This window comes from Coregonus lavaretus, assembly GCF_964263955.1.
Source record: "Coregonus lavaretus genome assembly, chromosome: 4".
NCBI classification, from domain to species: Eukaryota; Metazoa; Chordata; class Actinopteri; order Salmoniformes; family Salmonidae; genus Coregonus; species Coregonus lavaretus.
In genome coordinates, this window is record NC_139991.1 from 17048642 (window position 1) to 17120730 (window position 72089).

The 72089-nt window shown below is 44.8% G+C and overlaps 2 protein-coding genes and 1 long non-coding RNA gene across 3 annotated transcripts; 1 reads left to right on the plus strand and 2 right to left on the minus strand.

Moving 5' to 3' along the window:
• Positions 1-10104: 10104 nt before the first annotated feature.
• Positions 10105-11151, minus strand: LOC311127279. Its single transcript, XR_014613109.1, has 3 exons — positions 11066-11151; positions 10537-10600; positions 10105-10169 (listed from the first exon to the last, which is right to left on the minus strand). It is a non-coding gene; the product is annotated as an uncharacterized lncRNA (long non-coding RNA).
• Positions 11152-19899: 8748 nt separating this feature from the next.
• LOC311128582 (uncharacterized protein) lies at positions 19900-35019 on the minus strand. Its single transcript, XM_084160770.1, has 25 exons — positions 34376-35019; positions 34042-34144; positions 33761-33902; positions 33231-33356; positions 32986-33105; positions 31422-31467; positions 31202-31296; positions 30926-31041; positions 30500-30768; positions 30208-30310; positions 29593-29873; positions 26518-26585; positions 25291-25435; positions 24601-24837; positions 24250-24424; positions 23998-24148; positions 23324-23446; positions 23041-23160; positions 22098-22137; positions 21787-21917; positions 21568-21686; positions 21098-21366; positions 20872-20977; positions 20340-20629; positions 19900-20063 (listed from the first exon to the last, which is right to left on the minus strand). Exons 1-25 carry the CDS (start codon positions 34464-34466, stop codon positions 19918-19920), a joined length of 3612 nt encoding a protein of 1203 aa, XP_084016896.1. The 5' UTR covers positions 34467-35019; the 3' UTR covers positions 19900-19917.
• An 8365-nt stretch (positions 35020-43384) lies between these two features.
• LOC311128061 (matrix metalloproteinase-15-like) lies at positions 43385-64727 on the plus strand. Its single transcript, XM_084160016.1, has 10 exons — positions 43385-44562; positions 50936-51084; positions 51526-51648; positions 51742-52049; positions 55116-55277; positions 55661-55950; positions 58931-59069; positions 60795-60945; positions 61257-61375; positions 61677-64727. The coding sequence occupies exons 1-10, from the start codon at positions 44437-44439 to the stop codon at positions 62147-62149; spliced, it is 2040 nt and encodes a 679-aa protein (XP_084016142.1). The 5' UTR covers positions 43385-44436; the 3' UTR covers positions 62150-64727.
• Positions 64728-72089: the final 7362 nt, after the last annotated feature.

The window sequence follows — 72089 nt, forward strand, 5'->3', positions numbered from 1 at the left end:
GATTTTTAATGAATTTATTTGCAAATTATGGTGGGAAATAAGTATTTGGTCAATAACAAAAGTTTCTCAATACTTTGTTATATACCCTTTGTTGGCAATGACACAGGTCAAACGTTTTCTGTAAGTCTTCACAAGGTTTTCACACACTGTTGCTGGTATTTTGGCCCATTCCTCCATGCAGATCTCCTCTAGAGCAGTGGTGTTTTAGGGCTGTCGCTGGGCAACACGGACTTTCAACTACCTCCAAAGATTTTCTATGGGGTTGAGATCTGGAGACTGGCTAGGCCACTCCAGGACCTTGAAATGCTTCTTACGAAGCCACTCCTTCGTTGCCCGGGCGGTGTGTTTGGGATCATTGTCATGCTGAAAGACCCAGCCACGTTTCATCTTCAATGCCCTTGCTGATGGAAGGAGGTTTTCACTCAAAATCTCACGATACATGGCCCCATTCATTCTTTCCTTTACACGGATCAGTCGTCCTGGTCCCTTTGCAGAAAAACAGCCCCAAAGCATGATGTTTCCACCCCCATGCTTCACAGTAGGTATGGTGTTCTTTGGATGCAACTCAGCATTCTTTGTCCTCCAAACACGACGAGTTGAGTTTTTACCAAAAAGTTATATTTTGGTTTCATCTGACCATATGACATTCTCCCAATCCTCTTCTGGATCATCCAAATGCACTCTAGCAAACTTCAGACGGGCCTGGACATGTACTGGCTTAAGCAGGGGGACATGTCTGGCACTGCAGGATTTGAGTCCCTGGCGGTGTAGTGTGTTACTGATGGTAGGCTTTGTTACTTTGGTCCCAGCTCTCTGCAGGTCATTCACTAGGTCCCCCCGTGTGGTTCTGGGATTTTTGCTCACCGTTCTTGTGATCATTTTGACCCCACGGGGTGAGATCTTGCGTGGAGCCCCAGATCGAGGGAGATTATCAGTGGTCTTGTGTCTTCCATTTCCTAATAATTGCTCCCACAGTTGATTTCTTCAAACCAAGCTGCTTACCTATTGCAGATTCAGTCTTCCCAGCCTGGTGCAGGTCTACAATTTTGTTTCTGGTGTCCTTTGACAGCTCTTTGGTCTTGGCCATAGTGGAGTTTGGAGTGTGACTGTTTGAGGTTGTGGACATGTGTCTTTTATACTGATAACAAGTTCAAACAGGTGCCATTAATACAGGTAACGAGTGGAGGACAGAGGAGCCTCTTAAAGAAGAAGTTACAGGTCTGTGAGAGCCAGAAATCTTGCTTGTTTGTAGGTGACCAAATACTTATTTTCCACCATAATTTGCAAATAAATTCATAAAAAATCCTACAATGTGATTTTCTGGAAAAAAAAATCTAAATTTGTCTGTCATAGTTGACGTGTACCTATGATGAAAATTACAGGCCTCTCTCATCTTTTTAAGTGGGAGAACTTGCACAATTGGTGGCTGACTAAATACTTTTTTCCCCCACTGTATGGGTTGAATGGGACATGGTCTGCAAACACTATTTAAAGTATTCTGGAATGTGTTGCATGTCCCACAGTATCAGTTGAGGTTTGTCTCCATCATCTTTTGACTGGAAAGGTCTTTCACAGAGGAGCGCTCTGGGCGGCCCTTACGTGAAAGGACAAGAAACCACAGGAACAAGAAGACACCTGTAGTAGGAATAATTTTGGAGGGATTGAAAAGCAACAAATCACCCAGTGATCACTCAGATTTAAAGCAGTCAATCATATATCTTTCCTTAGAGAGGTTGTGTGTGATAGGATACTGACCCTGGAAGCAGTTGAATATACTGAAGAGGTACAGTCCAGGGAGAGAAAGGGGGCCGTAGGTGCAGAACGCCAGCCCCCATGGTACTCCTAGCACACAGCTGAGCCCCAGGACCGTGGCGCAGTCCTTCCACATCCTACCCTTCCCTCTCTTCCCCCATAGCTTCACCACCACCACACCTAGCATGGCTGTGTTGAAGAGGAAGACCAGGCCCAAGTATCCACTCACTGTGACGTAGCTGACCACCACTCCAGGGCTGTCTGTAGCACTGCTTATCCAACATCTGCAGTTAGAAAAGAGTCCATTTGAACTTTTGTTTGTTTTCATGGCTACGTATATACTACCAGAGTAGGTGTGTCCAAACCTTTGACTGGTACTGTATATTTAAATATTAACTTCTTGTGACAAAAGTTTGGACACACCTACTCATTCAAGGGTTTTTCTTTATTTTTACTATTGTCTACATTGTAGAATAATAGTGAAGAGATCAAAACTATGAAATAACACATATGGAAACATGTAGTAACCAAAAAGTGTTAAACAAATCAAAATAGATTCTTCAAATAGCCACCATTTGCCTTGTTGACAGCTTTGCACACTCTTGGCATTCTCTCAACCAGCTTCATGAGGTAGTCACCTGGAATTCATTTCAATTAACAGGTATGCCTTCTTAAAAGTTAATTTGTGGAATTTATTTCCGTCTTAATACGTTTGAGCCAATCAGGTGTGTTGTGACAAGGTAGGGGGTGTATACAGAAGATAGCCCTATTTGGTAAAAGACCAAGTCTATTTTATGGCAAGAACAGCTCATTTAAGCAAAGACAAACGACAGTCCATCATTACTTTAAGACATGAAGGTCAGTCAATCTGGAAAATTTCAAGAACTTTTAAAGTTTCTTCAAGTGCAGTCACAAAAACCATCAAGCGCTATGATGAAACTGGCTCTCATGAGGACCGCCACAGGAATGGAAGACCCAGAGTTACCTCTGCTGCAGAGGATAAGTTCATTAGAGTTACCAGCCTCAGAAATTGCAGGCCAAATAAATGGTTCACAGAGTTCAAGTAACAGACACATCTCAACATCAACTGTTCAGAGAAGAGTGTGTGAATCAGGCCTTCATGGTTGAATTGCTGCAAAGAAACCACTACTAAAGGACACCAATAAGAAGAAGAGGCCTGCTTGGGCCAAGAAACACACGCAATGGACATTAGACCGGTGGACATTTGTCCTTTGGTTTGGAGTCCAAATTTGAGATTTTTGGTTCAAACCGCCGTGTCTTTGTGAGACGCGTTGTGGGTGAACGGATTATCTCCGCATGTATAGTTCCCACCGTAAAGCATGGACACACTTAACCAGCATTGCTACCACAGCATTCTGCAGCGATACGCCATCTCATCTGGTTTGCGCTTAGTGGGACTATAATTTGTTTTTCAACAGGACAATGACCCAACACACCTCCAGGCTGTATAAGGGCTATTTTACCAAGAAGGAGAGTGATGGAGTGCTGCATCAGATGACCTGGCCTCCACAATCCCCCGACCTCAACCCAATTGAGATGGTTTGTGATGAGTCGGACGGCAGAGTGAAGAAATAGCAGCCAACAAGTGCTCAGCATATGTGGGAACTCCTTAAAGACTGTTGGAAAAGCATTCCAGGTGAAGCTGGTTGAGAGAATGCCAAGCGTGTGCAAAGCTGTCATCAAGGCAAAGGGTGGCTACTTTGAGGAATCTTAAATATAAAATATATTTTGATTTGTTTAACACTTTTTTGGTTACTACATGATTCCATATGTGTTATTTCATAGTTTTGATGTCTTTACTATTATTCTACAATGTAGACAATAGTAAAAATAAAGAAAAACCCTGGAATGAGTAGGTGTGTCCAAACCTTTGACTGGTACTGTATATTTAAATATTAACTTCTTGTGACAAAATACTGTGAATTAAACCTTACATGTCTGTTGATGAGCCATTATTGTCACCCTTCATGTAGAAACTATGTCTGCCGTAGACTCCTGAGAAACCACAGGCTACCACAGTCGCAGTGGGTATGCCTGGAATCAGGGACTGCATTTAGACTATACATTGAATGGTGTAGAATATTGCTCAACTGTCAAAGTAAGAAATGCTTAGAAGTGTAACTTGTGATCTCACCCCATCCAACCAGGCTCAGTTTGAGCAGGTATTTGCTGATATAGATGTTGAAGATGCGGACTAACAGCATGTAGAGATGGAAGCCTTCAATAGCCAACCAGGTGAAGGTGGACAGGAGAGCCCAGTGCAGTATCAACCCAAAGGCCAGACAGACACGTCCCTCAGCCCCATCAGATTCATGCCACACCCACCACTCGCTCAAGAGGTAGGAGAGGTGCAGAAACAGGAGTGCTCCTGTCAGCTGCACATGAATACCTATTGACTGTTCAGAACGCCCCTTCCTATGGGGACAGAAAACAAGAGGCTAAGGCCCACAGAGATGTTTATATAATGTATAATTTATTTATGATCTATTTCTATGATCAGGCCTTAGTCTGTGGACAGATTAGTGAGTTCTCTCACTTACCTCTACTTTGAATTTAATTGGTAAATATTTTTGACATGTTTGTGAATGTGTAGCTGCATTGTGAATGGTTTAACTACTCTGTTTATTTTCAAGGAAGAGAGAACACTTACCTAAGACATATGTACATGACAAGGGTTGCTGTTGTGAAAACTACAGTGAATGATGAACCAATGTAGGAGATGTAGCCTAGGTTGGCAGCATTCACAGGGTCTACAGACAACTTTGAGTTCTGTCAGTGGGAAAATAGGATAAGGAATCAAGAGTATGCTACCAGCTAGGACTGACCCCCCCCCCCCCCCCACCTCCCCCCCCCCCAAAAAAAAATATTTTTTTTGTAATTATTAAAGTGATAGTTCACCCAAGTTAACGTTTTAGCATCTGTGGTACAAATCCAATGCAAGTCAATGGTACCTGTTAGCATTTTTCACACTTCATGTCCAAATTATCCTAAAGTATCTACAATTGATTGCGTAGCACAATTAAGTTACTTATAGATGATTTGGACATGAAGCACAAAATATGCTAATATCTGTATCATTGACTTGCATTGGATTTTTGCCACAAATGCTAAAACATTAGCATTTGGAAACAGTGGCCAGGTAAACAAACCAAAGCATGGATTGCTGTCATACCTTGTCGTTAGACTGCTTATAGAGTAAGGAAACCAATATGATATGTTGTAATTTGGGTGAACTATCCATTTAAAGTGAGTGTTTTGAAGACTCTATATCAGTCTTTGCATGTGTAACCGGTGTGAAATGGCTAGCTAGTTAGCGGTGCGCACTAGTAGCGTTTCAATCGGTGACGTCACTCGCTCTGAGACCTTGAAGTAGTTGTTTCCCTTGCTCTGCAAGGGCTGCGGCTTTTGTGGAGCGACGGGTAACGGTGCTTCGAGGGTGACTGTTGTCGATGTGTGCAGAGGGTCCCTGGTTCAAGCCCAGGTAGGGGTGAGGAGAGGTACAGAAGCAACACTGTTACATTGATGCTGTTGACCCGGATCACTGGTTGCTGCGGAAAAGGAGGAGGTCAAAAGGGGGGTGAGTGTAACCGGTGTGAAATGGCTAGCTAGTTAGCGGTGCGCACTAGTAGCGTTTCAATCGGTGACGTCACTCGCTCTGAGACCTTGAAGTAGTTGTTTCCCTTGCTCTGCAAGGGCCGCGGCTTTTGTGGAGCGACGGATAACGGTGCTTCGAGGGTGACTGTTGTCGATGTGTGCAGATGGTCCCTGGTTCAAGCCCAGGTAGGGGCGAGGAGAGGGACGGAAGCAACACTATTACACATGTATTACACAGCTTTGTATAGAGTTATTCAAATTATCAAAGTAATGATCTATACAGTGGGGGAAAAAAGTATTTAGTCAACCACCAATTGTGCAAGTTCTCCCACTTAAAAAGATGAGAGAGGCCTGTAATTTTCATCATAGGTACACGTCAACTATGACAGACAAAATGAGAGAAAAAAAATCCAGAAAATCACATTGTAGGATTTTTAATGAATTTATTTGCAAATTATGGTGGAAAATAAGTATTTGGTCAATAACAAAAGTTTCTCAATACTTTGTTATATACCCTTTGTTGGCAATGACACAGGTCAAACGTTTTCTGTAAGTCTTCACAAGGTTTTCACACACTGTTGCTGGTATTTTGGCCCATTCCTCCATGCAGATCTCCTCTAGAGCAGTGATGTTTTGGGGCTGTCGCTGGGCAACACGGACTTTCAACTCCCTCCAAAGATTTTCTATGGGGTTGAGATCTGGAGACTGGCTAGGCCACTCCAGGACCTTGAAATGCTTCTTACGAAGCCACTCCTTCGTTGCCCGGGCGGTGTGTTTGGGATCATTGTCATGCTGAAAGACCCAGCCACGTTTCATCTTCAATGCCCTTGCTGATGGAAGGAGGTTTTCACTCAAAATCTCACGATACATGGCCCCATTCTTTCTTTCCTTTACACGGATCAGTCGTCCTGGTCCCTTTGCAGAAAAACAGCCCCAAAGCATGATGTTTCCACCCCCATGCTTCACAGTAGGTATGGTGTTCTTTGGATGCAACTCAGCATTCTTTGTCCTCCAAACACGACGAGTTGAGTTTTTACCAAAAAGTTATATTTTGGTTTCATCTGACCATATGACATTCTCCCAATACCTTCTGGATCATCCAAATGCACTCTAGCAAACTTCAGACGGGCCTGGACATGTACTGGCATAAGCAGGGGGACACGTCTTGCACTGCAGGATTTGAGTCCCTGCCGGCGTAGTGTGTTACTGATGGTAGGCTTTGTTACTTTGGTCCCAGCTCTCTGCAGGTCATTCACTAGGTCCCCCCTCGTGTGGTTCTGGGATTTTTGCTCACCGTTCTTGTGATCATTTTGACCCCACGGGGTGAGATCTTGCGTGGAGCCCCAGATCGAGGGAGATTATCAGTGGTCTTGTATGTCTTCCATTTCCTAATAATTGCTCCCACAGTTGATTTCTTCAAACCAAGCTGCTTACCTATTGCAGATTCAGTCTTCCCAGCCTGGTGCAGGTCTACAATTTTGTTTCTGGTGTCCTTTGACAGCTCTTTGGTCTTGGCCATAGTGGAGTTTGGAGTGTGACTGTTTGAGGTTGTGGACAGGTGTCTTTTATATTGATAACAAGTTCAAACAGGTGCCATTAATACAGGTAACGAGTGGAGGACAGAGGAGCCTCTTAAAGAAGAAGTTACAGGTCTGTGAGAGCCAGAAATCTTGCTTGTTTGTAGGTGACCAAATACTTATTTTCCACCATAATTTGCAAATAAATTCATTAAAAATCCTACAATGTGATTTTCTGGATTTTTTTTCTCTCAATTTGTCTGTCATAGTTGACGTGTACCTATGATGAAAATTACAGGCCTCTCTCATCTTTTTAAGTGGGAGAACTTGCACAATTGGTGGCTGACTAAATACTTTTTCCCCCCACTGTATATACAACTGTAGCACATGTTTACCACAAGCACTGCAAAGAAGCTGAGATGGTTGCAGCTGCACACAAACTCTCCATGAATGAGGCTTGTAATACAACCCTCTGAGCTCCAGTCCCCTGCAGACAGAAAAGCCACAAATGTCACACACACACACACCTAGCAAAGGGAGTTCAACACACACACACACACACAAACACCCACATACACAGGAAAATAACATGATAGTCTACAGCAGTCATTCAACCATTAAAAGATGAGTTGAGCCATATCCCCCACCTTCGCCATTATTATTTTCTGAGTCCTTCCAGAAAACACAAGTCCCTCTCTCAGTCTGAAACAAAGAATGTAAAACACACAGTGTGTAAAATGTATGGTTACTTCATTGAAGTATAGACTAGACTAATATTTGTTTTAGAGATAGGTGCACAGTCACAGTCTTATTCCTCCAGTTAGTGTCAAGTGGCCTCCTTTCCACAGGCTGTCCATTCACCCACCACATTTGTGTTTCTGAAGGCGATTCTGACAGGCTGGTCAAGGTCACTCACACCGTGGTCCCCCACCCTCACAGCCAGCACAGACTGCCCCAGGACCTCCCCTGATCTAAAGCCTCGAACTGGACCAAGCTGTTGGCAACATTGGAGGGAAGTGCAACAGAACGCAGCAAAAGAGGAGCAAATGTCATTCAGAGAGGTCATATGTGCCTTTTACTTTCATAAAATTCTTCCTCAAGGGCCTTGTAAGAAACATTTGTCTTAAATGACTTCATGATACTAAATAATATATTCATTGTTTTACTGTAGTGATAAATTGTATACCTGATATGGCAGCAGTGATACTTTTACATCCATTACCATTGGTGGTTTCAGCTAAAACTACGAATAGCCTTAGAGTCAGTTACCAACCCTGAATAGAGAGCTGTTGAGTACAGCCAATGTAATGTGCACAGTGCTATGAGAGACGTTCCTCTTGCTTCTCTGGAGGGCATGTGCAGGGATGTGCACTCTGTGTCCAGAATCCGTGCTCTCTTCTGCCTATGGTGGAATTAATGGACATTACAATTTTGTGTGCAACATATCATTGGAAATACCCAAAATTGCAATATGCAACAGTAAAAAAAACATGACATTAGCTTGTATCGGAAGTCTTCACTGTTGCTGCACCCCGGTATACAGTGGGGAGAACAAGTATTTGATACACTGCCGATGTTGAAGGTTTTCCTACGTACAAAGCATGTAGAGGTCTGTAATTTTTATCATAGGTACACTTCAACTGTGAGAGTCGGAATCTAACACAAAAATCCAGAAAATCACATTGTATGATTTTTAAGTAATTAAAAATTGCATGACATAAGTATTTGATCACCTACCAACCAGTAAGAATTCCGGCTCTCACAGACCTGTTAGTTTTTCTTTAAGAAGCCCCCCTGTTCTCCACTCATTACCTGTATTAACTGCACCTGTTTGAACTCGTTACCTGTATAAAAGACACCTGTCCACACACTCAATCAAACAGACTCCAACCTCTCCACAATGGCCAAGACCAGAGAGCTGTGTAAGGACATCAGGGATAAAATTGTAGACCTGCACAAGGCTGGGATGGGCTACAGGACAATAGGCAAGCAGCTTGGTGAGAAGGCAACAACTGTTGGCGCAATTATTAGAAAATGGAAGAAGTTCAAGATGACGGTCAATCACCCTCGGTCTGGGGCTCCATGCAAGATCTCACCTCATGGGGCATCAATGATCATGAGGAAGGTGAGGGATCAGCCCAGAACTACACGGCAGGACCTGGTCAATGACCTGAAGAGAGCTGGGACCACAGTCTCAAAGAAAACCATTAGTAACACACTACGCCGTCATGGATTAAAATCCTGCAGCGCACGCAAGGTCCCCCTGCTCAAGCCAGCGCATGTCCAGGCCCGTCTGAAGTTTGCCATTGACCATCCGGATGATCCAGAGGAGAAATGGGAGAAGGTCATGTGGTCTGATGAGACAAAAATAAAGCTTTTTGGTCTAAACTCCACTCGCCGTGTTTGGAGGAAGAAGAAGGATGAGTACAACCCCAAGAACACCATCCCAACCGTGAAGCATGGAAGTGGAAACATCATTCTTTGGGGATGCTTTTCTGCAAAGGGGACAGGACGACTGCACCGTATTGAGGGGAGGATGGATGAGGCCATGTATCGCGAGATCTTGGCCAACAACCTCCTTCCCTCAGTAAGAGCATTGAAGATGGGTCGTGGCTGGGTCTTCCAGCATGACAACGACCCGAAACACACAGCCAGGGCAACTAAGGAGTGGCTCCGTAAGAAGCATCTCAAGGTCCGGGAGTGGCCTAGCCAGTCTCCAGACCTGAACCCAATAGAAAATATTTGGAGGGAGCTGAAAGTCCGTATTGCCCAGCGACAGCCCCGAAACCTGAAGGATCTGGAGAAGGTCTGTATGGAGGAGTGGGCCAAAATCCCTGCTGCAGTGTGTGCAAACCTGGTCAAGACCTACAGGAAACGTATGATCTCTTTAATTGCAAACAAATGTTTCTGTACCAAATATTAAGTTCTGCTTTTCTGATGTATCAAATACTTATGTCATGCAATAAAATGCAAATTAATTACTTAAAAATCATACAATGTGATCTTCTGGATTTTTGTTTTAGATTTCGTCTCTCACAGTTTAAGTGTACCTATGATAAAAATTACAGACCTCTACATGCTTTGTAAGTAGGAAAACCTGCAAAATCGGCAGTGTATCAAATACTTGTTCTCCCCACTGTATATGACTGAACCAGAAGGTTGTGAGATCAACAGCAATGTATTAATGATCTCACCTGGTTAGATGAGTTGACAGACCATCTGTAGAAGTTTGGGATGGGCATTCTGGCCTTAACAGTGCACCTTGTAATTCTATCCTCATAACACCTACCAAAAACACAAACCCCTTTCTTATATTCAACTAATAAATGGATACAAATGGATATAAAATCCTGTGTACCTCAGTTGGTAAGAGCATGGCTCTTGCAACGCCAGGGTTGTGGGTTCCTTTCCCACAGGGGTCCAGTATATGAATGTACAAATATGTATGCACTCACTACTGTAAGTCGCTCTGGATAAGAGCGCTAAATGACTAAAATGTAAACATAATGGACATTGCAATATGGACTAGCTAAATGTTTAACTTTGTAGTTAAAAGGCTTAACAGGTATGTCAATTTTTGTGATATCCATGGCATGTTAAAACCCCCTTACAATAGAGGATAAGGATAGGTGCAAGACTTTTATTGGAGTACCTGGTCCATGCCACTTCTTTGCGAAGACAATCTTCAAGAGCATCTTTACAGTTTGGAAGATTGTCTGGAAACGTTATTGACAAGGTTAGCCATTATAGTGCATGTATCACTCTGAAAATGACAATGCTTCATCTCAAGACAATCACATTAAAACAACCAGATCAAAAACTACTGTAGGCACTCTAGCACTAAAGCCAATGTTGGTGACAAAAACTCAGTGGGGACCACGTCAATCTGGGGTGGCAAACCCTGGTCCTCGAGAGCCGCAGTGAGTGCAAGCTTTTTTTCAGCCAAGTTGAGACACACCTGGTTGAACTAATCACGTATATTTAACAGACCTTGATTAGGTATCTTATTTAAATATGACAGCTCTCCTGGCCAGGGTTGGCCAATCCAGATTTAATATTTAACTGGTCCACCTCTTTTCACTGATGTCCATGAATGTCAACCTATACTCAACCTATACTCATCCACATGTGCCATCCCTTTTAACACTTGGTCAAAACATAGAAACAAAACAGGAGCTTACCATTGGTACTCAGGGTTGCAGGGATGCATATAAATATGAGAATGAAATCACTGGTCTTCATCACTCTCTCCCTCTTTCAATCTGTGACCTCTGATGGGTTAAAGGTCTGTCTTAGTTGATCTTCGCTTGTGTGTTGATGTTTCCTGGTTTCATATCGTCACTACAATTACAGATGGGGTTGGACATATTTGCACATGCAGGAAGTTGATTTCTTTATCAAATTCCACGATAGTCTACTTGGGTGAATACAAGTAGGCTATTGTAAACACAGCATGTAATGAATACAACACTTTTATTAGTGATTGATTCAATTTATTAAACAATAAAATAAAATAAAAACATACTGTATATAAGACGCCTCCACACACAATTTAAGAAAAATCATCAAGAATAACACAATAAAGCTTGAAAGCTTATTTCCTTTATAGTCCTTTTGGGGGGAAGGGTTGGTGTGTGAGGGGTTAATGTTAGGTAAATCAATATATTTAAAACATTTCAGTGAGAATCAGAAAAAAATCCTAGATGGTGGCATTTGTCTCATACAGACATTCATCATTACAACAACATCTCTAAGATTCATTCTGCCACTCACCAGAACATTACTAGAAAAGAGGATCTCTGTTTCACAATCATAAGGAAATGGTCAATCGCGAGCGCATTTGAGAACCTATTGCTCACAGTGAGACACTTTCTGCAGAAGTGATATTAGTTAAAATGTAAAAAAAACATTACAAGATTGCAACACACTTTCCATAGTTGGCTAGACTGTAGAAAAGCAAGGGATAGATTGTGAAACTAATATTGATGAGGCTGTGTGAAAAGGTCTATCACATAAGAGTGCTGTGTCTCAACGTGTTGAGAATATGTGGGCTTTATCCTGACTTGCCCTCATGGGCTGAGGATTAAAGATGCCGGCTAGGCAAAGGTTTGAACACCCCCTCTCCTGGGGGCCAGTTTTATGACCGGTCGTGAATACCGTGCAGACTTTCTCTTCCTTGCCATGAAGTATTGGGAGAAAGGACCCCTTTGTTAACACAGAGATTCTTCACGCCAAAACTCCGACATCCAAAAGTGGATAATGAAACAATATTTCTACCACAAAGAATGTGGGAAATGGTCGGTGGGGACTTAAAGAACAATCATGTCGAATTCGTTACTATGTTGTGATGTCATTAAAGATGGTGGAACAACATAACTGTATATCTGGGGGTGTACACTTCCCAGTTATGGGATTTGCATCTAATTGTTGTAGAAAACGAATGATTAAGTATAATAATATTTTTGTGAAGATAACAATGTGATTTTAGCATTCTAGATGAGATGATTGTTTTCCATATTGACTTGTTCTCAGTCAGTGGCCACGCCCAGATGAGCATAAACATGATGAAACGCCCACTTTTCTACTCAAGTATAAAACCCCTCCTGACGAAATTCACCTCAGACCAAGCAGATTACGGTATAAGACGGATGTTGCAAATGGTTGAATTTCTACCAGACCAGGAAGCGTGAAGCTGAAGCTACACGGCTTAAAATGGTTAGACCAAGAAGACCAGGAAGCGTGAAGCTGAAGCTATACGGCTTAAAATGGTTAGACCAAGCAGACTATGGTATAAGCCGGATGTAGCATGTGGTTGAACGTCTACAGACCAGCAGACGTGAAGCGTGAGCTATACTTTACAAAATGGTTTAAACTCTACAGACCAGCCGACATGCAGCACGAGCTGAATATGGGAAAATTGTGAAACTCTGAAACTCTCAACCTCTACACGAGGTGAAGAAGAAGAGAATGTACTAGACCTTATCATCTCAGTCTGCAGCTGGCATGTATAGTCGTCTAGAGAACTTTCACTAAAGACACGAGTTGGGAAGGACAATCCCTCTCCGACAACCGTTGGTACATCTGAAGTATCTATCTAACAGATCAACTCTACGAACTACAGGGTACGCTGAAGTATCCATTCTAACAACCACTACAACCAGAAACTCTACCAAGGACATTGGGATCTCTGGTGGGCAAACCAGAGTCCTACATCATCAACTCAACTATCGAGGACAGCTACACGTAAATACATGTTGCATTTCTAATCCGAATGAGCGATGATTAGGGTTCTAAGCATTTGTATTTCCGTGAGCGTAGTTTACAAATGTCCGATAGGTGAATTCCTTTGTCTCCTCCCCCCCCCCCCCCCCTCTCCTTTCCACTCTGACCCTCCTTCTACCCAAGCATTCATGCTATTGTTAGTCCAGTCCACTAGGGACCGGTTTTCATTGTATTACGTAAGTAATCAATAACCTGTGTGTGTGTGTGTGTGTGTGTTTGTATTGTGTTAGTTAGTAAATAAGTAAATAATTAAGCCAATTTGTGTATTGCTGATTCATCAATAAGGTTAGGGTTCTTGCAGGTTCAAGGATTATGCGGCATTCAGAATGAGACTGATAAGAGGTAATTATTTGATAAGTGACTTATTGATATATAACATATATATATATCGAAGAGTTTAATTTGGGAGATGGTAACTCGTTAAACAACTTATTCCGTGATGCCCCAAATTCATAATGAGTTAATTGTTACATGATTAATGTGACAATTAAACATAGTTAGGTGATTAGATAAATAACAGTCATACATTAAAGTAAGTCACGTCACGACAACATTATCATAACTAATTTGAAACAGAATATTGACAGAATCATAAAAAAATATATATATATATGTGCCTTATTATCAGTACAGTTGAGAAGCTAATTTTATTTTGCTTTACAACAGCAATCACAGAGAAACCTCATGGTATGCAGGAAACTAAATCCTTTAGTTTTTCACTGACTAATTATGCAACAGTCAGTTCAGCAACTTGATAATCATAAACAACATACACTTCAAAGCACTTTCCCAATAAATGCATTGCAATGATACAGAAGAAAATACATCAACACAACCAGTGTAGAAACCATAACTCAATTTGAAAGAGACAATGCTTATGCCATTAGACGCAGAGCAAAAACTCCCCTTTGTCATGGGCCTCTCACTCCACCGGGTTACCACCTTAATTTTCTTCCACTCTGCTCACCACTCTCTCTACTCAGCCTAACTAGCTCCACCTGTCCCTGCTCTGCTCTGCTCTAATTACTCTGCCAGCTGCGCTGCATTACCCACTACCTCTCCCAGTATTTAAGGCCCTGTCTTTCAGCTCTCCGGTGTCAGATCGTCTGCAAAGCTCACACCCGGAACCTGTTTGCTCGCGCTTCTGGCTCACCCTGGTTTTGTGACCCCGGACCTGCCTGTTTTTTGGATACTCTTCTGCCTCAGGAGATCCAGACCTGCTTCTGCCATTACGACTCCTGACTACTCTTCAATCCCGGTAACTCTGACCAGCCTTCTGCCTTGCTACTACGTATTTTGGATTTCCCTTGAACTGTACTGCTGCCTGGTTTCATTCCGCCCTGTTGTGTCTGTGTCTCCCCCCCCCAGGACTTCTGGACCACCCACCACCGGCTTCATAGGACGCATCGCTGCCACTGGGGGGGGCACAGACCCAGCGCATTGGACGGGATCCCTGTTACCCCTGGAGCCTTCATTCACTCCCTACTTCCCTTTTCCCTTAAGTTTAATAAACTTTCTGGTGTGACGCAATTGTGGTCCTCTGGTCGTCTGTCTGAACCGTGACAGTACGATCTGACCATTATGGACTCAGCGCACACTTTCCCCGACATGGAAACCGATGAGCATGAGCAGCAGTTCCAGCAGCAGCAACAACAACTCGCCATGATCATTCAACTCCTCACCAACCTTACCCCAGCCAGTCTGCCCACCAGCCCAGCCCCCGAGTTACCTGCCCCGGTCATTGCAGCCGCTGCTCCGGAACCCAAGATTGGAAACCCCGAGCGGTTCAACGGCGATTCAACCCAGGTCCGGCCATTCCTGACTAGCTGCCGACTTCAGTTCTCCTTGCAGCCAAGGACCTTCGCCACGGAGGGGGCTAAAGTTGGGTATGCCATCACTCACCTGACGGGCCGAGCTCGACTCTGGGGAACAGCAGAGTTCGAACGTCAAACCCCCGCATGTGCAACCTTCGACCTGTTTGCTGAGGAGATGCTGAAGGTGTTTGACCTGGATTCACCCACCGCAGAGGCGTCTCGTGAACTGTTCAGTATTCGACAAGGCAGACGTACAGTCGCAGACCATTCCATCGACTTCCGAACCCTGGCTAGACGAAGTTCTTGGAACACACCATCGTTGGTGGACGCGTTCTTCCATAGTTTGGCTGACTATATCAAGGACGAGTTGGTCTCCCATGAACTGCCTTCCACTCTTGATGAAGCCATCGCACTGACTGTCAGGATCGACAGAAGGATACAGACCCGTCGTCGTGAGAGGGGGCGCCAAGGTCCACCTACTACCGGCATTCGGAGAGATCCGACTGGGCTCCTGTCATCTACTGCCACTCACCCAGGTCAGCTTGATCAGTCTGAGCCTATGGAGATTGGGCGAGCCTCCCTCACTCCTGCAGAGCGCCAGCGCCGCTTCACCTCAAACCTCTGCCTCTATTGTGGAGGTGAGGGACATCGTGTGGTAACCTGCCCTTTAAAGGGCCGAAGCTCACCGGGCATAGGGGGAGTCCGGTTGAGTTCAATGACCATCCAGTCCTCCGACCGCAAACCCCTGCTGCAAGTTCACCTCCGCCTCTCTGACTCAACTCACACCCTGGCTGCTCTGGTGGATTCTGGCGCCGAAGCCAACATAATGGACATCAAGCTGGCACGCCAACTGGGACTGGAGAACCTCCGTTTGACACCTCCTATTCCTGCCCGGGCACTGGACGGACACTTACTCGGATCAGTCACTCATGTCACGGCCCCGGTCTCGATGGGTCTGTCCGGAAACCATCAAGAAACTATCCAGTTTCACCTGCTCCCCTCTCCAGGCCAACCCCTCATCCTGGGTTACCCATGGCTCCGCCGGCACAACCCTCAGCTCGACTGGGTGACCGGGGTGATCAGGGAGTGGGGAGAGGACTGCCACCGAACCTGCCTGCTTGCTGCCGCACTACCCCCTCGGCCAGTACCTACTAACTCCGCTCCTGACCTCTCCAATGTCCCAGAATGCTACCATGGTCTCAGAGAGGTGTTTAACAAAGCAAGAGCCACATCTCTGCCCCCTCACCGACCGTACGACTGTGCCATCGACCTCCTCCCTGGAACAGCTCCTCCAAAGGGTCGTCTTTATTCGTTGTCTGCTCCTGAAAGAAAGTCCATGGAGGACTACATCAATGGCTCTCTGTCCGCAGGATTAATCCGTTCATCTTCATCTCCTGCTGGTGCTGGCTTCTTCTTTGTGGGGAAGAAGGACGGATCTCTTCGCCCCTGCATCGACTACAGGGGACTCAACGACATCACAGTGAAAAACCGTTACCCTCTGCCTCTGCTCACCTCTGCTTTTGAGTTGCTCCAGGGAGCCACTGTTTTTACCAAGTTGGATCTCAGAAACGCTTACCACCTAGTGCGGATCCGGGAGGGAGATGAATGGAAAACCGCATTCAATACACCAACAGGCCACTACGAGTATCTGGTTATGCCTTTTGGCCTCACCAATGCTCCTGCTGTGTTCCAGGCTCTAGTGAATGATGTACTGCGGGACATGTTAAACAAGTTTGTCTTCGTTTACCTGGATGACATCTTAATCTACTCCAGAAACCTGTCTGAACACACCCGCCATGTCCAGCAAGTCCTTCATCGTCTTCTGGAGAATTCCCTCTACGCCAAGGCAGAGAAATGTGAGTTTCACGTCAAGACAGTGGCCTTCCTGGGGTACATAGTGGCAGAGGGAAGTATCCAAATGGATCCTGCCAAAGTATCAGCAGTCACTTCATGGCCTGTTCCGGAGAACAGAAAGAAGCTGCAACAGTTTCTGGGGTTTGCTAACTTCTATAGGAAGTTTATCCGGAACTACAGTACCGTTGCTGCCCCTCTCACTGCTCTAACCAGCACCAAGCAACCCTTCACCTGGACCCCAGCAGCCGACAAAGCCTTCTGTACCCTCAAGGTGAGGTTCACCTCCGCTCCCATCCTCCAGATGCCTGATGTGGACCGGCAATTCATTGTGGAGGTGGACGCCTCGGATGTGGGAGTTGGTGCTGTGATTTCTCAGTGGGCTGCGGAGGATAGGAAGCTCCATCCCTGTGCCTTTTTCTCACGTCGGTTGTCCCCCTCTGAGTGCAATTACGACATAGGGAACCGTGAGCTGCTGGCTGTGAAGCTTGCCTTGGAGGAGTGGCGTCACTGGCTGGAGGGGTCCACCATTCCATTTCTCGTTTGGACCGATCATAAGAACTTGGAGTACATCCGCACGGCCAAACGGTTGAACTCCAGGCAGTCCCGCTGGGCCCTGTTCTTCACCAGGTTTAATTTCACTCTGTCATACCGGCCTGGATCACGCAACACCAAGCCAGACGCCCTCTCCCGTCAATTCCAGAAGGATGACACCCCCTCCAAGGACCCTGTGTCGATTCTGCCAAGTCCCTGCATCGTTGCAGCTCTGACCTGGGCTGTTGAGGAACAGGTGCTGGAGGCTCTCCGTAACCAGCCAGGTCCCAGCACTTGCCCAGCTGACCGCCTTTTTGTCCCCGAAGACCTGAGGTCCCAGGTCGTTCAGTGGGGACATGACTCCCGCCTAGCTTGTCACCCTGGCTCCACCCGCACTTACAACCTGCTCGCCCAGAGGTTCTGGTGGCCCTCTCTGAGGAAGGATGTACGGGAATTCGTCCAAGCCTGCCCCATCTGCAACCAACACAAGTCGTCCTGCCAGCCCCCAGCCGGATTGCTGCAGCCCCTGCCTGTGCCCAGACGTCCCTGGTCTCACATCGCCCTTGACTTTGTCACGGGGCTGCCCCCTTCAAGTGGCATGACCGTCATTCTCACCATCGTTGACCGTTTCAGCAAGATGGCACACTTCATTCCCCTCCCCAAGCTCCCAACCGCCAAGGAGACCGCCCAGGTGGTCCTGGAACACGTCTTCCGGATCCACGGACTGCCAAAGGATGTAGTTTCTGACCGTGGTCCACAATTCTCCTCCGCTTTTTGGAAGGAGTTCTGTCACCTGCTGGGAGCCACAGTCAGTCTGACTTCCGGATTCCATCCCCAATCCAATGGGCAGTCAGAGCGGGCTAATCAGGAGCTCGAGAAGGCACTGCGATGCATGACTTCACGCAACCCCCACTCCTGGTCGCAGCAATTGACATGGGTGGAGTACGCACACAATTCTCTGACCTGCTCTGCCATCGGTATGTCCCCTTTCCAATGTGTTTATGGATACCAGCCTCCTCTATTTGCCAGCCAGGAAGAGGAGGTTACTTGCCCATCTGCACTTGCTTTTGCCCGTCGATGTCGCCGCACCTGGTCACAAGCCCGAGCCACACTCCTCAGATCCGTTGCCAGCTACACTACCGGGGCCAACCGTCGGAGAATTCCTGCTCCCACCTACCATGTTGGTCAAAGGGTGTGGTTGTCATCGAAGAACCTGCCACTCAGGGTGGAGTCGCAGAAGCTGGCACCTCGGTTCATTGGCCCATTCCCTATCATAAGAGTGATTAGCCCAACTGCTGTCCGGCTCCAACTGCCTAATTCCCTGAGGGTGCACCCCACTTTCCATGTGTCTAAGATTAAGCCCATCCATGAGAGTCCGCTGGTCCCTGCTGCGCCTGGTCCTCCTCCTCCACGGCTCGTCGATGGTGGTCTGGTTTACACCGTCCGCCGCCTGCTTCGGTCCAGACGGAGGGGTAGGGGTCTCCAGTACCTCATTGACTGGGAGGGCTATGGACCTGAGGAGAGGACCTGGGTGCCAGCTAGTCGGATTGTGGATAGGACTCTCATCACCGCTTTCCACCAACGGCATCCTGATCAACCTGCAATCCGTAGGGGCCGCCCCAGAGGGGTCCCTAACCGTCCGGCCCGCTCGGCTTCCTGTCCTGTGCCTGATCCTGTCTCGGGACCTGTCCCATCTCCCGACCACGGCCCTCCGGCTTCCTCCGAGGATGAGGACGTTCACTCGGACCGTTCGGAGGAGTTCTAGCCCTCCTCCGGCTCCCCTCCTCCCGCCCGGCGTGGTGTTGCTCTTGGGACTTCTGGGGCCGTCCCTTGGGGGGGGGGTTCTGTCATGGGCCTCTCACTCCACCGGGTTACCACCTTAATTTTCTTCCACTCTGCTCACCACTCTCTCTACTCAGCCTAACTAGCTCCACCTGTCCCTGCTCTGCTCTGCTCTAATTACTCTGCCAGCTGCGCTGCATTACCCACTACCTCTCCCAGTATTTAAGGCCCTGTCTTTCAGCTCTCCGGTGTCAGATCGTCTGCAAAGCTCACACCCGGAACCTGTTTGCTCGCGCTTCTGGCTCACCCTGGTTTTGTGACCCCGGACCTGCCTGTTTTTTGGATACTCTTCTGCCTCAGGAGATCCAGACCTGCTTCTGCCATTACGACTCCTGACTACTCTTCAATCCCGGTAACTCTGACCAGCCTTCTGCCTTGCTACTACGTATTTTGGATTTCCCTTGAACTGTACTGCTGCCTGGTTTCATTCCGCCCTGTTGTGTCTGTGTCTCCCCCCCCCAGGACTTCTGGACCACCCACCACCGGCTTCATAGGACGCATCGCTGCCACTGGGGGGGGCACAGACCCAGCGCATTGGACGGGATCCCTGTTACCCCTGGAGCCTTCATTCACTCCCTACTTCCCTTTTCCCTTAAGTTTAATAAACTTTCTGGTGTGACGCAATTGTGGTCCTCTGGTCGTCTGTCTGAACCGTGACACCCTTGCCATCTAAGTAGACATGAGTGATCTCCATTGTGGACAGACATTGTTTACTGGTAGGAGATGTCGCCAGGGAACATCTCCTCCTTGGGTTTGGCTGTAGAGGTGTTCAGAGCTGCTGATGTGCTCTTGGTGTTCGCCGCCCGCTCCCTGTCTTTCCCGGCAGTGCCACAGATCCATAGGAATATAAAGAATCCTTAGAGAGAGAAACACAGACAGATCATCACCCAAACTGCACCCACATAGGTGCTCAATAACAGGTGCTTTCAAACTATTCAAGATCATGGGGCTGATTAGAGTTAGTGTGATTGAGAATCCTAAACATCACACGCCCTCCTTTTCTCTACCTGAGACTCCTCTCCCTTTGTACATAATCTTATTTTATCTCCACTCTCTTCCCTTCCACCCCTCTACATCAGCTTTACTATCTCTTTCTGTCTGTCCCTGTCTTTCGTGATGTTCCCTGGGTCACCTTGGAGGGAGTTGAAGATGCTGAACAGGTAGAGGATGGGAAGGTTGACATAGCCGTAGCTGAGGAAGGCCAGGCCCCAGGTGATGCCCAGCAGGCAGGTCAGACCCAGGACGGTGCAGATGTCCTTCCAGGCCAGGCTTGCCTTCCCAGGCTTGCCCTTACTGCCATAGCGCTGCAGCTGGCAGATCCGGGTGGTCACCGTTAACAGAATGCCAGAGTTAAGGACAAAGATGAGGGTGAAGTAGGCCAGGTTCATAGTGTAGAAGAAGGGGATGTCCATGATCCAGCAGCTGGGGTGGGGAGAGAGTGTTGGTTAAAATGCAGTGACATAGTGATTAAACAGTGATTCTATTGGACAAACTGCATCTGGTCTTTACCAAACACATAATCACCTTGTCCTTAATATTCACCTATTGATCTCCAAATAGATCGTTGAATAGGAACATAAATATACAACTGTACATTAGGCCACCGCTGAAATTGTATTGATATAAAGTGAACATTCAAAAAGAGAAAGATAACATTTACTCACATTGTATTTGTTTGGTTAGTGTCTGCCATAGTCATTTTTGTAGGTCCATATAATGGTTTGATATCCTTGACTGCCAATGAAACTCCCACAATGATACCAGGGACTCCTGAACAGTGCACACACAGGATGAGTGTATTCACATTTCTGACCACGGTTGCATGTACGCAATATCTTGTTTCACTGTCGCTCGCACCTGAATGAGCATGTTTATAACTGATTCATTTACCCCAGCCAATGACAGACAGCTTGGCCATATAGTGTCGGTAGTAAGTGTTGAACACCTTGACCAGGAGGAGATACAGGTGGACAGCTTCAATGGCCATCCAGGTGAAACAGCAGAGGAGGCTGTAGTGAATGGCCGCCGCAATGAAGATACACATGCCTCCGATGCCCAGACTGGCCCCCCACTCGTTGAGCAGGAAGGAGGTGTTGAGCAGGAACAAAGCCCCGCTCAGTGACACGTGGATGCTGTTGGCGTTGTCCACCCTGGACTTCCTAAAGTAAGGGTACAATAGTATCAGACAACTGATATAACAGGGTGGATAGATAGACTAATATGGGTGCAGTCATATACAGACGCAGGGATAATGCTTAAATAGACATGGGATAAAACATACAACTGAAGAGATACAATTGAATATTGAGAAAGAAGGGAAAAGAGGGCACACAACATTTGGGTGAGGTGGGGTCACATACGCAGTAATGACGTAGGTGAGGAGCGATATGGCGGTGAAGAAGGCAGACAAGCCACAGCCAATATAGCTGATGTAAGACAAGACCTGCCAGTGCACACTGTCAATAGATAGGTCAGCGGTCTGGAGGGGGTAAGAATGGATAAAGCATGACGACTATCACCAGATTACATTTACGATAGAATGATGTGGATAGGTAAATAGATTGATATAAATTGATCACCAGTAGCACGGCAAATGGAGTAGCATGGTTACAGATACACTCCACCACACTGTTGTTGATCACACTGTTGTTGATCTTAGTAACACATCCATCCGTTTTCCAAAAGACAGTGTCTGGGAGGTTTATGTTCCCTTTTTGGAAGAGAGTACAATTTCTAGTCATTCACAAATGCAGTCAGTATGTGTACAGCTTATATTGCCATATGAGACAACAACAAAATGTTATGCAAAGGACTGTGGTATGTAAAGGACTGTAGTTTTATGCTAACATATTTACTGTAGGCCTACATACTGTAACAGAAATATACACACCATATTCATTGAAATATTTACATGACAGGCTGTAATTCACCTGTAGAAAAAAACAACTGCAACTGTAAGATACACAAATGCAATAATAGAATCAACTATGAACTACAGTGAGCTCCAAAAGTATTGGGACAGTGATACATGTTTTGTTGTTTTGGCTCTGTACTCCAGCACTTTGGATTTAATGACTATGAGGTTGAAGTGCAGACTGTCCGCTTTAATTTGAGGGTATTTTCATCCATATCGGGTGAACCGTTTATATTAATAATAATGATGAGTGAGAAAGTTACAGATGTACAAATATCATACCCCCAAGACATGATAAACTCTCACCATTACAATAACAGGGGAGGTTAGCATTTTTGTGGGGGAATTATATTTGTGCATCTGTAACTTTCTCACTCATCATTATTCACGATTCATTCAGGACTTTCCGTAATCATGGTAGCATCCACATTAATGTGTTAAAGTGTTTAGAAACATATTCTATTGTTATTTACAATAAAAGTGACTCCAAAATGACACAATACATTATTTAACATTAATTTATATTGGGCACAAAGTAATCTGAAACACAACCAAAACAAACAACAAATGCATCCAACAAGTTTGTAGATTCACAAGCTTGATGTAATCATTGCGTGCTAGGAATATGGGACCAAATACTAAACTTTTGACTACTTTAATACACATATAAATTAATTAGTCCCAATACCTTTGGTCCCCTAAAATGGAGAGACTATGTACAAAAAGGGCTGTAATTTCTAAACAGTTCACCCAATATGGATGAAAATTAAAGCTGACAGTCTGCACTTTAACCTCATAGTCATTGACTCTGTACTCATAGTCCTGGAGTACAGAGCCAAAACAACCAAAAATGTGTCACTGTCCAAATACATTTGGAGTCAATTACAGGAACATCCTAAATCTTATGATGACAATTTACTGGTATTTTAGGGTCAAGCAACTTGAACTTCATCTTCAGTGGAGTGATCAAGTTCTCAAGTCGTCTGTCGCCCTCCATCTCTATCCGCATGACTATGGTTCTCATGAGTTCCTCTTTAAACTGGATAGAAGAGGGTGATATTGACATGGAAGATTATGAGGGTCGCGATTTCATGAAAGCCTAGTCCATCAAATCACACAATTCTTCATTTATTTAAATTCATTGAATTGGAAGAATGATTGAATTGAATTATAGAATAGATGCATAATATGAGAAGTCCTACCAAGAACTGATTGGGTGATGTATAGGTGACCACGGCCACTTTACGCTCTTCCTCTGGGATGTTCTGGAGTGCATCAATAGGGATCCACATTTCCGGAATGTAAGGTTTGTTCTCAGGGAGGAGCTAAATGATTTTAAGCCATGGATTACATTTACATTCACATTTTAGTCATTTAGCAGACGCTCTTATCCAGAGCGACTTACAGTTAGTGAGTGCATACATTTTTCAATCTATGGCTATATTGGGTATCTATACCTTCAGTAATAGTAGTGACATGTGAAGTGCAGTGATTAGCGAGAAAATAAGTACCTAGCTGACATACTATACTCATTCTCATTAGCTGGTCCCTTTCTGCAGTCAGAGTATTACAATATGTACATAAAATATACAAAAATAATAATAAAAAAAGAATATGCCATTTAGCAGACGCTTTTATCCAAAGCGACTTTCAGTCATGCGTGCATACATTTTTTTTTGTGTATGGGTGGTCCCGGGGATCGAACCCACTACCTTGGCGTTACAAGCGCTGTGCTCTACCAGCTGAGCTACAGAGGACCACATATTTACTCAGGACGTATACATTTGACATTTACACGTTCTATAGGTTGGGTACCTCTCTGACCTCAATTTGAGACAAGATGCCCAAACACAAACCCAGATAACAGCAGCCCTACCTCTGGGACTATTATTTGGACCATTTTGTCATTAGCACTGGTTAGGTTGGTCAGGTTGAACACAGTCAGAGCCAGATCCCTGAAGTTGTAGGACACAGAATCTTTAGTGAATGAGATGTTCATGATGTTGTGTACGAGGCCCCGTTCAGCGCTGCAAATACAGCACAGATACAGGGCAGGTTATCAAAGTTAATGTATGACTGTTAAAATCTCTGTCAGAAGTCAATGGAAATCGGTTGGCTGGTTACTTACCCAATAAACATCATCGCCATGGTCGGATTGGCTTTAAACAGGTGTGTACACATATTTCGCATGTTCAGGATCCTTCCAAGGTCCTTTAGACCTTCATTGGGATGGCCTTGTATCCCTCTCATCAGGGCAGTGATTGCTTCCACAGTACAATTGGTGACCTCACACGTGGAGGAAGCTGAGAGACAAAAAAGAGCCTTTGTACTAACATTACAGTTTAGGAGGGATTATTACTGTCATTTTGCAATGAATATACAAAACCTATGAAATGACAGAGGAATCACAGCTAAAGTTTCACATTTCATCCAGAATTTCTACATTATGAATATAATAAAAATACGTTGATTTGCTCACATATCTTGAAGATGAACTTGTTGGTTGAGTTCTTCACTTCAGTAATCTGCACCGTCTGACACTCAGTTAGGTTAATTGAGGTCAGATTCATTGAGGTGCACTCAACATAGCATTCACTGGACGCCCAATAGCCTTTCAAATTATCATTAGCTTCATCTGTGATTGTGATAGTCTCTTGTAGAATCTTTATTGTCATCGAAATATCCCCAGTTGTGGTGTTTAAACAAAAGGTAGCATCTATGGAAATGAAATAGCAATAGATCTCTAACATTTATTAAATTATTATTATTTGGTTGATACCCTACAATTCAATTTATGAGTTACAACAACCATGAATGGGGTTATTTACAGCTTTTACTCTAATTATTACAACAGTATAAAATAATATGCCAATTGTACCTATATCAACACAAATCAAGTGTACTTAAGTCCTCCCTATCAATACTTTATACAATATTTTGTCCACAGGAGGTTGGTGGCACCTTAATCAGGGAGGACGAGCTCGTGGTAATGGCTGGATCGGAATGGTATCAAATACATAAAACACATGGTTTCCATGTGTTTGATGCCATTCCATTAGCTCTGTTCCACACATTATTATGAGCCGTCCTCCCCTCAGCAGCCTCCACTGATTTGGTCCCACAGTGCATTAAAATGAAACACAGTTTGAGATAATTAGTGTGTTAGTACCTGCATTTGAGCAATTCACAGCCAGTGTTCCAGATATCAGTAGAAGTAGATGCAGAATAAACATTGTGGCTGTTTTAAGGGTAGCGCAGTACAAAATATGAATGACAAAAACATACATTACAAAGTAATCCTTGTTTTCAACATACTGTCATAGCCCTTACCACTCATTCAACATTACACTCAGTACACTATACAGCCTGACAATTTAATTTCAGCTTGACACCTAGGCTAACACTACTTAATACTACAACGTATACCTAACACATTCTGTTTGTTTTCAACAATGCGTCAGCACTAACAAAACCTAGCCATGCCTTCTGATTATCAACACAGTGATGTCTGCTTATTCCCAGACATATCATTCTGCCATCACTCAGGTAAGATAGTGACACAACATCATCAACTCAATATTTGAATTTTACAATGACAAATAGGATTGAATCATATTCCTCACACATGAACACAAACATAGAGTTACTTACATGCTAGGAGTTGATTTCACTCACATGTGATGTCCTTGTGGGGTGAGCAAACAGTCCATCAAACCACTGTGTGCTTTGAGAATTACATCATTGAACACAGTAAACTCCCATTCCATTTACATATCCAACTGTGGCTTTAACGAACTTATCTTTTAATGTTTGGAGCTGCTTTTTTCATGTTTGTTCATAGTCAAATGTGTTCTCCCTATATCATTTTATGGCCACAAAATGTTAATATCTTTATGTTACCTTTAGCGGAACCTGGTGGCATTGCATTTGTTTTATGCAAATCTAGTTTGAACTTCAGCATGCTCCAGAGGAGCATCAATGAATAGGCTACAGTTCAGCTTACGTCAACATATTCATTTTCTGTTGCAGGTTTATCAACTAGTGAGGGATAGGATCTCATAGCATTACATCAGATCCTGTTGGCTCACATGATTTATAATTGAACAAACCACACATGAAAACAGTTCTGTAAACACCTTCCTTCATTCCATAACTAAACAATCACAAAAATAATAAAGAACAATATGACATGCTATTGTATTGGTACAACACAAGTGGGTGGTTTGTAGACATTTTCGAAGGTCTACAGTTGTGTTAAGATTATGCAATTTTAAGGATAATATTCTCAAAATAAAACATCTCAATAAAGTTTGAAATGAACATTGATAACAACAGTTCTGGATTGGTTGACAACAGACTTGTGTCCTCAGGCAGATCAGGTTTTGGTAGAGTGAGCGTCACTGCCAGGTTGGCTGTCTTCAGCCTTCCATTTGAACACACAAAACCAGAGGAAGATGAAAAAACCTACAAAAGAAGATGACACATATTACTCTTCGAGACAGAACTTCATTATAGTATTCCGTCGACCTCTTATAACCCACACAATATATTCCAAATATCAATACTTATCCAACTTCCAGAAGGCTTCAAATGTGTTGCTAGTGTTGGTGAGTTCACACAAAAAGTAAAAAAGTGGTTCAAGGAACAGCAGGGTATGAACCTTTTCTGTTGCTGTTTGTACTATTTGGTTGTTTGTACAATGTGATTGTATTTATTATTTTTTATTTTTCACAATTAGGCCTATTCTACTTTTTTATTACTATTATTTTTTACTTCTTGCTTCTATTATTTTAAAAAGTCACAGAACATGGCGATTGGCACATGTGTTTTTCTGTTGCTCATATAAAAAAAAACTAGATTTCAACCTTGGAGGTGTTTCCTGACCGATTCCACATTTGGTTAATGATGTTTGTCCCCCATGAGACAGTGTAGACGCAGAAGTCTATTTCACTTCCTCAAAATCCCCAGAATGAATCTAAGATAACTCAAGAAATCTGTAATTAATTTTGACGCTTTTGCAGAGGATGTTTTAGTTGACAATTTTACATCTACAGTTGAAGTCGGAAGTGTACATACAGCTTAGCCAAATACATTTAAACTCAGTTTTTCACAATTCCTGACATTTAGTCCTAGCAAAAATTCCCTGTCTTAGGTCAGTTAGGATCACCACTTTATTTTAAGAATGTGAAATGTCAGAATAATATTAGAGAGAATGATTTATTTCAGCTTTTATTTCTTTCATCACATTCCCAGTGGGTCAGAAGTTTACATACACTCAATTAGTATTTGGTAGCATTGCCATTAAATTGTTTAACTTGGGTCAAACGTTTCGGGTAGCCTTCCACAAGCTTCCCACAATAAGTTGGGTGAATTTTGGCCCATACCTCCTGACAGAGCTGGTGTAACTGAGTTAGGTTTGTAGGCCTCCTTGCTCGCACACGCTTTTTCAGTTCTGCCCACACATTTTCTATAGGATTGAGGTCAGGGCTTTGTGATGGCCACTCCAATACCTTGACTTTGTTGTCCTTAAGCCATTTTGCCACAACTTTGGAAGTATGCTTGGGGTCATTGTCCATTTGGAAGACCCATTTGTGACCAAGCTTTAACTTCCTGACTGATGTCTTGAGATGTTGCTTCAATATATCCACATAATTTTCCTTCCTCATGATGCCATCTATTTTGTGAAGTGCACCAGTCCCTCCTGCAGCAAAGCACCCACACAGGACGATGCTGCCACCTCCGTGCTTCACGGTTGGGATGGTGTTCTTCGGCTTGCAAGCAGCCCTTTTTTCCTCCAAACATAACGATGGTCATTATGGCCAAACAGTTCTATTTTTGTTTCATCAGACCAGAGGACATTTCTCCAAAAAGAACGATCTTTGTCCCCATGTGCAGTTGCTAACCGTAGTCTGGCTTTCTATGGCGGTTTTGGAGCAGTGGCTTCTTCCTTGCTGAGCGGCCTTTCGGGTTATGTCGATATAGGACTCGTTTTACTGTGGATATAGATACTTTTGTACCTGTTTCCTCCAGCATCTTTACAAGGTCCATTGTTGTTGTTCTGGGATTGATTTGCACTTTCCGCACCAAAGTACGTTCATCTCTAGGAGACAGAACGCGTCTCCTTCCTGAGCGGTATGACGGCTGCGTGGTCCCATGGTGTTTATACTTGCGTACTATTGTTTGTACAGATGAACGTGGTATCTTCAGGCATTTGGAAATTGCTCCCAAGAATGAACCAGACTGGTGGAGGTCTACAATTTTTTTCTGAGGTCTTGGCTGATTTCTTTTGATTTTCCCATGATGTCAAGCAAACAGGCACTGAGTTTGAAGGTAGGCCTTGAAATACATCCACAGGTACACCTCCAATTGACTCAAATGATGTAAATTAGCCTATCAGAAGCTTCTAAAGCCATGACATAATTTTCTAGAATTTTCCAAGCTGTTTAAAGGGACAGTCAACTTAGTGTATGTAAAATTCTGACCCACTGGAATTGTGATACAGTGAATTATAAGTTAAATAATCTGTCTGTAAACAATTGTTGGAAAAATTACTTCTGTCATGCACAAAGTAGATGTCCTAACCGACTTGACAAAACTATAGTTTGTTAACAAGACATTTGTGGAGTGGTTGAAAAACTAGTTTTAATGACTCCAACTTAAGTGTATGTAAACTTCCAACTTCAACTGTAACTAAGGTGTTTGGTCAAGTATTTCTCAAGTAAAAACATGTCAGAGCTGCTGGGCAGGTCTGTCTCACTGTCTATGCTACTGGATAGAGAGCAATCACTGCAGCTGTTCACCCCATGTTAGTGGGCAAATGGACATCTTCAAATCAAAACCCAACCTTCATTTACCTGTTGGGAAACACAGATGTTCCAAACTCCATTTTAGACGAGACTGACTTCATGACCAAAATTATTCTATTTACACTTTGTAATCGATTTTGACACTAGAATAACTGTTTCTGGCTCATATCGATGCCACATGCTATTTAAGATCCATCTAGGGATTTGAAATAAATAAGAAAATGTGGAATGTTGTGACGCTAAATTATTGTATCTATCTGCCCAGACTACAGATGAAAACTAGCCAGCTAAATTTGGCACATTTACAGAAATGTAAATTGATGTATATTGTTTCAGTCCAATAAATAAATAAAAATAAAGTCTCCACTGAAAGCAAAAGTACATAGAGAAAGTCAATGTGAAGATAGAGGAGATTATCCTGCATGTTGACGTATTGGTCATTCTTGCATTACTGCACAGTTGTTATGACGTTAATGTTCCTAAGGCAACGATTGGAAACAACATTATGTTTAGCACTTCATCTATATAGCACACTGATTGCATACACACAATGGCAGTAAAGTAACTTTTTGTATCAAAATGAATATCATTAGGTTACTACTGAATAATAAACACAATCAGTTTGACCTGCGTCTATAAATAAGAGTCATAATAATGACTCTTACCTTGTAGAGAGTTGAGGACACAGAAAAGGTAGAGGCCAGGCGTGGTAAGCTGGCCGAAGGAGAAGAAGATGATGCCCCAGGTGATGCCCAGCAGACAGGTGATACCGAGCACGGTGCAGGTGTCCCTCCTGGCCCGACCCTTCTCCCCTGACATCTGCTCAGTGTGCAGAGACAGGAGGCGCCTCACAGTCACAGCCAGCATACCGAGGTTAAACACAAACACCAGGCCAAACAGACCCACCGTGGTCACCAGCTTCATCACATCATTAGAGAGGTAACACCTAGTTAGGGGAGAGAGAGAGTGAGATAAAGAGAGAGAGAGAGAGAGAGAGAGAGAGAGAGAGAGAGAGAGAGAGAGAGAGAGAGAGAGAGAGAGAGAGAGAGAGAGAGAGAGAGAGAGAGAGAGAGAGAGAGAGAGAGAGAGAGAGAGAGAGAGAGAGAGAGAGAGAGAGAGAGAGAGAGAGAGAGAGAGAGAGAGAGAGAGAAACCTCTTAACCTCTATGGGCGGTCCTCATATTTCAATGCAGACTCTAATAATAAAATGTGACAACAGGTTTTGGGGTTTAAACACAGCTGCCACAAGAGTCAGTCATTTAAGAAGTACAACAGCCTTACATCTCCACAGCTGTGCCATTGGTCTTAGAGGGATGAAGAGTCACACGCCTGTATGTGTCTTTGTCAATGATAGCAATCACAATGACAATGACAGCAGGGAATCCTGAAACAAAATGAGACACTAGCGTATCTATTATACTGTATGTCCCCTCGGATCAACAAAACTCACAGAGGACAGACAGAAGGTTGGCCCATCACCCATGCCTCTTTTAACAGATCGGTTTTTTTGTTTTTGTTTTCCTTACTGTTTACAGTCATTTGACCAGTTTCAGGTTGTAAAGTGCAATCTCACCCCATCCTACCAGGCTCAGTTTGAGCAGGTATCTCCTGACATAGATGTTGAAGACACGGACCAGCAACAGGTAAAGGTGGAAGCCTTCGATGGCTGTCCATGTGAAGGTGGCCAATAGAGAGTAATGCAGAAGGACAGCAACATAGATACATGACCCAGAGGAGGATAATGCTGTGACCTGCTGGCTGATCAGGAAGTGCAGGTTGAGGAGGATCAGGGCCACAGCCAGGTTGATATGCACCTTCAGGGAGATGTCTGTGCCTGTACCTCTGAACAACGGAATAGAGAGAAAGAGTATGGTGAAAACAAGGTCTGTTGCTTTAAACATTTCATTTAATCTTGGTGTCACTTTCTGATGATGTCAAACTTATGACAAACTATGGGTTCCTGTGAGGAGCTGACCATGACGCCCAGAGACTGACATACCTTCGAGTGGTGTACAGAAAGATTGTGACCACCAGGAAGAACAGAGACAGACTGCAGCCAATCAGAGTGATGTAGCTTAGCATCTCCTGATCGCTTTCAGAGATGGAGGGAGACACCTAAACGCAGGAAAGCACAACTATTGCTAAAGTGTATCTTAGTAGATGGGTATACTTCACTGACTTTTGACTGTAAATAATTTTTTGCATTTTTAAAACGTGTGCTTATGCTGTGATAAGGAAACTAAGGAAGCACTGTGATAGTTGTAAAGTAGTCTACCATCAGCACAGCAAAGTATGTGAGGTGGTCACATGAGCACACCACACGGCCCTCATCTCTCCTCCACTGTGTGGTACAGCCATCCTGGTAGAACTCTGAACATTCATTTGTACACAAGAAACACAGTAATGCGATATCACATTCATTGATATCTTAAGGGTATTCAAAGTTTCATAACATTATTATAATCAGTATTATAACATTTCATATTGGCACTTACTGTTGGTTGAAAAATTTAAGAATTGACAAGATGGTTGTTTGTCAGCCTATGAACAACAACAGAAATTAGTAATCTAAGTTTATATTCTTGCCACTATCATAATCATAGAACTGGTGTAGGTACAGTTGAAGTCAGAAGTTTACATACACCTTAGCCAAATACATTTAAACTCAGTTTTTCACAATTCCTGACATTTAATCCTAATAAAAATTCCCTGTCTTAGGTCAGTTAGGATCACCACTTTATTTTAAGAATGTGAAATGTCAGAATAATAGTAGAGAGAATGATTTATTTCAGCTTTTATTTATTTCATCACATTCCCAGTGGGTCAGAAGTTTACATACACTCAATTAGTATTTGGTGGCATTGCCTTTAAATTGTTTAACTTTCGGGTAGCCTTCCAAAAGCTTCCCACAATAAGTTGGGTGAATTTTGGCCCATTCCTCCTGACAGAGCTGGTGTAACTGAGTCAGTTTGTAGGCCTCCTTGCTTGCACATGCTTTTTCAGTTCTGCCCACAAATTTGAGGTCAGGGCTTTGTGTATGCTTGCGGTCATTGTCCATTTGGAAGACCCATTTGCGACCAAGCTTTAACTTCCTGACTAATGTCTTGAGATGTTGCTTCAATATATCCACATAATTTTCCTTCCTCATGATGCCATCTATTTCGTGAAGTGCACTGTGCTTCACGGTTGGGATGGTGTTCTTCGGCTTGCAAGATCCCCCTTTTTCCTCCAAACATAACTATGGTCATTATTGTACCCATGTGCAGTTGCAAACCGTAGTCTGGCTTTTTTATGGCGGTTTTGGAGCAGTGGCTTCTTCCTTGCTGAGCAGCCTTTCAGGTTATGTCGATATAGGACTCATTTTACTGTGGATATAGATAATGTTGTACCTGTTTCCTCCAGCATCGTCACAAGGTCCTTTGTTGTTGTTCTGGGATTGATTTGCACTTTTCGCACCAAAGTACGTTAATCTCTAGGAGACAGAACGCGTCTCCTTCCTGAGCGGTATGACGGCTGCGTGGTCCCATGGTGTTTATATTTGCGTACTATTGTTTGTACAGATGAACGTGGTCCATTCAGGCGTTTGGAAATTGCTCCCAAGGATGAACCAGAGTTGTGGAGGTCTACAATTTTTTTTCTGAGGTCTTGGCTGATTTCTTTTCATTTTCCAATGATGTCAAGCAAAGAGGCACTGAGATTGAAGGTAGGCCTTGAAATACATCCACAGGTACACCTCCAATTGACTCAAATGATGTCCATTAGCCTATCAGAAGCTTCTAAAGCCATGACATCATTTTCTGGAATTTTCCAAGCTGTTTAAAGGCACAGTCAATTTAGTGTATGTAAACTTCTGACCCCACTGGAATTGTGATACAGTGAATTATAAGTGAAATAATCTGTCTGTAAATAATAATAATACAGACCAAACCGAATTGCCAAAATCGTCGTTTGTTAACAATACATTTGTGGAGTGGTTGAAAAACGAGTTTTAATGACTCCAACCTAAATGTACGTAAACTTCTGACTTCAACTGTAGCTGAGAGTTGATATTGCACTCACCTGACTTTCCACTGTGGGGCGCTGTAGAGCCATGGAGAAGTTGACCTTGTCATGCAGACCAAACACTGTCTTCTTGCTTACAGACAGACCTACTATTCGGCCATCAAGAACCCCCAAAGGCTAGAGGAACATTTCAAAATACGGCTAAACTGAAATAATTAAGCAAGGTACTAAAAACCCACACAGGCACACACACGCATGTACGCACCACGCACACACACACACACACACACACACACACTTACCCCATATTTTTCAAGTGAGGTAATCATGCAGAAGACGATGGTACCGTTCTCTTTGGCTTTCAGGAGCTCTTTGGGCAGGTGGACCTTGACGGTAGTGTTGGCCACATGGTCACTGTCTGATGTTACCTAGGTAACAGTACCATCAGGGATAATGATATACCTCAAATATTATATTTGCATTTCCATTCAAATTATCTATTTGCATGTGACGCGGTTCGCAGGTTTTACGTTTATTGGGATGAATCGTCACCTGGAGGCAGAGCTGAGAAGTTTCCGCCAGATGGGCCAGCCGCACAGTCAAAATTGGTTATATCGTAAAATGTTTTATAAAAACAAACAAAAAATATGTTTGGCTTAATTTAAGGTTAGGGTTAGGCATAAGGTTAGCAGTGTGGTTAAGGTTAGGATTACGTTTAAAATCTGATTTTATGATTCATCCTATTCCAAATAAATGCAAAACTGCACGTGGTTCACAGAAAACTGTGTCTAAACTTCCTCAAGCATTTCGTCGTAGGTCACTGTCATCTTACCGTTTCTTGACTGGCAGATATATTAAGCCCAGTAAAGTTGCCCTCGGCCCTGAATATGTGGGCAACAAGCCTCTCAACAATGATTGAAGTCGTCTCATTCAAAGCTGTGTTTTCAAGAACCCTTTCTAGTTTCTCCACAGATCTGTAAGGAAAGCACAGAGAAACATACTACATATTCCTTGAGGTTTGGCAAACTTACAAATATCAAGACCACATTTGGAGTGAATGAAATGTATAAGATATATAATATATATTATCTTGCAAAATTATTTGATTCATACTTAAAAATAGTGCTGAGGTTCTCAGTCTTAAACTGCTCATTGACAACTTCCATCCAGCATCTTGCACCATACACATCGATTACAGATGGACAATCTGATAGAACTGTACAAACAAACAATACCATTCATGAAACATCTGAGTTCATTATATTAGTTGAAAATAAAATGTACATTTGATGCAAACTCAGGAAATCAAAGTGATAAAACTAGGCAACAGAATATCAGTAACATAATAATCAAGTTCATACAATTGAACTTTTGAAGTCAGCAGGTTAACTCATCATATTTTTAAGCTACCTTGAGTGTAGTTGGAGTACAAATAGTTCATTCCTACCATTCATAGACAGACCCCCTGTGAGCAGAACCATGATGTAGAACAACCTGGATTTCATCCTGTGTTGGTGCAAAGACATCCCATACTCCATTATTCTGACTATTTATCTGATATCTCAAATTGGTTGAATCAATCTTCCAGGTGTTGCAATGCCCAAATATTCTAATACACATTCTCTGTATTGCACCAATAGAGTAGCCAATGTGTTAAGAAACTATACTTGAATCCAGTGAAAATGGTCAGTCACAAAATATTTGTTTGCCTTTAACATCAGAAACACTCATTTTCATAAAACCAAATTCAATCTCATCACCTACGCATCTGTTATGTGACCTTACAGTAAATGGCCCTAAGGCACAGTAATGCTGCTATCATTTTGTAAATAACCCATCTTCTCACGTACCTGTCACCACTGAATACTGGTTGGATATGCTGAAATTGATTAAAATTAATACAATACATTTATGATTCTTGTAGCAATACATCTTTGGGTGTAGTAATAACCATGTGTCTCAAAGTCAAAGTAGAACTTACCTATCAACCTGGGAAGTCAAGGTTCAGGTTAAAATTGTTGAAATATTATTAGAACAGAACTTGGGTCATTACCACAGCACTCAAGGGAGTGCAGAGGAAGAAGAGAGGTTATATGCATTCTAAGGAAGTTATGTGTGAGCAAATAGAATCATAGAGGAAGTAGATACAGTTCAGTATACAGGAGATGACAGATACTGTGTTACACAGTTTGACTGTGTTGTTTCAACTTATACCCTTGCTGTACACTTACCTGTGCACTGACATTGTGTCATCACTGTCATGTGGTCTACGAGGCACTGGAAATGCCAAACAAACTTAAACAAAGGGAAATTAGTTTGTTCTAGCTGCTGGTTTTGCGCTATTATAGGAGTCCGTCATAATAGTAAACATGGCCATAAAGAAGGTGCTTTATTTGGACTGAGATTTCACAGCCAGTAGTAATTAGAGGACTCTGGCTGGCTAAACCACTGGAGAGATATTATGTTTTCCAAGAAAAATCCCCTTTCCCCTGCCTTTCACTTCATTGAGGTTCAATACAAAATCCTGTGATGTGTTTTTGGTTCGCATTGGTCATTGCATAAGGCTTTGGCTGACTTGTAAGTGTGAATGCTCACTTAGGAGTGGCAGGAAATAAATCATTTTATGATGATGAATTTGATCATCGCTATCATCAACATCACAACCATAGTCTTCATTTTACATTTTACACTGGTAACCAACCAGCACAAACCTCTCCAATGGATCACAGTCTACCTATGACACAAGACAGCCATGCTGATGATGCCGAGCCATCATTCATGGATACTACCTTCCAGAGGCACAGGTCACAACTGACAAAAATCTATCAATAAATATATACAATTTGACTGAGAATCAATGCCAGTAGAGGGCGCCCAGAGATAACCAAATCTCTCTCAACTCTACTGAAGCTGTTTCAAGGTAGAGTTACATGGCCCGGATGTATCAAGTGCCTCAGAGTAGGAGTGCTGATCTAGCATCAGGTGGTCTCTGTTCATGATAATCTCATTCATTATGATCTAAAAGGCAAAACTGAACCTCTATCAGCACTCCTGAGAGGCTTGATAAATACGGGCCCTATTAGTGACAGAAACACAGGTCCTAGTCCTACCCAGTAGCCATACATACCCAGGGCAAAGCTGTGCCCATTCATTCTAAATACATTCCAGCCACATCTTTGTTTTGTCACTTAGTCCACTCTGCTTTATCAATCAGCATGTTTAGCGGCTGGATGGACCCATGGGACGGGAGGCCAAACATTCTCAGGTGGTGGTGCACATGCACACCACAGACACAGAGGTCCTTGCTCTGCTCATGTTTAAAATGACTAGCCTACTTGAGATCTCTCCCCAAATAATATTTGCATGCCTTTTTTCTAGTTAATTTTTCCAAAAAAAAAGCAATAACATATGTATGTCATGAGCCTCTCACTCCACCGGGTTACCACCTTAATTTTCTTCCACTCTGCTCACCACTCTCTCTACTCAGCCTAACTAGCTCCACCTGTCCCTGCTCTGCTCTGCTCTAATTACTCTGCCAGCTGCGCTGCATTACCCACTACCTCTCCCAGTATTTAAGGCCCTGTCTTTCAGCTCTCCGGTGTCAGATCGTCTGCAAAGCTCACACCCGGAACCTGTTTGCTCGCGCTTCTGGCTCACCCTGGTTTTGTGACCCCGGACCTGCCTGATTTTTGGATACTCTTCTGCCCCAGGAGATCCAGACCTGCTTCTGCCATAACGACTCCTGACTACTCTTCAATCCCGGTAACTCTGACCAGCCTTCTGCCTTGCTACTACGTATTTTGGATTTCCCTTGAACTGTACTGCTGCCTTGTTTCATTCCGCCCTGTTGTGTCTGTGTCTCCCCCCCCCAGGACTTCTGGACCACCCACCACCGGCTTCATAGGACGCATCGCTGCCACTGGGGGGGGCACAGACCCAGCACATTGGACGGGATCCCTGTTACCCCTGGAGCCTTCATTCACACCCTACTTCCCTTTTCCCTTAAGTTTTAATAAACTTTCTGGTGTGACGCAATTGTGGTCCTCTGGTCGTCTGTCTGAACCGTGACAGTACGATCTGACCATTATGGACTCAGCGCACACTTTCCCCGACATGGAAACCGATGAGCATGAGCAGCAGTTCCAGCAGCAGCAACAACAACTCGCCATGATCATTCAACTCCTCACCAACCTTACCCCAGCCAGTCTGCCCACCAGCCCTGCCCCCGAGTTACCTGCCCCGGTCATTGCAGCCGCTGCTCCGGAACCCAAGATTGGAAACCCCGAGCGGTTCAACGGCGATTCAACCCAGGTCCGGCCATTCCTGACTAGCTGCCGACTTCAGTTCTCCTTGCAGCCAAGGACCTTCGCCACGGAGGGGGCTAAAGTTGGGTATGCCATCACTCACCTGACGGGCCGAGCTCGACTCTGGGGAACAGCAGAGTTCGAACGTCAAACCCCCGCATGTGCAACCTTCGACCTGTTTGCTGAGGAGATGCTGAAGGTGTTTGACCTGGATTCACCAACCGCAGAGGCGTCTCGTGAACTGTTCAGTATTCGACAAGGCAGACGTACAGTCGCAGACCATTCCATCGACTTCCGAACCCTGGCTAGACGAAGTTCTTGGAACACACCATCGTTGGTGGACGCGTTCTTCCATAGTTTGGCTGACTATATCAAGGACGAGTTGGTCTCCCATGAACTGCCTTCCACTCTTGATGAAGCCATCGCACTGACTGTCAGGATCGACAGAAGGATACAGACCCGTCGTCGTGAGAGGGGGCGCCAAGGTCCACCTACTACCGGCATTCGGAGAGATCCGACTGGGCTCCTGTCATCTACTGCCACTCACCCAGGTCAGCTTGATCAGTCTGAGCCTATGGAGATTGGGCGAGCCTCTCTCACTCCTGCAGAGCGCCAGCGCCGCTTCACCTCAAACCTCTGCCTCTATTGTGGAGGTGATGGACATCGTGTGGTAACCTGCCCTTTAAAGGGCCGAAGCTCACCGGGCATAGGGGGAGTCCGGTTGAGTTCAATGACCATCCAGTCCTCCGACCGCAAACCCCTGCTGCAAGTTCACCTCCGCCTCTCTGACTCAACTCACACCCTGGCTGCTCTGGTGGATTCTGGCGCCGAAGCCAACATAATGGACATCAAGCTGGCACGCCAACTGGGACTGGAGAACCTCCGTTTGACACCTCCTATTCCTGCCCGGGCACTGGACGGACACTTACTCGGATCGGTCACTCATGTCACGGCCCCGGTCTCGATGGGTCTGTCAGGAAACCATCAAGAAACTATCCAGTTTCACCTGCTCCCCTCTCCAGGCCAACCCCTCATCCTGGGTTACCCATGGCTCCGCCGGCACAACCCTCAGCTCGACTGGGTGACCGGGGTGATCAGGGAGTGGGGAGAGGACTGCCACCGAACCTGCCTGCTTGCTGCCGCACTACCCCCTCGGCCAGTACCTACTAACTCCGCTCCTGACCTCTCCAATGTCCCAGAATGCTACCATGGTCTCAGAGAGGTGTTTAACAAAGCAAGAGCCACATCTCTGCCCCCTCACCGACCGTACGACTGTGCCATCGACCTCCTCCCTGGAACAGCCCCTCCAAAGGGTCGTCTTTATTCGTTGTCTGCTCCTGAAAGAAAGTCCATGGAGGACTACATCAATGGCTCTCTGTCCGCAGGATTAATCCGTTCATCTTCATCTCCTGCTGGTGCTGGCTTCTTCTTTGTGGGGAAGAAGGACGGATCTCTTCGCCCCTGCATCGACTACAGGGGACTCAACGACATCACAGTGAAAAACCGTTACCCTCTGCCTCTGCTCACCTCTGCTTTTGAGTTGCTCCAGGGAGCCACTGTTTTTACCAAGTTGGATCTCAGAAACGCTTACCACCTAGTGCGGATCCGGGAGGGAGATGAATGGAAAACCGCATTCAATACACCAACAGGCCACTACGAGTATCTGGTTATGCCTTTTGGCCTCACCAATGCTCCTGCTGTGTTCCAGGCTCTTGTGAATGATGTACTGCGGGACATGTTAAACAAGTTTGTCTTCGTTTACCTGGATGACATCTTAATCTACTCCAGAAACCTGTCTGAACACACCCGCCATGTCCAGCAAGTCCTTCATCGTCTTCTGGAGAATTCCCTCTACGCCAAGGCAGAGAAATGTGAGTTTCACGTCAAGACAGTGGCCTTCCTGGGGTACATAGTGGCAGAGGGAAGTATCCAAATGGATCCTGCCAAAGTATCAGCAGTCACTTCATGGCCAGTTCCGGAGAACAGAAAGAAGCTGCAACAGTTTCTGGGGTTTGCTAACTTCTATAGAAAGTTTATCCGGAACTACAGTACCGTTGCTGCCCCTCTCACTGCTCTAACCAGCACCAAGCAACCCTTCACCTGGACCCCAGCAGCCGACAAAGCCTTCAGTACCCTCAAGGTGAGGTTCACCTCCGCTCCCATCCTCCAGATGCCTGATGTGGACCGGCAATTCATTGTGGAGGTGGACGCCTCGGATGTGGGAGTTGGTGCTGTGATTTCTCAGTGGGCTGCGGAGGATAGGAAGCTCCATCCCTGTGCCTTTTTCTCACGTCGGTTGTCCCCCTCTGAGTGCAATTACGACATAGGGAACCGTGAGCTGCTGGCTGTGAAGCTTGCCTTGGAGGAGTGGCGTCACTGGCTGGAGGGGTCCACCATTCCATTTCTCGTTTGGACCGATCATAAGAACTTGGAGTACATCCGCACGGCCAAACGGTTGAACTCCAGGCAGTCCCGCTGGGCCCTGTTCTTCACCAGGTTTAATTTCACTCTGTCATACCGGCCTGGATCACGCAACACCAAGCCAGACGCCCTCTCCCGTCAATTCCAGAAGGATGACACCCCCTCCAAGGACCCTGTGTCGATTCTGCCAAGTCCCTGCATCGTTGCAGCTCTGACCTGGGCTGTTGAGGAACAGGTGCTGGAGGCTCTCCGTAACCAGCCAGGTCCCAGCACTTGCCCAGCTGACCGCCTTTTTGTCCCCGAAGACCTGAGGTCCCAGGTCGTTCAGTGGGGACATGACTCCCGCCTAGCTTGTCACCCTGGCTCCACCCGCACTTACAACCTGCTCGCCCAGAGGTTCTGGTGGCCCTCTCTGAGAAAGGATGTACGGGAATTCGTCCAAGCCTGCCCCATCTGCAACCAACACAAGTCGTCCTGCCAGCCCCCAGCCGGATTGCTGCAGCCCCTGCCTGTGCCCAGACGTCCCTGGTCTCACATCGCCCTTGACTTTGTCACGGGGCTGCCCCCTTCAAGTGGCATGACCGTCATTCTCACCATAGTTGACCGTTTCAGCAAGATGGCACACTTCATTCCCCTCCCCAAGCTCCCAACCGCCAAGGAGACCGCCCAGGTGGTCCTGGAACACGTCTTCCGGATCCACGGACTGCCAAAGGATGTAGTTTCTGACCGTGGTCCACAATTCTCCTCCGCTTTTTGGAAGGAGTTCTGTCACCTGCTGGGAGCCACAGTCAGTCTGACTTCCGGATTCCATCCCCAATCCAATGGGCAGTCAGAGCGGGCTAATCAGGAGCTCGAGAAGGCACTGCGATGCATGACTTCACGCAACCCCCACTCCTGGTCGCAGCAATTGACATGGGTGGAGTACGCACACAATTCTCTGACCTGCTCTGCCATCGGTATGTCCCCTTTCCAATGTGTTTATGGATACCAGCCTCCTCTATTTGCCAGCCAGGAAGAGGAGGTTACTTGCCCATCTGCATTTGCTTTTGCCCGTCGATGTCGCCGCACCTGGTCACAAGCCCGAGCCACACTCCTCAGATCCGTTGCCAGCTACACTACCGGGGCCAACCGTCGGAGAATTCCTGCTCCCACCTACCATGTTGGTCAAAGGGTGTGGTTGTCATCGAAGAACCTGCCACTCAGGGTGGAGTCGCAGAAGCTGTCACCTCGGTTCATTGGCCCATTCCCTATCATAAGAGTGATTAGCCCAACTGCTGTCCGGCTCCAACTGCCTAATTCCCTGAGGGTGCACCCCACTTTCCATGTGTCTAAGATTAAGCCCATCCATGAGAGTCCGCTGGTCCCTGCTGCGCCTTGTCCTCCTCCTCCACGGCTCGTCGATGGTGGTCTGGTTTACACCGTCCGCCGCCTGCTTCGGTCCAGACGGAGGGGTAGGGGTCTCCAGTACCTCATTGACTGGGAGGGCTATGGACCTGAGGAAAGGACCTGGGTGCCAGCTAGTCGGATTGTGGATAGGACTCTCATCACCGCTTTCCACCAACGGCATCCTGATCAACCTGCAATCCGTAGGGGCCGCCCCAGAGGGGTCCCTAACCGTCCTGCCCGCTCGGCTTCCTGTCCTGTGCCTGATCCTGTCTCGGGACCTGTCCCATCTCCCGACCACGGCCCTCCGGCTTCCTCCGAGGATGAGGACGTTCACTCGGACCGTTCGGAGGAGTTCTAGCCCTCCTCCGGCTCCCCTCCTCCCGCCCGGCGTGGTGTTGCTCTTGGGACTTCTGGGGCCGTCCCTTGGGGGGGGGGTTCTGTCATGAGCCTCTCACTCCACCGGGTTACCACCTTAATTTTCTTCCACTCTGCTCACCACTCTCTCTACTCAGCCTAACTAGCTCCACCTGTCCCTGCTCTGCTCTGCTCTAATTACTCTGCCAGCTGCGCTGCATTACCCACTACCTCTCCCAGTATTTAAGGCCCTGTCTTTCAGCTCTCCGGTGTCAGATCGTCTGCAAAGCTCACACCCGGAACCTGTTTGCTCGCGCTTCTGGCTCACCCTGGTTTTGTGACCCCGGACCTGCCTGATTTTTGGATACTCTTCTGCCCCAGGAGATCCAGACCTGCTTCTGCCATAACGACTCCTGACTACTCTTCAATCCCGGTAACTCTGACCAGCCTTCTGCCTTGCTACTACGTATTTTGGATTTCCCTTGAACTGTACTGCTGCCTTGTTTCATTCCGCCCTGTTGTGTCTGTGTCTCCCCCCCCCAGGACTTCTGGACCACCCACCACCGGCTTCATAGGACGCATCGCTGCCACTGGGGGGGGCACAGACCCAGCACATTGGACGGGATCCCTGTTACCCCTGGAGCCTTCATTCACACCCTACTTCCCTTTTCCCTTAAGTTTTAATAAACTTTCTGGTGTGACGCAATTGTGGTCCTCTGGTCGTCTGTCTGAACCGTGACAATGTAGCTACATCAGTGGCATACCACAGTTTCGCGGGGGCCCCTGCAAGGTAGGAGTTTTTTTTGGGGGGGGAAACAGCTAACTTCCTACAATTCTACACATTTTGCCATGGGGTAAATTGAAAAATGTTCAGTTTCATAGCTACTCTCATGCTATTTTACACATTTTGCAATGAGGTTGAGAGAATTTAGAATTTTTAAAGCTAATTTTCTGCAATTCTACACATATTGCCATGGGACAGAGAGAAAAATATGCTGTTTTATAGCTAACCTCATGCTATTCTACACATTTTGCAATGAGGCTGAGAGAAAATGTTGCCGTTTTACAGCTAATGAGCTACATCCTGTGCATCAAATGTGATGACACTTTGCCTGTGTACTCTGTGGTGAGGCTGAGGCAATATCCAATGAAGGTGAACTTCCTGTTATTAGGCAGGTGAGGATATAACCAGCCAGAGGCAGTCACGTAAAATAGATGATAGACACATAAGAAGGTGACAAGTGATTGATAGTACGGGGAGGCAAAATCCCCCCCTTTGATCACACTTGATAACGAAATGCAAAAGCTGTTCACCTGATCAGAATGTGCCTCCTTTGTTGTAAAGCAACCTTACTCATGGAGAGGAGGTATCAGGCTGCTTACTGAGGTGTGAATCCCCTTCCTTTGGAGAGGACTGCTCCATTGACTCTACAGACATGTCTGTCGCCAGCTGCCATTAGGCAGGAGTCAGGACAGGACATAGGTTAGTCAAAGGAGTTGGCTGAATGTGACAGAACTAATGAGAGGGCTGCTATACACTCACCTGTCTCTGTCCACACATTTCCTCTGCAACTGGCTTGTTGTTGACAACCATGAATGCTCTGCCTGGCTGCTGCTAGTCCCCTCCTGGGGCATTCTATTGAGGGATAGACTATCAATGAATAAGATATTTAATGAGAAAGGGACACAACATCATAAAATAGGCCTACTAAGACGTTATCTCGTTCACCATGACTATTCTGCCCAAGGGTAATTAGCCTAGGGTGGTTAATTGAAGTTTTAGGGCTACCAGGCAGTAGGCCTACAGTATAATCATTTTCAGGGCTAGGCTATTTGTTATTTCCAACTATGAAGCTGAATGAATTCAACCAATAACAATATTAATAGAACGTTTTGTGAAACCTCTGAAAACGTAAATGCCATCAAAATACTAATTTGTAGCCTATACGCGCTCAATAGTTTCGAAGGGGGTGGAGGGCTACATCCGCTAATGTGGTGGGGGGCTACATCCGCTCTCCTTACTGATTTGATAGCTGGAGGAGCGACTTTGACCGCGACGCACAAGGTACATAGTCACTGGTGAAGCAGCCAGTCCAGCTTCGAGCTGCCCCGCTCCATAAAACACACTTAAATCGACCCGGGAGAGTAACGGAACAGGGTGGACAGAGTCCAGGAAAACTGGAAGAAAAATCTAGATTTTAACGGGCGGAGAACTATCATATGAAATCTTTACAGGAGGCGCCGTGATTCAAAACAGGCTTACGGAGACACCGCGCAAGATTTGCACGAGTGTTGGACATCTGCAGCCGACTTCAACTTCTTTGTCGTGGTCTGTAAATAATTGTCAACAAACTTGGACCCGTTATTTAACCTTCAACCGTCTTCCGTTGCTATTGGGCTCATTTGCAATGTGTTTGTTCTGTCAACATTAAGCATGTTACACACAGCAGTTCAGTAAATGACTGACATATTAAGATTAAAGTCACTATGCGTGCTTTGTGAGCTGGCTTCTGGTGCAGTGACACCAACATGCCAATTACCATAAAGCTGGTTGTTAGGAAATTACTTTTTATCCGCACATCCTGATATGGAATTGTGAGTAAAATTGGGACACGCCCGCAAGCAATAATAGGCTACCTAAGCGTTTTAGAAATCCTGGCAACAGTGCAAGACTTATCTGATCCCCCTCCTGGGATTGTGGTCTATTCAAACAGAGCTGTGGAGAGGACATGTAGTGTGGCAATCAAAAGGACAACCTTTCTAACAGCTGCAACACCTCTGGATACTCGAATGAACCTTGTTTTCTGGAAGCGATACTGACGGAATTGATGAATGTCACTGTCCTTATTGATATCCTCGCCATAGCAAATGTTATATTTTTTCCTCTTAAAATTTACAGTATTTTTGAGGGACTCCTTGGAAGGTGACCAACATAAATTATTCTTAACAACTTGAAGCGCGCCTTTGTACCCAGTGCCTCAGTGGACACTTGGACAAGGTATCCATTTCATTGTCCGGGGTTTTGGCAAGCCACGAGTAGGCTATGGCATCCTCATGGGAAAACTGGATTTGGTTACTCTGGAGACGGATTTTAGTTCCCTCTCTCCTCGTGCTTTGGGTCACCTGTCTCGGGACACACGGAGGAGAGGATGAAGCTTTTAATGCAGAGGTAATTGGAACATCTTCACTGAAAATGTCAATGTTCAGAAAGTTCCCTGTGTTACAACAATGCTGTAGTGTTTATACAAAAACTAGTTTTAATGTATCATAATATGCTGCAAAACACACAAGTTATAAAAAACCTCTCACCAAATCCCTGTTAACTTTAGCTGATATTGCTATTTGACTGCCCATCTTTCAATAGAGATGGTTGCGCATAACCTTGACAACCTTGCACTCATCTGATGGCACAAAATAACAATTATGTGTGCTGGGGACAGGTATTCTTAATCTTTTTGGATACCCTGCAAGAACACCAAAATATTTGTTAGGTCAAGTCTGTTCCAGTCCTGAAACAAAAAGTCAGATCACTACTATAAATGTCTCTTATTCGTAAGGCATTCATGAGTGCAAATTGGGCACTTTTACACACACATTTTGAACTTAATGACCCAGCTCATTCGGTCTGAGGAACTCGATCCAGCACCCCAAGCTGCATATCCTGCTCATAACTAGCTGTTCCACAATAACAGGACTATCCCTTGTGCGCCGCCAACAGGGTCCTCCTGGGCTGGAACTTCTCCCCAAAAAGACCATGCCGCTAGCCAAACTACACAAATCTTACTCATTCACTGACACACTGACACACTCTTGCAGTCAGCTCCATATGTGGAAAGCTGCTGTTCTTAAAGGATCTCTGGGTCAGGTTAAGTAGTCCCACTGTTATTACCACATTCTGTAAGCACATATCCATATTATTGGTTCACCACTTTACCTTCCTACAGGTAGGGTTGTTTTGCTTTCTTGAAATATTACAACAGCACCTGAAAAGATATCTGCATCACTGACTGAGCCGTGCTCATCTCACTAGTTGCCCCCTGCTTTGGACATATTAATCAACTGAACGATTACATGTGGGGGGAATAGGCAAATGCTTTCGCAGTTCGTTTCCAGACCATCACTCTTTCTGTCTTCAGCAGCAGGCAGTGCTGATTCCCAACCTGCTCCAGATAGGTGAGAGTGAGCTGAGATGTAGGCTAATGAGCTTAGCATTAAACATGTGTCCCATAGGGAATACAATGTCCCAACAAATGTGTAGAGAAGAATACGCCCCTCTAGTTTTCCTTTACAACACACCAACTGAATGTGGAGGGCCAGTTTCAATCCAGCAGAGCAGAATCGAATGTTTGTAATACCTTTTCTCCTTTGTTATTGTATAGGTCTGTGTTTTTGTGGACTTTGTCCCAGCTGCACCCACTTAACCATGCTGTGTTGACTTTAGTGCTTAGCCTCTTCTGTCAGGTCAAGGCTTAATGAAGGGGTCAGTTATGCACACACTGTTTCTTTTTCTCTCACAGGCCACTGCAGTTGAGGTTGGTTGTTGTGTTGTGACTATCAAAAATGTTAAGCCACTTTGAAATCATAGTATTAAAACGTAGCCATGTGAGGCAGTCTGAACTAACCACAATCAGCCTGGATCCTTTGCCAACACATGTGTATACACATTTCTCACACCTGTGGGGCTTGTGGCAGATTTAACAGATATACCGTAGCTCCTTTGTGCTAGCTGGAAGGTTCCTGTGCTGTGAGAGATCAGGAGTTATTCTCCTGCATTATCATGGATGGGAAACACAGTTTTTCTTTTTTTTCATACAGGCCAGATGAGGTCTACTTTTTATTGTCCCAACTTTCACCCTGGACTTACCACTGCCAAATATATATATATTTTTATGTGATTTTATGTGGCACTAGACTCTCAAAGCCCTAGTAACCATGCCGATGGTGTTCTCACAGGAAATGATTTGGCTGCCACCAGAGCAGTGTGGCCGTGTTGTGGTGGTGCAGTGTGGGACTGGGTTAGTCTCTGGGGTGTTAGGCTGTGTGTGGTGAGACCACAGTGGTCCACAGCCTCTCATTGTTGGTCTGGCTATCAGTAGAACATACAACTGATGTGAGAAAAGGAGATACACTGTTATAACATGTTATAGTACCAATATTATAACGTAATAATATATTTATAATACTATAATATGGCATATTTAGGAGAGACATTGTAAATGTAAGAAAATCCCATAAAGGTGTATAAAACATTCTTGTCACATAATAAATCATCCACTAATGAATGTAGTACAGACTCTTAGATTGAAACACTGTGCTGAGGAAAATCAATATTGTCATCAGTCAGTTAGTCAATACTGATCACATCAGTGATGGGTCGGCCACTGCGTGCCTCTGCATTCTTACCTAAGTTGTGTTTATGTTTGTGTTTTGGTTGAGTGCACTCTGAGTGAGGCAGATTTGTGACTGACTAGACTGAAGGATTATGATGAGGAATGAGGCTCATACACAGGTAGTTACTGCTGACCTGGCAGCCATTGTTTACGAGACAAAAAGACCTTGGGGCCTTTCTTGTCCCAACATGCGACATCCTGGCAGAGTATTAGCATTGTAGTGTTTAGGTGGTAATGGGGTCTTTAAGTGTAGTCAAGGAGACCTGTTGACTGAGGGATTGTTTTAAAAATCTGGGATGGGGTGGAGACTGACGAGAACAGACAGCCTGTTAGTTAACGCCTATCTGCCAACGTCTGTCCTCAAAGTGTGGGTTGGTGTTCACCTGAAAATGTCACGCTTTTTGTGTGTTTTCACTAAACTGTTACACTTAGCCTGTATCTGATATTCTCTCTCCATTCAATTCAATATAAAGTGATTAATCAGCATGCATGAATAATATGCATATGAGCTCAGCTGAGATCTGTCTTGAATGGATTCTCCCTTTTGCATTTACTGAACATTCTCACTGATGTTATGGTCATCAGCTCCCTTCCTCCCTGCACCTACAGCTTGACCTATCAAAGGAGACTGGACTCCTACACTGTCTGATGAACAGAGATGAAGTGGGAGTGAGGGAGAGCGATAAATGATAGAGAGAGGGAGAAAAAGAGAGTGAACTAGGCGGCTTGCTCAGCTGTGCTGCATGTGATGGTTAAGTGTGACAGCTGTTTTCCAAATGGGACACAAACAGAGGAGAGACATTTAGGCCTGCAGGACTCCCAGGCAGCTGAGGAGCAACAATGAGAGCTCTTGTCTGGAGAGGACTGTTTCAGAGGGAAAAGAGGGAGAGAGAGGGAGAAAGAGAGACCAGCATAAAGAAGAGGTGGAGAAGTGGGAGGGGCTATGGTTTATTAAGTCTGCAGAACACAGGAGGCTGACTGTATTGCTTCCTGAAACCCTATCTTTATCCCCAGTTTAACCCTTAATGTTGGCAGAGCCAGCCTCACTCTATTTCTGCTTGTCCATGCAGCATGCCTTCTCTCTGTATTCCAACCAGTTCCTTTGTGTTCCCCTGAGGTTACCCGTCGCCATGGGCACAGCGAGCTTTCATCGCCATGGCGAGAGGTAATGAGTAGCGATGAGAATGGGAAATGCCATGAACCACTAATGGTTACTGTCTTCCCTCCGGATCTCTCTCTCTCTCAGTTTTCTCTCTCTCGATCTCTGTTTCTCGCTTTCTCTCTCTCTCTCTCTCTCTCTCTCTCTCTCTCTCTCTCTCTCTCTCTCTCTCTCTCTCTCTCTCTCTCTCTCTCTGTTTCCATCTCTATCTCTGTTTCTCTCTCTCACAAGACACTCGCTTACAGAGTAGGACAGTGCCTGTGTGTGTTTTTTATTCCCCCCCCCCCCTGTCTCTCTCTCCTTCGTTTTTATTCTCTCTCTGCTGGAGGTTAGGACCAAAAGATGGCAGGCTACCAAGTCCAGGGAATAAAAGCATTCTCCATTTGTTAGTGTCTTGGCTGACATTGTGCGGGACGCAGACACTCACGCGCGCACACACACACACAACCACATACACTGAGTGAGGCTCGTTTTACAATTCCTCGTGAATTGCTGGATCCAGGAGGCCTTCGTTTTGGCAGGTACGCTCAAGGTCTTATTGAAGGAGCTGCTGACAGGGTAGCTGATTGGACTAAAAGAAGTCCTGTGCTTCACTCCCCCCTGGAACCATAGCCTTGCTTTGTATTCATTACAGATGATTCTTAAAGGGTAGGGTACAGATTGAAGCACTTTACTTTTTAAAAGGGTGCTTTCATATATCTATAACGTGGTGTAGCCTATTTCTCTTGTTCCAACGCCCTTCAATAAATACCATCCCAAACGATGCCAGAGAGAAAAGAAACCTGGTTGTTGTGTCTTTTACAAGCTGGGATAATATATTTTCTGTCTTGTATGAACACACCCCTTCACCTCCTACACTCTCCAGAATCCCGGACTCAGATTGTGTGAACGGGCCCTTATCTGGAAGATAAGGTGGGTCCCACCTAAACCAGCCATTCTCCGCTTCCACCCATATCCAATGAAAATATAGGGAAAGTATCTACCTGAATTTGTATGAAAGAGAGAGACAAAAATATCGAATGAGGGAAGCAAAAAGAGGGAGCCAGCCAGTAGGGGGTTGAGAATGTGACAGGAAAGAGAGAGGAAGTTGATATCAGAGAGAGAGAGGGAAGAGGAAGAGTGTAAGAGAGGCTGGAGGGAAAGAGCAGAGAGAGAGACAGAGCAGTGTTTCAGCTGTCTGTAAGGCGCTCTCTTGTCAGCCGTGTTTCCAGAAGTAGCAGCAGCATGGGATCTGGGGGCTCCAGTTGGTGCCCTGGAGAAAGAGGGGTTTACATTCAGCCTGTGCCCAGAAACAGGGCCGGCTATTCAGGCCTGCTCCACAGCAGAGGGAGGGGACCACAAAGGCCTGTGTCTTCTGTGAGCATGGGGGTTGGAAGGCGGAGATCATGCCGGCCAGAAACCAGAGGGAGCCCCATTCAACCAGGAACAGCAACCCAGGCCTGGTCCTTAGCTAGAAGAGAAGTGGGCATTATAGCACTCCTCCCCCTCCTCTCTGCTCAGTCCGGTGCCTGTATGGTAGAGATAGGTCCATTTCTAATCCCCCCCCCCCCCCGGTAAATCACTCATTTACTGCTCTGGGAGGAGGTCTGTCTTTAAGAGTTTCTCAAGATGTCCATGGTTGCTTGTGTAACAGGATTAGAGCTTGTTACTATTCTTGTGTAAATCATGTGGCCGCTTCACACACTCAGTCACACAAGGCAGTCTTACAAATATCAGAGGAGTGACATTAAAAGTGTGGCCATTCACATCTCCCTCCATGTGGCTTCTAAAGATGTTCTAACAGATGGAAGTGGTGCAGAATGATTCAAGGCAGAGAGATAAAACATCTCACTGGATGTTAAATGGCTCCTCAGAAGATCAGGAAATGTATGCCACGTGTTTTCCGTGTCTTTTTTCTTCAGTGAAAATATTGACTTATTGCTTTTGCCTTACTGGTTCATACGCTGGGATTTATCATCTCTCGGACACAAACTGCTGTCAACAAAATGGTGTCTCAGCACAGCTGTTTGTAATCAAACTCAGAGATGCATAAAGTTAACCCGCTGTGTTAACCCTGTTCTCAATCACTAGCCCTGTTATTGCCTCCACATTGGTTACAGCAGGCAGGGCAGTAATTCAGCAACCACAGTATAGGGTTAATTGTGTTTATTACAGTATGTGTGTGGGGGACTTCTTATGTAATTAGCGCTAATTACATAATTAAAGATCAGTAGCCTCCTATACAGTAGCGTGGGCTTCAGAGAAAAGCTAACCCCTGCCTCTCCTTATCATCCGCCTCCCAGGCATATCCCATCAGCTGAGGGTTGAGGTGTGGTCATTTTGGTGTGACTGGTTAGTTCCTGATCTCTCTCTTTCACAATGGTTTAGCTGATAGAGTTGCGTGGCCACCCTGTTGAGTGTCTCCATCTGTAGATCTATCCGCCGCGACGCTCTGGCACAGCCTGTGGTGGTATTAAATATCCCTTTAACAGGTGGAACGGTCAATCTGAAGTCTGTGATTGTATCTGGTTTCTCCCTTCATGTCTTCCTCCCCCACACGGCAGTTACGCTGTTCTGTATGCCTATTAAGCTGTGTTTACACAGGCAGCCCAATTCTGATCTTTTTTGCACTAATTGGTCTTTTGACTACTCAGATCAGCTCTGAAAAAGATCTGATGTGAAAAGATCTGATGTCATTGGTCAAAAGACCAATTAGTGGAAAAATTGAGAATTGGAAGTGTACACTCTGTATGGTGTTAAGTTTCTCTCTCTCTGTCCCTCTCTCTTTCTCTCTCTTTCTCTCTCTCTCTCTCTTTCTCTCTCTCTCTCTATCTGTCCTCTCTCTGTCCCCCCCCCCTCTCTCTCTCTCTCTCTCTCTCTCTCTCTCTCTCTCTCTCTCTCTCTCTCTCTCTCTCTCTTTCTCTCTCTCTCTCTCTCTCTGTCCCCCCTCTCTCTCTCTCTCTCTCTCTCTCTCTCTCTCTCTCTCTCTCTCTCTCTCTCTCTCTCTCTCTCAGTCATGGCTGCGGATGTATGGCTACCTACCTCAGGCCAGCAGACAGATGTCCACCATGCGGTCAGCTCACATCCTTTCAAATGCCGTCAGCGACATGCAGCGTTTCTACGGTCTGGAGGTCACCGGCGCGATGGACCAAGGCACGGTGACGTATGTCACACTTCCTTCCCTATTGTGCTCTGTCATTGCTCCCATTACTGCCATCCTAATGCTATTATCCTGAACCAGACCTCTCTCTCTCTGATGCCTATGTGTCCAATCATGTCAATGGATTCATTTCCTAGTTTGTAATGGATTTGTACAGTATGAGGGAGACGGAAGGATTTGAGCCTTGGAGTGATAAGATCATAGGAGTGTGAGGTGGCCTGGTCTGGTCTGGGATGTAGATATCAAATCCCCAACAGGGAGCAATGTCTTCCTATCTTTAGGGGTGGCCTATCTTGAACCCACAGATCAGTTACTGGACATAAAACGCATTCACTTTTCTATGGTACAGCACCTGGGCTGGTATCATGGGCAGTGTATCTCATAAAACCCCAGTGTGACACTGTGTAGAGGAGTGGGGAGTGTAACCCTGGTATCCTCTCCTAGAGCCATGCGGAGGCCGCGCTGCGGAGTCCCAGACAAGTTTGGGGGTCAGATCAAGACCAACGTTCGGCGGAAACGTTATGCACTCACTGGCCACAAATGGAACAAGAGCCACCTCACCTACAGGTAAATAACATAATTTACTTAATCTTGGTCAAGCTTCATCTATAACCAAATTCCAAATGAGTTTTCATTTGGATTCCTCCTCTTCCCTTGCAGTATACAGAACTACACACCAAAGATCGGGGAGTACAACTCGTATGAGGCCATCCGGAGGGCCTTCAAGGTGTGGCAGAAGGTGACCCCGCTGACCTTCGATGAGATCCCCTACCAGGAGATCAAATATGGCCGGAGGAAGGAGCCTGACATCATGATCTTCTTTGCCTCGGGTTTCCATGGAGACAGCTCACCCTTCGATGGCGAGGGCGGGTTCCTTGCCCACGCCTACTTCCCTGGTCCTGGTATGGGCGGTGATACTCACTTTGACTCTGATGAGCCATGGACCATCGGCAATGGGAACTTGCAAGGTAGGTGATGGATGTGGATGGATACCAGTCTCTTTAGCTCTACACCAGAACCATTACATCTTATACATTCTTATTCATTAAATGCAACGTCCCTGCTTTCCGCTCTCCTCACCTACTTTAGCTGGCCTTTCCCTACCTTCCCCTTGTTTACCATAGTTGGCATGACAAACCACATCATCACTCATTTGTTGAACATTTGTTGAGTTTTACTCCTCCATTACCTCCATTAAACTTCAAAGTTAGATGGATGACATCATACAGCTTTTACAACTCCCACCGGCTCTCAAAGCCGTGTTTTAAGGAATGGAGGTATTCTTTTCATCCTTTCAATCATTAACCAAACTGGTGTTGCCCAGAGGGTCTTGGTGAGTGACTGAGAGTTTTCCCTGCCTTGTGGAGGTGAACGTTGTCATTTCCTGAGCCAGTCAGAGCAGAGACAGATGGCTGGCTATGCTTGGTGAGGTCGAGAGAGTAGGAGGTGTTACTGGACAGATCACAGTGAGAGTTTTGAGGTAATTCCACAGTGGGAGACCGGTTTTTGAGTTGACCCTTTCTTTAACACTGTTGTATCCTCATGTAGCCTAGGTCTTTAAAACTCTCTGACACATTACTTTTAACGGTCTTTTAAACCACGAAAATTCTAAAAGTAAAGGTCAACTAAGTGTTCGTGGCACATTAAGGACATTGTTGGCTAAGCTTAAACATGCTTGACAGTGTTGTGGTTATTACACACTGATATCTAACAAAGCTGCATGTCTATTCATTAGGCTCTTAGATGGGGATATGTGCTGCTGTGTTCATTTTAGTGAGGAGGAAGAGAGATAAGTTGGCTCTTCTCCCGAGACGTTTGAAGTCTGTGAGCCACATGGTTGTCAGGGTTGCCTTACAGAGCCTTCTTTCTTCCCATCTCTCTTTCTCTCAATCTCTCTCCGCTTTCTCTCTCTCTCTCTCTCTCTCTCTCTCTCTCTCTCTCTCTCTCTCTCTCTCTCTCTCTCTCTCTCTCTCTCTCTCTCTCTCTCTCTCTCTCTCTCTCACTCTCTCTCTCTCCTCTCTCTCTCTCTCTCTCTCTCTCTCTCTCTTTCTTTCTCTGTATCCTGTGGTATATTTTTAGAGTCACATGGATGTGCTGATAACCCGCTAAGTCACAGATTGTGGTTGGTGGAGAACTTGGAAGGGGATGGGAGGGGATGGGAGCATGCAGCTGACAAAAAGAGGAATCCTGAACATCTCAACTTCCTCAGATGACAGAAGCCATGACATAATGTAGTTCCACACGATACTGTCTGTCAGTATAATAGAGCGATCCCTACAGACATCTCACCAACCACCCTCAACATTCATTTCAGACAAGATGGCCCACAGATCAGGTCAAAGTTAAATTAAAACTGGAATGGAATAATTTGTCATTCACTGGGAAAGTACCATGCCATAACTTGGAACCAACTTTAATGGCGAACCTATAGGATAGGTCAATTAAATTCAAGGCAATTTCCATATACTTTTTTTGTGAGTGTCCACAGGATGTTCTTTGTGAAGGGTGTTTGAAGTGGCAGTCACTGTGTCACAGATGTGTTCTCTGTTGCTGTGACAATGCATCACTGTCAGTCTGTCTGGGACAACGGCAGGCTTTGATTGGGGTATGAGGAGTGCGTGTCTTGATGCTTATCAGAAGACATTAGACTGACCACTTTATCTACTGAGGGCACCATTAACACCGTTAAAAACCCTGAACAAGCACATTTTTGTGCATTGACTTCATAACCTCAATGGGAGGAGCTTACTGTCTGAACCTATAGACTACTGCCCCACCACCATGTAGTCTCAGTTAGAATGACGTAACTATATTCGTCACTTGACCAGCTCTGGGGATCAATAACCAGGGTCAAAATGGGAAAACCCCTTGACTTCCCCCCAACCCCCACCTCCAACCCAATCCATAGCTCCAACCCATCCCCATCTCCAACCTCAACCCCAGGTTCACCCCCAGCTCCAACCCCATCCCCAGCTCCAGCCCCAGGTCCCACCCTAGCCCTAGCTCCAACCCCAGCCCCAGCTCCAGCCCCAGGTCCCACCCTAGCCCTAGCTCCAACCCCATCCCCAGCTCCAACCAAAGCTCCAGCCCCAACCCAAGCCCTGAGCTCTCCAAGTCAACTCTATTAGCTAAACTTGCCAAAAATAGCTGTCATTCATTTCACGCCAACCATTTTAGAACCATTCTTTTGGAAGCTATGTACAGTAAATGTCTGTCTTTCATTCAGTTTCCTAAGGCTACACTACTAGTTTGTCATGTTTTCAGTGCCTTTTGTAGCATGGAATTAATGACGTTTTCTGGCTCCTGAATCAACACACGGTTAGTTAGCGTGTGGAGAGAAAGGATGAGTAAATACGTTGTGTGAGATGCTGCCTGAATGGCCTGTTCCGCTCGTTGTCTGCCATTCCCTCCTGGGTGACCCCAGTAACTCTGTTAACACTTCCTGCTTGTGGCCACAGCTCAGGTCACTGCTCAGGTCTCAGTGGTGTTACACAAGGGGACTTACATTTGACATTTTAGTCATTTAGCAGACGCTCTTATCCAGAGCGACTTACAGTTAGTGAGTGCATACATTTTCATACTGGCCCCCCGTGGGAAACGAACCCACAACCCTGGCGTTGCAAGCGCCATGCCCTACCAACTGAGCTAAATGGGGCCAGTTTTCTCACTTTACTCACTCACTGTCTATTTTAGGTTTAGTCGTGACGTGGTGTATACTTCTTAAGTGCCTTGAGTATGATAATGACTATCCTCCTTCTCTCTCTCTCTCTCTCTCTCTCTCTCTCTCTCTCTCTCTCTCTCTCTCTCTCTCTCTCTCTCTCTCTCTCTCTCTCTCTCTCTCTCTCTCTCTCTCTCTCTCTCTCTCTCTCTCTCTCTCTCTCTCTCTCTCTCTCTCTCTCTCTCTCTCTCTCTCTCTCTCTCTCTCTCTCTCTCTCTCTCTCTCTCTCTCTCTCTCTCTCTCTCTCTCTCTCTCTCTCTGTCTCTCTCTCTCTCTCTCTCTCTCACTATATATATATATATATATCTCTGTCCAGGTAATGATCTGTTCCTTGTTGCTGTACATGAGCTGGGCCATGCCCTGGGCCTGGAACACTCCAACAACCCAATGGCCATTATGGCTCCTTTCTACCAGTGGATGGAAACAGATGACTTTCAACTGCCTGAGGATGACCTCAGAGGAATACAACAGATCTATGGTGAGTTGGCCGTCTGTAACAAAACTACTGGTGTATGGACCTGAAAAGGTTGGCTGTAAGAGCTTTGGTTTTTATAAATGTATAAGAGTAGTGGTTCCAGCCCTGGGCACCGCTTTGATTACAACTCTGATTGGAGTTGGAGTAGTCTGAGGTCTGTGTTTCCACTCTACATGCCTCCTGCCCACAGCATGCTCTAAGTGGAAAATCAGCCTGCTGATTCACATATCCACTTATCTAGCTTGGGCAAAACCAGGACACAGCTACCAATTATGAGATCAGTTGGAGGACAAATCTCTAAGCCCTTGATTTCCTTTTAGGATTTTTGAGTGGAGAGTAGCCTATAACTGCTGTTATTTGATGCGTTTATCACTTTATTTCTGCAGGTCAGCCAGACGGTACACCCACCCAGGCTCTTCCTACTGTCACTCCTCGCCGGCCAGCCCAGCCAGAACCCAAACCCCCCAACTCTCCACCCAACTCTCCCCCCAACTCACCCCCCAACTCTCCTCCCAACACTCCCCCCAGATCTCCTCCTAACTCTCCCCCCAACGCCCCACCCCGGAGGCCAGATAAGCCCCGCACGACTGACCGCCCGGACCACTACGGCCCCAACATCTGTGAAGGAAACTTCGACACGGTCACCATGCTCAGGGGAGAGATGTTTGTGTTCAAGGTGAGGACCTCAGACTGCCCCCACACATATGAGATGAGTTGATTCAGTCTCAGGGCTTCTGCTAGGACCTACAACTGTCACTGGCTACCACCTGGTTACTCTACCATGCACCTTAGAGACCGCTGTCCTATGTACGTAGTCATGGAATACTGGTCACTTTAATAATGGGTTTTACCCACTTCATATGTATATACTGTGTTCTAGTCAAGGCCCATCATATTCAACTATTGCTGTACATATACTATTCTTCAGATATACTACATATTCTATCCATATACTGTCCATATTGTCTATACATCCCGTCACATATATATATTTATACTCCAGACTCCGACATTGCTCGTCCTAATATTTCTATAGTTCTTAATTCCATTCTTTTACTTTTTAGATTTGTGTGTATTTTTGTGTATTGTTGAATATTACTGCACTGTTGGAGCTAGGAACACAAATATTTCGCTAGTAGGTAATTTGATCAAAGGCTGGTCGTATTGCAGCCAGTGGGCGTGATAACCATGCTGCTGTCTGTCTATGTCTCTCAGTAGTGCAGTAAAAGCTGCTATGCCCAGGTTAGGAGCCATCTGGAGAGCTTTATGGGCAGGTGGATCAGGGCCTGAGTTCAATTGGGCCCTAAGCAGGCTGTAAAACCCCAGAACCGCTCTCTTTTATGACATGGAGCCCAGTAAAGAGGAGAGGAGCAGCACTCTCTAGGTCTCAGGTGTGCCTTAACAACTACTGGACCAACCAGTACAGGGCTGCGGAGATGGCTCTCATTTGAACCATTTGTTAGGCCATTTGCTGACAGCTGGAGAGAATTTCACTGTTTATGCTTCAGTTGATGTGGTCAACTCCTCTCTTATGTATGAAAAGAGCCAGTGCTTGACTTGGGCAGGAGCTCGCCAGAGCTGAGTACCGGCACCTAAAATGTTTTACTGCTTGAGCGCCTGCACTTCTTATAGAATATTAGCTCAAAAGTATCCTGCACCTAAATATAAATGTAAAATGAGTGCCGGCACCTATTTCAGTCCAAGTCAAGCACTGAAAAGAACCATGTTCCCTCTACAGCACTATCACTTCTCTTACTTTTGGCTGTATCTAAATAAGTTGGATGTCTCTTTCTTCCAAGAACTGCCATTTGCCATGACTTCAGTTATCTGTCTCTCTGTCCAACTGTCTCTGTGGGAGAGGGCAGAGAAGGTGTACACTACAGGCAGCATAGAGTTGGAGGGGAGTGAAGATATGAGAGCAGGGGGAAAAGAGTCGCCTTTAACTGTGCTGTGCTCTTTTGTCATCAGGCTTTATTTGAAGTGCACATACATTAGCTTACGATAGACTGTAGCTTCACAAAGCCGTCTCCTGCTAATGCCCTTAGGAAAGGTACCATCAAGCCCAGACTGTCCCTGACGTTGAGTAGTGTTCATATTAAGGAATAGCTGGTCAGTTCTCTTTTCTCTTGTGTGCCAGTGAGGTTCCACAGTCAGTAGATTTGACTAGTGGGGGTGGGGGTTTTCAGAATCGTAATTACACTTCTGTTATCCTCTTCTCTTCCTGGCTCTCCATGTTCACAGAAGATTGGAGTAGATTAGATGCAGGGCAGGTCTGCTTTAAATTATGTTCTGTTCACTAACAGGCTGCGCTCCTCGCTTGAAGGACAAAGACAAGCGCTGCTGCCAGGAAGATGCAACTCTTAGCTTTTACCATTAATGCTGACAGCCAATGCTATTAACTTACCACTAATGAATGAGCTTGCAGATCCGTGAGGTAGTTTTTGGAAAGCACTCTTAGGCCTACACTGAGAGGGCGATTTCCTTCTTGTACCGTTTCAGACATGTTTTTAACTACATTATATAAGTCCAACTCGTAAAATGCTCCTCATGCAACATGCAGCAAGCCCAAACCAGTTCCTACAGTAATTGGACATGCGATATGCTCAGCGCTGTGGTTGTGGGTATTAATAGCCTTCTAGCATTGCCTTAGTTATTTCATTGTCCGTTCTGGTAGGCTTGTCATGTAGTGCAGGCATTCGGATGCGCTTGGGAGCCCGACCACCCAGCAGCAGGCGTCTCCTGAACCCCAAACACTGCTGGAACAGAGCCTGTGTTATAGTCAGGTGACAGAGAGATTACGGACTAACAGCTGTTTTTCCCTCACCTTTTATATGGAACTTAATGTGCCCTATTTTCTCTGTTTCTATAGACGGGACCCTACCCTCTCTTTTAGACACTGCAGAGTGTGCGATGGCGGTGAAATGAAAGGGGGGAGTGTGTGGCGTGGAGAAGGGTAGGTGGGTTAGTGGATGTAGAGGAGGGGGGCTGGGTGTTAGAACAGACGGTTTCAATTTAGAGGCCCTTGGCTGCGTTCCTGGGTCTGGTTTATATATTAGACAGGTCTGAAGTAATCTCAAGGTCTGGGCCTGAGCCAACGAGATGGAGGGAATGTGAAGGTCAAGCTCGGACGCGCACCGCACCATGAGACTAGGGACTTACTGAGGACACACTGAGAGAGAGAGAGAGAGAAAGAGAGAGAGAGAGAGAGAGAGAGAGACACAGAGAGAGAGTGAGCGCGTGTGTGCATGTGTGCATGGATGTGTATGTAGTGTATGCGTATGTTATTGAAGTATTTCTCCCATTGATTGATCCAAACTGTTGAACGTGGCTGTGAAGACTTCCTCCTCCAGACAATGTGCTAAACAGACTCTGATAGAGAGGGGATGTTCAAGAACTATCAGGCACATGGCCCATCATGTTTGACACTCTCTGTTCCTCTCTCCCATATGACTCTGCAATTTATGGATTGCATGATGGTACTAAACTGCTGATACACAGTCTTGCGTCCATATCTGGTGGGCAGGCAGCAGCCCCCAGCTATGTCTGGTGCTCCAGAGAGCCATGTCACAGGCAGGGTCAGAGGTTGGAGGTCATGCTGAGCATTAGAGCTCCAGTGGATGTGTCCTCTAACAGCTCTCCCCGCTCTTTTCTGACAGGGTCGCTGGTTCTGGAGGGTGCGGAGGAACAGGGTCCTGGACAACTACCCTATGCCCATTGGTCACTTCTGGAGGGGACTGCCTGGAGACATCGATGCAGCCTACGAGAGACACGATGGGAAATTCGTCTTCTTTAAAGGTATTTGTACTCTCATAATAATTTTACCAGATGTGCACGTAAGACTACAAGCAGGCGCGCAGGCATACACACAAACACACGCACACACACGCGCACACACACACAGTCAGTCATTGTTGTTTTTTAAATGAGGGTTAAACAGAGGAGAAATAGTCCAACTCAGAGGACTGGAACAGTGTTTGTTAATGTGCTGAAGTAGCAGCAATCACAAAACAACTGAACGCTTTGGTTACACTATAATGAAGCATTGTTGCTGATACCAAAATGGATTCACAAACATTGTTTCAGTCCTCTGTGTGTATTTTCTTTTTACGCTAGTGTGCCTTGGAGACGAAACATAAAGCTGTTAGTATTTTCCACATTACAATATAATTACAGTGAGTAAACATTGCTAATTTCACATTAACACTTGTTTTTGCAGACATTAAGTGTTCCTTGGTCTCCACATTCACTTTAGCATAGAGCCACAAATGTATTGTAACCCCGGATAGTATATTACGGACAAACGGTCTTTGAATTGATAGAAGAGATTATGTTTCTGTCTAAATGGAAAATATAATGACATCGTCAAGTTAAAATGGGAGGACTGGAGATCCCTAGAGTCTTGTGCTGAAATGCAATCGGATTGGGCTAGACATGAGATCTCCTTGGTGGCAGTGAATGCTCGTTGGCTCGAGCTGTAATCCTCCCCAGACTCCTCATTCGGTCACAACTACCTCTTTCCTCCCTGCACCGTTGCCACAGAAACCGTCCCATGCCCCCAAACACTTTAGGTTTTAACTTTCATTTCGATCATTTTCCCTCATTAGGCTGCTGTAAGGTTTTCTCCCAGACCTCATTGCGGCTTTCTATTGATTTCCCCCCACCTCCTCCTCAATTGTTAAACCACAAATGTAATAATATCCTTAGGAGAGCCTACACAATATGATTTGTCTGTAGAGGTTATTGTAGATCCCGCTGGCATCTCTTTGTTCTATGAATTTTGTAACCAGAAACAGTGAAAGAAAGATGGAGATAGTGAAACCGCTTTTTGGGGATACATTTGAGCTGTCGCTCTTTAAAACAGCTGGCTCTCCCTAAAGAAAGTCTTCAGGGCAAGTGATGTCATTGGCAAGACCTTCTGAAATGTGGATGACAGCCATAGGAAAGAAACTAAGGGACCAAAAAGTTGGCCTGCAACATCTGGCAGATGTGAGTGAGAGAGTTGCATCAGCCGTTTGTCTCCCGATGCTGACTGCAAAGGATTTCTTTTCAATGAGAACTGGGCCAGGAGAATAGAAAGCATGTTGGTGGTGCCTTTGTGTCTAACATACTGTAAAACAATACAAAACGACTCACCATGTCCTCGACATTTCAAATGCATTATATCTAACCAAAGCTGTGCATAAACTCTATTTCTCTCTCTATAATGCATGCTAGCCAGCAAATAAACAAGACTGTAATGTAATGGCGGGTTAACAGTTTCCATAGCGATCTCCAGGTTTATGAGTGGTAGTTGTTGGAAAGGGAAAGTCCATATGCATTGCTCCACAAAAGACCATTAACCATGAATCCCTTTCTCCCTCCCTCCTTCTCTCCCTCCGTCCCTCCTGAATTATTATGTCCAACCCAATATCTGTCCTCCCTTTTCTCTCATCTCCTTGATGTATATGTTCCCCCACCCCTCCTACATCACTGTCCTCCTCCTCCTCTCCTCTCCTCAACCCTCCTCTCCTCCACCTGTAGGGAATAAGTACTGGTTGTTCAGGGAGGCCAACCTGGAGCCTGGTTACCCCCAGGAGCTGACGGACTATGGCAGGGACATCCCCTATGACAGGATAGACACAGCCATCTGGTGGGAACCATCAGGTTTCACATACTTTTTCAAAGGAGACTGGTAAGGAAGGGACTCTCCCTGTTATCTGTGAATTTCATGACTGTTGCCCTTTTTCATGTTGATAGATGGAGTTTCCATCATGTCTTCACTACTGTAAATTGTCTTCTATTGTTTTGGCTATGGAATATGTTTTTACACGATTACGATGACATAATCTCTTGGCGTGTAAGGATGTGGCATCATCTCTTTTGTGCTGACTGCTTTGGTTTAGGAGACACATACACCCTGAGTTCTACATGAATGCCTGATTTAACGTAAGTGCTGTATAGTGGTTTAACATACTGTTATTCTCTCTCTCCTCTCATCTCTAGGTACTGGCGCTTTAACGAACAGTCCCGTGCAGTCGACAAGGACTACCCCAAGCCAATCAGTGTGTGGGGCTCTGCGGTCCCGTCCTCTCCCAAGGGGGCTTTCCTCAGCGATGATGGAGGTGAGAGGGTGGCCAGGAAAATGGCAGTAATAAACACTGAACAAAGGAGAAGGGTGGGTTTGGTCAATCAGAGAGAGAGGGAGAGGGGGAGAGAGGGAAGGAGAGAGAGGGGGGACTTAGTGTAGGGAATATGAGCTGAGTAGGGAAAGAAGTGACATCATCTTGAAAGGATTAAAGAAAAAGACTGTCTTTTTCCCCCCAAAACTGTATTTACTGTCTCACTCAATGCCATGGATAAGTATTTGATTATCATAACATTGTATTTTGTACTAAACATCCTCCCTCTGTCTTCCCCTCCCAGCTTATACATACTTCTACAAGGGATCCAAATACTGGAAGTTTGACAACCACCGGATGAAGAGTGAGCCGGGCTACCCTAAATCCATCCTGAGGGACTTCATGGGCTGCAGTGTGGACCTGGACCCAGATAGAGACAGGGACACCGACGCAGGCCGAAAGGTCCCCGACGTGGATCGCCCGCCCTTCAACCCTGACGCAGGCCGCGACAAAGACAAGGAGAAGGACAAGGAGCGGGACCACACCAACGATGTAGACTATAAGGACGAGAGAGACGAGGAGACCAACGAGGTGGACGTGGTGCTGAAGATCAACGAGAGTGAGACACGCACTATGAACATCATCATGGTGACAGTACCCCTGATCCTGGTGCTGTGCATCCTGGGACTGATCTACGCCATCATCAACACACTGAAGAGGAAAGGAGCTCCCAAACTGCTGGTCCACTGCAAACGCTCCATGCAGGACTGGGTGTGACCTCTGACCCACTTAATAACCCCCCCCCCCCCCCCCCAACCTAAACCCTACCCTTGTTCTTCTATATTCTCATCCAAAACATGATAGTATAGACATACGTGCAAATACATACATACACGGATTCAAATACACACACATGCACACGCACGCACACACACACACACACACAGCAAACATAAACACATACTCCTAACTCCTCCCCCTCCCATGGTGCTCTACCCAATGAGTTGACTGTGGTCTATTTATATCAGAAAGTTTGCACATTGTTTTTTGTTTTTGTTTGGTTCATATTCTGTGTTTGTTTTCTAAACCAGGAAGTGTCTGCATTATTTTCTCTCTCTCCGCACCGTTACAGAGGGTTTCTCTGAGATAACTTCCATCTGGTTCTTGGATTAACCTTTGGAGAAAAAAAACAGAGACAAAACAGAGCGATAGAGAGAGACTGCAGCACAGAATGAAGAGAGTGAAGGAGGTTTGATTCTGTGAAAAGCAGAGAGCCCCCCTCCCTCTCCCACTCCTTCTCCCTCCCTCCCACCTCCTCCCTCACTCAGGACTCCTTCAGCTGAAGCAGGCCTACTGCAGGTCAGGTATCAACAGGAGATAGAACAGCGTAAACAGTGTCACTTCTGAACTGTAACTCACCCAATGCCTTTTATTACTACACCTTCCATGTTGAACAGCCAATAACTGAGCTTTTGGTTTTCTCATCTGTTTTTAGTTCAAGGGCACCATGGATGATATTGGAAATGTTGTCCATACTTTATAGACAACTTTCACAAATGTTTGGCTTATTCAACCAAACATGGTCCCATGGTGCCTTTTTCATTTCTAACCTTGTGTCAGTCCTATTAAACCATGGCGATGAGAGTTTGAGTTGTTATGATAGGGAAGGGTTGGAAAAGAAAGGTGCTTCTTTCCTATTTTTTTAAGACAAAGGCAATTCACTGTGAAATGACTCTGTGTGGGACTTGGTGGAGCAGTTGAGGTACTGAGGTAGGAGAGAGACAGGGGGTATTGAAAGAATATCCACTGGGCGCAAAAACGGATTGAATCAACATTGTTTCCATGTCATTTCAATGTGATGATGTTGAATCAACGTGGAAAACTGATTGGATTTGCAAAAAGTCATCAACGTAAGGGAATCTCATTTTTCAACCAAACCTTTAACCTAAATACAACCCAGCTAGCACATTTGGTTCCTTAGAAGTTGTGGGAACATACATTTTAGGTTATCCATTGGTTCTGGGAACGAAGCCATACGTTTCCTGACCGGTAAAACTGAAAGTTTTGAAACGTTCTGAAAAAATTAACATTTCGCCTGTTCTGGGAACTTTCATTTTTAGGTTGCAGGGAGGTTGTGAGAACGTTTTACGATGGTTCCCTGAAAGTTTTCCTGGGAGGTTTTATTAATGTTCTGAGAATGGAAATAATAGGTTATTTGAAGGTAATTAAATAACGTTCTGAGAACATGTTTCAATAAGACTTTTAATAACACTGCTAGCTTAGGTTAACTGTTTTGAACTCCAAGCACAGATTGGACACATGGAAATGAATCTACTTAGGAACTTATGATCTTCTGTTCTCTATCCATGGAATTAGTCCACTGCGCCACCAGGATAGAGCTAGCATGCCATGTTATTTTTTTGTTCATACAAAGCTGTTCATTTTTGTCTATTCATTTTTGTCCATTTCAATGGAAAAAAGCACTCATTAAGATCAATTAGTGGTTGCAGCCAACACACCTGAACACCTCAACAAGATAGGGGATAGAGAGAGTTTTGTTGATGCTGAGAACAGAATGTAGATGTTTTTAAATAACAATTTTTGAACATTATTTGAACGTTACTAATGTTTTCTTGTGGTTTTTATGGAACCTTTTCTTAATGTTCTGAGAACATGACTTTAAATAGAACCATGAGGAAACCTGCAGAAAACGTTATGCTGAAGTACAGAAATTCCCACAAAAGAATGTTTTTTCTTAACATTCTCTGAACGTTCTGAGAACATTACTTTAAATAGAACCATGAGGAAACCTATAGAAAACATTATGCTCAAGTACCGAAATCCCACAGAATAACTTTGTTTCTTAATGTTTCTGAACAATTTGAGAACATTAATTTAAATGGAACCATGATGAAACCTATAGGAAACGTTATGCTGGGAGGAAACCTATAGGAAGCGTTATGCTGAAGTACTGAAATTCCAACCTAAGAAACATATGGTTCGCAGAACGTTATGTGCTCGCTGGGTATCCTGCACCATTTCCAGAACATTGTGGGAAGGTTTTACACAAAATAACCATAGGACAACCACGCTCTCACCAAGCTCTAAGAAACATATGGTTCTCAGAACATTATGTGCTAGCTGAGAATGACATGCTGAAATGTTTTGTTGATTTCATGTTGAATTGAAGTTAGTTGACAACTCAACCAAAATGTAATCAAAACTAGAGGTTGAAATAACGTCTGTGCCCATTGAGAAAGAGATTGACTAACACTTTTCATCTGAGAAATACTTGGAACGAACGATACTTCAGCCTCCACTGAAATGTATTAATAAATATAATTCAAGTAATGCACCACACAATGAGCCCTCTCTCTGTAATACCCTACTCCCCTAGATTTAAATAGATTGGCGGGCCTCTCTCTCTCTCGCTGAGCTTGTTCTGGAGAGTTATTCCTCTGAACATACTCAGAAAATGTCAACTAATCCTCTCATTTAAAAACAGCAGGTGTTTTAAAATATTGTTAACCCCCCAGCCTCGAGTCTAGAGGGCTAGAGATCTACTAGGGGAGTTCAAAAATAGAGGGTTTAAAGACAGAAACCTTATCTGTTATGTATTTGGGAAGGCTTACAGTCTGTTCCTGGATTGTGTTACCCAGATGTTGGTGATTGTTGGAGGGGGTTGGGAAGGCTGCAGGGCAGGCTCAGTGAGAGACCAGAGGTCCCTTTCCTACAGCTGAGCAGGGCAGTAGGGGGAGTGAGGGAGAGGAGCTCACTGGGGTGCTCTTCCTGTAAGGACTCTTATTGGCACTGTGTCATATGACCCACATTCACTAGCTCCAGAGAAGGAACTGTGGAGTCTATTCTCTGATACTAAAGGGAAATAGTAGCATGCCGTGTATTAGACTTCTTTATTTCTCACATTGGTATGTATTCTTATATGTTGTTCTCTTGACCGCTAAGGCCCATGTACAGTATGCATCCGTCTGGTAGATTTACTAGCAGCTAAAGATACTGAGAAAGGATTTGCTGTAAAGTAGAGATAAGTCATTTTATACACAGATACCTGACAGGTTTCACTGTTTACCATCTGTCAAACAGTAGTTGTGATGAATATGTCTGTCTGAGGCATTGACAGGGGTGGGGTAGGTGCACAGAGGATGCGTGAGATGCTTCCATAATACCATTGAGATGGGGGAAGGCCAGTTAAAAGGGCTATTATAAATATTATTGACAGCGGAGAGGAATCACAGTCATGAGACGTCCTGCGTGTGTCAGTGATGGATCCTGCTCGATGGGGTTGCTAGGAGACCGCCTCCGTCCCATTGCCCTCTCATTGTGCTGCAAGGTTGAGAGGGGAGTTAATCAGAGGTAAAAGCCTTCCCTCTCTCTCCTCCCCCCTGCCTCCCCCACCTGTCCCAATCCACCCACCCATCCTGTCCAAATCAATGGAGAACTCACCATCAGCAGCCCTAGAAGGCATCTGGACATACTCAGAAAATGCTCACTCATTGTCTGAAACACAGTCCATGCCTTACTCGCTCTCTCTTTATCTGGTATAGCTAGTATCTGTGTGTATGTATGGAGTAGACTATCACTGCGAGGCACAGACCTTTGTAGCCTATGTGGCTGTTTGTGTTCCTAGTATGTCTATCTCTTAGTGTGGATTTATTTTCCAAATGTTTGTCGGTGTGTCTGAGACTTCTCCCCGAATATCCACTGTCGTCCCCAACGATGCCTGCCTAAGAACTAGCTCAAGCAGATGCAACGGAAATGTGGGAAATTTCACAAAGGAAATGCCTGCTTGAAGTAAACTAGAGCCTTTATAAGAGCACTCTGGGATTGAGTCCAAGACTGCTTTGTTTTGTTTCCTTTTTTATTTTGTTTTTCATTAGAATTGTTTTGGAACACTACAGCAATGAAAAATACAGCAATGAAAAATACAGTTATGAAAAATACAGTGTTGAAAAATTATGTCAGAGAATGATTGAGGTATCAACACTGTGTGTATGTGTTTTGTGTGAGTATGTATATGTGTGAGTTTTTCGAGTGCTATTACTCTGTAGTCTCCTGTAATAGCTTTATTCTAGCCTTACAGTATAACGACTTCCTCTCGCTCTCTGTGTGTTGAACACCACTCTACTCTTCTGGTCTGGTCTGGTCTGCAGCCCGTCTAGGCTCAGCCTTGGCCCCAGGGGGACTGTAACAATGGGCTCTCTCACAAAGTGCAGCATTGTCCTCCATGCTGTCATTGCTCCGGCCTAGCAGGAAGGCATGCTGAGCCCTAGGCCAGGATCCGGAAGCGTCCTTCCTCCCACAATCCCACTCTGTCCCTCCCCGCAGCTCTGTCATGGCCAGGTGGGGAGCAGAGCAACCAAGGCGGTCTGATGTTTTATATCCAAGACAGAGAGGAACACAGCAGCTCATTCTATATATTCTGTTAATTGTTGTTTGTGGCCAGAGCATTTCACAGGCATCCTGTACAGTTGCTTCATATCATGTCTCACGGTTAACCACTAGCTTGAGAAATTTGTTTTGTAATTCATTACAAACAACAACCACACAGGATGCCAAACTGATCTTTGTAGAGAGAAAGAGAGATATGTTAGAAAGATGACATGGAAGACATGTCAAGAGAAAGGGGTTCAGTTTTATCCTTGCTTTTAATGTCTCCATCCTCTGGCTGATGTTTGTCAGATCCAGAGGTTGGTGGGAAGATGATCAATGTGCTTCGATTGAGTCTCGATGTCTCAGCTCCAGACACACAGTGCGTGTGCATACCTATCCCAGAGTGCATCTCACCTTACTCACTCAGCTGAGCCTGAACAACTGAAACCACATGGCATTAACTCTCAACTGACTTACAGTAGACTGCTCCTCCCAGATCCTTGGAAAATCAGGCAACTGCCTACCAGGCTATGGCAGCGCAGCGTTACATCTCACAAATGTTTAAAAAACCTTACAGCAGTGTTGTGTGAAAGTTACTACCCGGGTAATGCTTCAGTGAGTTCGTTTTTTAAAACCTCACCATGCCTATTAACATTGATTGGATGAAAAAAAAAAAGTAAAATTTTCTGTATTATTATCATGATTATTTGTAATAATTATTTGGTTTGTTTAATTTTGTGCTGTTTTTATCCGAATATTTCTTTGAAGTTCGTATGATTTTTTTTCTACTTTTAATAACATTCCGTATTTTTTTTATTATTTTTTTCTGTAGAAAGTCAAGATTTTATACATTTGTGTTGTGTGTTCACCTCCTGTTGAGTGTGTTAACAATCCATGCTGGACATGTACACAATAAAATGCTCTAAAACAAAGAAGTCTCTACTAGTCTAAAGCATGGGCGGTGTGTTCAATAGGGCGATATGGGCGACGCACTGCCAAACGGGAAAAGGAAGGGATTTTTTTTCTAATCAATTATATCATGGCAACAGTAGTTCAGTGTTCACGTCTGATCTGCCAGCCACTAAATGTCCAATCAGGCTAAAGTCGTGCTTCAAATGTCCCCGCCCGTTTTGGGGCGATTTCAGTCAGGTTGAAAATCGCCCAGAAGTCTCTCATAGCCTCTAATGTAAAAAAAATTTTTTTCAAATTTCTGAGCTTTCAATACATTCTCTATGGGTGTCTGAGGGCTTGCACTTACGCGCTTTCGTCATACGTAACGTAACGTAACCATGAACGGCAGACAGCAACGCTTGGACAGCGACTGGTGTAACCGACATGCACCATCTTTCAGAAAAGATTAAGAAAAATGAGCTGTCAAAGACCCACATTGATAGCTGTTTGAGATTGTCTGCTTTGGTGAGAGTGAATATTGCCACTCAACTGGATGAGGGATACAGGCTAGCTGTCCGCCGCCACAACGATGAGGTTAGCAACAGCAGAGTCGTGAACACTGTCTACGAGAATCGAGACGACCTCATAGAATGTTTTGAAGCCATCCGGACGGGTTCATTGGGTTCATTTGACCAGCCCACCGTACCAGAAGCTACAGAATAAGGACATCGATGCTGTCTTTATCAAACGTGCCCTCGACAGCTTCGCAAGCAGTGTGCAGGCCATAAGGTAAGATAAAGATTAAACAATATCATTCGATCTTTCTCAAAGCAGAGCTTTATTTGAAAATGTATGCATGAAAGGAGACTGCATTTGTGTTTGAAATTACATTATTGTCATTATATATGGCCAGTGGTGTAATCTATCTTATTTTATATACTATGTGTACTGTACAGTGGTGCTCATAAGTGTATGAACACATTCTAAAGCTGACTAAAAAGAGGAATAAAAATATAAAAAAATCATCTTTTGGAAATTGATCTTAATGACTTAATTAAAAAAGTTGGAAAATCCAACCTTTAAGGACACCAATTTTCTTTTCTTTTTTATTCCTCTTTTTAGTCAACTTTAGCATGGGATCATAAGCTTATGAGCACCACTGTATACTGTGCTGAACATCCAGGCTATGTGAGACACAAAGGCTAACTTAAACACTAAAGACTTTATGCATCCCTGCCCATTTTAAGTGGAACTGAAGTATTTGTACTATACATGGATACATTGCATATACCTGTGCATCACATAGACAACAATACTGTACAAAGCCAACAAACACATTGGTCTGTTTGCCTTCAGGGACTCCTCTCAACAGCAGCTGCAAGAAGCAACAGGAGCCAAAAGACCCAGAACAGCTTTGAGAGAAGAGGAGAAGCAGAGGCTGTCTGAAGAGGTCTGCAACACCATCCTGGATCACACCAAAGAAAGGTTCTCTTTCTCTGGCCACCTTGTGAGTGCTACCTTACTGCAAGCAGACATGTTTGAAAGGTACTGCCATTCAAAAAAATAAAAAATCTGTTCATGTTCATTTTTACAAATCTATACAATTGGCCAGAATATGGTTGTTCATATTTACAAATCTATACAATTGGCCAGAATATGGTTGTTCATTTTTACAAAGCCATACATATTGTTTATGCAGTGTTGAGGAATGTGAAAGAACACCCTTGATTATTTTTACTGTGATAACTTATTTTGCTTTTGTAAGCCAACACTTTTGAGATCAGTCAATAAATGCTTCTGGTATTGACTTATATGCTGCCCCTGTCTTCATGTTGTTGCTGGACATATCTTTTTAAAAATGTGTGTAGGTCACCTAAATCATCAGAAAAATTGCCCCTCCTGATAATTTTTTCAGGAGCCGCCACTGGTCTAAAGCAATACTGCATTTTATGAACGATCCCAATGACCTATTCATGATGCAACTTTGTGTTTTGATGCTTGGCACTTCACCAAATCAGAAGCTGTGGGACCATGATTTATTTTGTCCACCATAATGTAAGATTCCCAAATGAGGACTTCAGTAAACAAACAAACTATATCCTGACAATGGTCCCACCCCCTCTCCAAACTCTCCCTGATCTGAGATCACAGTCCGTGGCCAGGGCCCAGGCAGGGCCACACTTTTGCTTTCTCAGGAACCATGGACCATGGGAGACTGGGAGAGAGATTTGGCAGCAACAGCCTAAATACTACAGAGATGAGAGGAAGCAAGTACAGTAGTTTGGTCAGAGCAGGTGCCCTTCTATACAGTAGTAACCTATATCCAAATCATGACACAGAGAATATACTGCAGATTCACAATCCTATTCACTTATATATCTATATTCAAATATTTATAGTGCCTTCAGAAAGTGTTCACACCCCTTGGGTTTTTCCACATTTTGTTGTCTTATAGCCTGAATTTAAAATGGATCAAATTTAGATGATTTTGTCACTAGCCTACACACAATACCCCATAATGTCAAAGTGGAATTATGTTTTTATGAATAAATTGGCAATTACACATGACAGCGCAAGATAACAAACCATAGGCTGTTTGTATATATGGTACAAGAGGTACCAAGAGGTCTATAGCATTAGGCCAAAATATGTAACCGTTTTGCGACGGCTCCACTAATTCATTCCTCGTAGGCCTTGTCAGGGTTTTGAACCTGCTGAGCTCTAATCATTTCCCGACCTCTACCTAGAATTGAGTACATTAAATTAGCTCACTTATACTGGCTGCTCCCCTGAGCAGTGGACTAATTATTACCAGCAATACCTAACCACAGCTAGGAACAAACCCTGTTATTAACCTTACATACCCACCTGTTAGGCCTACATACTGCACATACCCACCTGTTACTGTACTACTGTACCTACCATATATACAAACAGTACAGTCATACCTAATATTCTGAAAAAAGTTGCAAATCCTTACCCTGTCCCTCCCCTTAACCACACTTTCTATTTCTTCATGTATGTCTTTGTCTAACCGTATTGGAAGCCCGTTCCTACGAGTTATGAGATAGTAAGTCATATTTATGAGATATGTAAGTCATAATAATGAGATACTAAGTCATAATTATTAGATAGTAAGTCGTTATAATGTGTGTGTGTGTGTGTGTGTGTGTGTGAGAGAGAGATAGTTTGTGGTGATATTGTTCCATATGAATGGACTGGAGAGTTTTGTTGGTGCCTGTTTGATGACATCTGGTTGACATCCGATTTAATTAATTGATTAATTCATTTCAATTCATTAAATGGGCAATCTGGGATTGGTACATCCATTTTTTTTTAAAACGTTTAAATTATTTATACATAGCCATTGATTCTTTAAGAATACAACTTAGAAATGCCCCATGAGCAACGGTCTTTCCCCATCAGAACCCCAAATATATGCTTTTTACTGTAAACAATGTAATTTTAGACAAACACTGTATAGCTTCAAAACATGGTTAAAACTATAATTTTGATGTCATGAATGGTCAGTCCCTGCATCCATATGTGAGAGTCCTTGCGTCTATGAATTTGAGAGTGGTTACATTTCTTCTGCCCCATTATTCAGCTGTTTACCAAACAAAGTGGCGTTGAGAACGCTTTTTTATTGTTTGAATCCCAGATTACCCCTTTAAAAAGGGTCAACCTGCAGGGCTATTCAATGTCCATGGAATGGGCCGACCCTTTTAGTGTTAAAAAGTGAGGTAATTGTGTAATGTACAGAACATCTGGTATAGCATAATATGTTTGGGCACTTAGCAAAAACAAAGTGAAGGGAGTAATGTCTCAATTCATAGCAGGACCCACCCATTACTCATAAACTACACATGCATGTGGAGTGTATGAAAGAGTTGAGCAAACAGAGTGCACATATGCAGACATTAGATGGGTTTCTATCATATTGTGGCCTAAATGAAAGCTCAATACACTTTCTTTGGAGTCCAATTTGCTTATGTCTAGATTACGTGTTGAAATGGGTAAATTGGTGAGGGAAATTCACTTTGTTTAATGTACTGTACCGACATTTTTGTCCCTCTTGACTTTTTAGGCATCGTGGCTTTGCAAGCTGTAACATCTGGTCCATGGTTGCTCATGATTAGACTCCACCTGCTTTAGGGCAGAGAGGTGATTGTTACCTTGTAAACAGTCTGAGTCTCAGTGGGGCACCAGCTCTGTTTCTGCTGGCATGGCCCGCAGCAAAAACACTCACCTCAAGTCCCCCTGGCTCAACCACACACGCAGGCATGCATGCAGGCCGGCACACACAGGAGAGAAGGAGACTAGAAGGGTTCAAGGGAGGATGATGGATGTTGACTATAGTCATGGTGGTCACCAGTGATCCTCAGTACAGTTGTAGCGTGTTCCTCATCAGAGTAGTATTGTTCCCCACGCTTGCGTG

Excerpts from the sequence above, each read along its gene's own strand:
- LOC311128582 (XM_084160770.1), bottom strand. The coding sequence starts at position 34,466 with ATGGAGTATGGGATGTCTTTGCACCAACACAGGATGAAATCCAGGTTG. Across the intron at positions 22,138-23,040 it reads TGCTTGACCCTAAAATACCA|GTGAATTACAGCCTGTCATG; the intron begins GTAAATTGTCAT and ends TTTTTTCTACAG. Across the intron at positions 21,367-21,567 it reads CTCACCTACGTCATTACTGC|GAAGTCCAGGGTGGACAACG; the intron begins GTATGTGACCCC and ends CCCTTACTTTAG.
- LOC311128061 (XM_084160016.1), top strand. The coding sequence starts at position 44,437 with ATGGCATCCTCATGGGAAAACTGGATTTGGTTACTCTGGAGACGGATT. Across the intron at positions 51,085-51,525 it reads ATGGACCAAGGCACGGTGAC|AGCCATGCGGAGGCCGCGCT; the intron begins GTATGTCACACT and ends ATCCTCTCCTAG. Across the intron at positions 55,278-55,660 it reads AGGAATACAACAGATCTATG|GTCAGCCAGACGGTACACCC; the intron begins GTGAGTTGGCCG and ends TTATTTCTGCAG.